The following is a 70415-nucleotide window of genomic DNA, read 5'->3' on the forward strand; positions in this document are numbered from 1 at the left end:
AAGCTGGTGCAACGCTTTCCCTATAACCATGGTGAGTCTCCCATGGTGTTCAAGGCTGAAATGTTGTTCCACACTTGTTGGATGTGCAGCAGCATGGAGAAGTGAAGGGAAAGCATGACTTGGTCACTAGTCACCTTGCTGGGAGCTGGGGCCTCAGTCTGCTGCAGACGGCTTATATGACACTGGGGTGTGATTTCTGCCTCCCTTGGCCATGCCTTCTGCAGGATTGGGTTGCACAGAAAATTCCCCTCCTAACTCCGGGGCAAGGAGCTCGGTGGCACATCAAGGCAATGGGGGGAGCTGGTGCAGGAGGGGGATGCTTTCACATTGTGCAAGATAAAAGCTGGGTGGAAACTTTTAATAACAGCTGCCATCTGTTCCCATGCATCCCCTGTACTAATGGATCCTTTAGGCTCAGCAGACACTACGTATGTGCACTGGGAATGGATGGATGGATGGATGTATTCATCCCCAGAGGAGCTCCTGGCTTTGGAGCTGGACACTGGCCATCCTACTTCCTTGCAGGTCAGACTGCAAACGACGGACCTGAGCGAGTGTTTGCTGAAGGAGAGGGTTTCTCGCAGAGAGGTGTGTCAGGGCACGGGGGCTCCTCACCTACATCATTGCCTGCGGTACTTCTTTGGAATTGGAGCCCTCATGGCGTTTTTGCCCAGGGCGCTATCTGCTGATTAAGCCCTGACTATCTTGATAGCTTTCTGTGGGGACTGTTTGCTCTGCCTAGCTGCGGCAACATTAGCCACTCTTGCATCCTCTGCCAGCTCTCCACAGCAGGAAACACGTACATGGAAGCACAAACAAAGCTGGGGGCAAGCCCTTTGCACCCTGCAGTGGGGCGAGGTGGGGTATCCCTGAGCTGGCCAGGAGCAAATGGGCACGCCCTGGCATATTTGGTGGCTAATTTTTAAAAGCAGGCAGACTGGCTTTTTGCTGCCACCACAAACTGTGGAGGGGATGAGCTGAGTGCTTTTTGGTGGCTTATAAGCACTAAGTGGTTGCTGTTGGTGGAGAGAGGTGGTTTTCTGGGTGGCAAATGAGTGTTTTTGCCATGCTTGTGTGTGTGCAACATGTGGGGCTGCTGGCACCCGTTGGCTGGACAAAGCTTCCAGCCCTGGATATATAGCCTTGCCAAAAATCAGAAGAAGGGAAAAAGGAGCAGGAGGGGAGCTGCAAAGAGCCTGATTGCTGTGGGTGACTGGGAGCTGGGGTTTGCATCCCAGCGGGATGCTCTGGTCTCCTCACACAAGCTGAGCAGCGCTGGTCCAGCACACGTCAGGGCTGCAGGACGGATGCACTGGGGAGTTCTCTTTGGTGCTACAGCTCCACCTCTCCCTTACAAAGTCTGTTGTCCCAGCACAGGAAAGCCATTGAAGTTCATACCCCTTAGACCGCAGGAAAGCTCTGGGGGATCCTTCCAACCTGAGGTGGATCATCCCAACCCTGGGGACACCTGACGGTGCTCCTGTACCACTCAAGGCATCCTCCTGGGACAGGTTGTGGGGACAAGCAGAAGCTCTGATGGATCAGCAAACCTCCCTGCCTGCCTGATCTCTAACGGGGAGCTGGGCAGGCATCTGAGCATATCAGGCAGCCAGTTCAGGATGCGTGGTGTTACATGGGATGTGTAGGAGGCCCTGTTGTTGCCTTCCTGGGAAGTATTCAGAGCATCAGTGCCACTCCAGCAAAGTTGATCTAAGCTATGGTGCAAAGTAGCCTCCACAAGTGCGGGTTCTAGATACAAAGAGAAAAGGCTCAATATGCTGTAAATCACCCCCAAAAAGTGCAAATGGTCTGCCTTTTGGCACATACTTTGCTCAGTCCCTCCTACCTCACCTCACAGTGAGGTGAGATCCTCGCAGAGCAGCGGGGCTCACCTTTGGCTGCCTGAAGGACCCCGCACTACGTGCTCCTGTGTGCCTGCACCTTTGAAAACACAGCCCTAGCTCCTTCCTCAGCCTTATCTCCGCGCACCAAGAATGCAAACACCAGAGCTGGTGGAGAGCAAGCCATGAGGCTACTCCAAGCCCTGGCAGGGCAGAAGAAAGTGGAGAGGCAGTACAGCTCCTCTGGCACAGGCAAAGGACTCTCCACCAGCTGTGTATACCTTCCAGTGTGGTTCAGCTTGGCTTTGCTTCCCAACAGACTGCACGCTTTGCCTGCTTTTTGCAGCCAAGAGGTGAGTTTTGCTTTATCTCTATAAACATGTCAGGCTGTAGAATCAGAAAGCAGATGAGAAGCGGTGCAGTAAGAAGCCCCTTCGCTGGCATGTGTTGCTGGAGGTTGGAAAGGCTGCATTAATTACAGTCTGCAATGAATACGATATATTCTTCTACAGGTTTTCCGTTTGAAAGAGGTTTCCAAATGTGCCTGATGTTAAATCTGGAAGGAAGTTGGCTTTGAAGTGCATACACGTGCGCTAATTTGATTGTAGCTGTAATTTATTCAAGCAGATTCTGTGAAGACATAGAAGTAAGCCTGTGTAGGTTCAAGCAATGCCATGTGTGTTACAAATGGGGACTGCCTTGGGGTTATTCCCTGCCAGGAGAAACGCGGACAGTCACCCAGTTGGATGGGTGCAGACCCAAATGCAAAACCCACTGGTTCTCAGAGGAAAGCCATGGTTTTGGGGATAGACAAGAGCATGGGAGTCTCTCTTGAATCTCGTGGGATGCCCAGGATCCGTGGGGATAAGGATTTGGTGACAGCGGAGTTTGGCATTGCCAGAGGACTGTGATATGTGTATTATTTACCTGTGGTACATAAACTGTAATTCATAATGCAGGTGACTCGCTTCAGATAGTCTAAAACTCAAACCCAATCTGAACTAAAGGGCTCTGCAAACTGAAAACTGCAGGTGCTGTTATTTTTTTATTTAAAAAAATCCTTTTGGCAAACGGGGAGAAGACTCAGTCCCTGTGCAAGCTGAGCCCGTGTTCCGAGTCCCTGTGGGGCCGGCTGTGCCCCGTGGGCTGCCCTGGGAGGGGATCCCTCTGGCCAGGCTGCCACTGCAGGGACCCCAGCATTTGCCATGGGGTCAGGCTGTGATGTGCAGGGGGTGTGCACGGCTGCAAGCCCCCCAGCGGGTTGATTTACTCACTCCCTTTGGCAGCATTTACTGAAAAATCCAGCTGTACCTTCCCACCGCACATCTCACGGACACCTTGGAGGAATTATCACATATTCGTAGTAATCTCTCTTGTAGTCTCCCACCTGTTTTCATCCTGTACTTGAAATACTGAAATTGCCCCAAGAAAAGAAATATCTTTACAAGATGGGCCATCAAGCCAGCATGCTGTCTGCTGCATCCAGAAAAGCAACCCACTCAGCAGGGTAATCTATTCAATGGCTGGGATTTATTTTTAACATTCAGTTCTGCAGTCCTTTTAACTTGAGCAGGGAAGTGAACATTTTGATAACAGCAGCCTCCAGGTCAAATGTGATGAGAATTCATAACTCGCCACATAGGGGTTTTGGAAAACCAACCAAGCAAAACAATTTCCCAGAATGAGACGATGAAGATTCACGTTTCTTTCCACAATGTCGTACACAGAGCCAGTATCTGTTGGAGTGTCTACTTATTCTCTCCCCGCAATTTGCAAATAAAATGCCTCCCGGACTATTTTAAATTTGAACGGCTATTGCGAGCACAGCTTTGCTAGGCTGCTCGTAAAGACCTGAGACATTGGATCTTCAGGCCATCAAAGAAGAAATATTAATCTGGTAATGGGGATGTTCTGATGGTCCCATTTCTAATCAAAGCAAAGCCTGGGTTTTCTGCTTCAAGCCAACATTGCCAAGAGTGGCATCCAGATTTAAAAATCACAAGGAATAGAAGGAGGGAGCTCCAGTCCCTGGACTGCAGTGGAGCAGCACAGAAACAGCAGCAGGCACAGTTTAGGTCAGAGCTGGGGATGGGAAAAAAATATAAGCCTGAAAATCTGGCCAAGCTGAGATTGGTGAGGGAGCTGCTAGGAGGCAACTTTTTCATACTGTTTTATTTTCAAATGGCTGGAGTAAGTCAGAAGCATGTGTCTGAGGAAGAGGCAGGAGAGGAACATGGGAGGAAATTTTGTAGTTCAAGTAATGTGTTTTATTTTAATCTTACTTCCACTGGTGTTTCCCAAGTTCTCTCGTGCTGGGCTCAGCAGCGGGCATTCATGCTGCACCTGGATGTCGCTGGGGCTGCGGCACTCTGTAACACAGTCTGCTTTATCTGCAGGCTTGGGAACAAGTCATTTCCAAACCGCCTGTATTTGCTCTCCATTCCCTGTCTTCCATCCAGATTTGATATCTGCAGGGAGGCCCTGGGTGTGGGGTGCTGCCTCTCACAGCAGGGGCTCCTCTGCAGAGTGCTGGGGCAATGAGAGAAAGTGGGAAAACGAAGGGGGAAAAAAATAATAATAAAAAAGCAGCATTCCCTCCTCTGCAGGCTGCAAACCTGCTGGCTTTGTCTGGCAGATCGTACCCACAGCCACGTTGGTGCCTGGTGGCTATAGCATTGTCACCCACTTCACCCCTGGCATCTTCTCCCATGCTGTCGTGGGAACCCAGGGTGTAATGAGAAAACCTGTGCAGTGGCAATGAAAAACAGCAAAATTTGCTATGCGGCATGGAAAGCTGTACTGATGGGAACAGTAATTGCTTTAATATTTAATTCTATGAGATCTAGCTCTGAGAAATGGATCAGGAGCTGCCACAGCTTCAAGAGCACACTCAGCACTTGCAGGGGAATTTCCGCAGGGTTTGCTATGCTACGGACTTATCTATATTCTGGTTGGGTGACATGGTAAAGCATCTCATTAATTAACCGAGCACACAGAGCCATATTTCCTCCCATTCCCTTTAATTAATCAGGCTTTAAACACTTCCAGGGGTTGCTTGGACATTGGGTTGTCATTCAAAGTGTCTCCCCTCTGTTGGACCCTGGCTTGTGGTCTCTGCAGAGCAAATGTGGGCTGTTCAGGTGCAACCAGGTGGCATTCAGGAGAGAATTTCCTTGCGTCATGAGCCTGTCAAACAGTGCAATGCAGATAAGATTCAATTCTGCCTCTCACCGGCAGGAACTCCCTAGTGCTGTACGGGCTCATGTCGTGGCAAGACCAGGAATAAGGAGCTGGGACAGGCTGATGTAGGCGTGGGTCTCACCTAAAACCTGTCCCTTTTTTGTCCTTTTAGGTGGGTCTCATTGACCCCAAACCATTTCTGGGACTGAGATTCAGCCTGCAGCAGAGCCAGTTTTCCTCTGCGCATCGGTCTCCTGCCTTCAGAAATCCCTTTTGCATGCTCCAAACAGTTTGTGTGTCTTCACCAGGGAGCTGGGCTTTAAGGAAGCCTGATTGCCACCATGATGGCAAACAAACAAGCTGGAAATGTGGATTTGTCAGAACTATAATCCAGGTAGGTCCTAGTTCTTCGCTTGTGCAAAACCTTCCATTTTCTGTCCTTACATCTGTCTCTCTTGGGTCTTTCTGCAGCCCCCATCCCTGCAGGACCCAAGTCCCTCACAGCCTTTGAGGCTGAAGTGTGAGCAGAAGGGGCGAACTGGGAAAAAGACTTTGGTGCCTACATGCTAATGTTTTGGCTTTGGCTGACACATGCCAAACTGTAATCATGACCTTCCCCTCGCTGGCACTCACAGCCCCCTTGGCCATCTAATTCCTCTGGCACATCAGGGTTTGCTCTTCAAATCCCCTGGACACCTCCTGCTTGTGGACAAGGACATGTTGGCACGATGCCGCAGTGCTTGGGAACAGTTTGCTATATCAGCCTGCCCCAGGGATGGGCTTGGGGTTCCTTGCCTTGGCATGGGATGAGGTGATCCTTCTCGCCTTGCTCTCCTTGCTCTCTCCCTTGGTTCTTCCCTCTCTGCCAACCCAATGACTGCGTAGCTGTGCCATGAGACATAGCCGCATGTACCTTCTCCAAGACCTCTCCTGGTCCCCCACGCCTGGCTGGTGGGACCCCAGCACTTCATGCCCCAGGGCAGAGCCCTCTGCACCATGAGACATCTCGCCAGGCTTGTTCTGGGGGAAAGGCATGAGCTTCACCAAACTGCCTTTATGCTACGCTGTCCAAAGCCATGTCCTACTATTCCCCGGTCCTGCTAAGTAATAACACTGGCATATATTTTTGCTGTTCTTTGTCTCTCCTTAGCATCCATGTCTGAGGCATGACCCCAAAGGCCCAGGGAAAGCAAGAATGTTGAAGAAAATCCAGATATGCCTCTGCTTCTTCTTTGTCTCAGGCATTTTGTACGAGATCTCCCTGCTGTCCGGCTGCTTCTTCTCCTATATGCCTATGTCCAAGCACTTCCTGACACTTGAGCAGGTCTTGAACCTTGGCAAAAGCATCATCTTTCTGGAGACGACAGAGCGCCTGGAGCCACCTCCACTGGTGTCCTGCTCTGTGGAGTCTGCTGCCAGGATTTACCAGGACCGGCCCATCATCCTCTTCATGAAGGGACTTATGAACAACACTGCGTTGGACTTGAACTCCAGCTATGCAGCCTTCTCGCTTTTGTCTTCTATGAAAAATGTCTTCATTTTTCCTCTCCAGATGGAAACTGTCTTCCAGGGGACCCCTCTGCTCCAGTGGTACAACCAGGTGAGCGTTATAATAAGGGGAAAAGAGGGAAATAGGAAAATAATTATATATGGGGGGGAAAAAGGTCTGAAGTAGGCTTAAAATGAATGGAGGAACGCAGGACTGGCTATGTGAAATTAGTAATTTTTATTTTTTTGGTTCAGAATACACTCATTTTTGCCATGTTTTGCAGTGTATTCATCTATCTGTTTATTGAACACATTATCAGCATTTTCCCCCCTATCTGGAGAATCAGATTTTTTGGCAAATGAAACATTGGTAAAAATAGATTGCATACGTGTTTTGATAAAATATTGCTTAATAATCTTTCTCAACAGAAGCTGGCTGAACAAAATGTGCTGCCCAAGTCATCTGAGCGCTTGTTAATGCTGCCACACACCATCAGAGCCCGCAGTAGATAAGATGCGGGAGAGATTTCAGTTTTTGTAATAGCAATATGCAAAACCAAGGTGGGATCTTGTGAGCTCCACCCTGGAAATAAGTTCCTGGCAAACTGCTTGCAAGTAGCTTTTGTCAAATTTGTTTGGCTCCATCTCTGTGCAGGGCAGGCATATTCCCTCTAAGCTCTTCCTTCTCCTGAGGAAAAAATTACTCCAAATACCAACAATGCCAATGAAAACCCTCCAGCCTCTTTCAAAGGGCTGGAGTGATCAGGGAGCGTGTTAAGTGGGTTGTGTCTCACTGAAATAGCAGGCAATGATTCATGGTATCATTGATTTAACATTGTAGGTTCCATCAAACACCCGTGAAATGTTCCTGCATTCATTTATACTAACAAAGCATTGCTCTGCACTGCCCCCTTATCTTACTCCAGTAAAATTCAATAGCTGGGGGAAGAAAAGGCAGTCATTTACAGTGACATTTGCAGGTGTGCAGGTGCAGTTTTATGGTGCCATTTGCATCCAATGGAAGGATATGATCTGTTCAAGGATATGATCTGTTCTCCGCCAGCAGCATGACTGTCTTGCCTTTCCAACTCTGCAGGTAGTCCCGGAGCAGGAGAAGAACTGGGTCCACGTCAGCTCCGATGCCAGCAGACTGGCGCTCATTTGGAAGTATGGGGGCATCTACATGGACACAGATGTCATCTCCATCAGGCCCATCCCCGAGGAAAGCTTCCTAGCAGCACAGAAGTCGCAGTTCTCCAGCAACGGGATCTTTGGCTTCCCTGCCCACCACAAATTTATTTGGGACTGCATGGAGAACTTTGTTCTCAAGTACAATGGGAACATCTGGGGGAACCAGGGGCCCTTTTTAATGACAAGGATGCTCAAAGCCATCTGCAATCTCACGGATTTCAAAGGCACCGAGGACCACAGCTGCCAGAACATCTCCTTCCTCAACCCCCAGCGTTTCTACCCCATACCGTACCCAGCCTGGGGCCAGTACTACAAGGTGTGGGACAAAAGCCCCAATTTCAACCACTCCTACGCGCTGCACTTGTGGAACTTCATGAACCACAACCGGAAAGCCGTGGTTGCGGGCAGCAACACGCTGGCTGAAAAACTGTACAAAGCTTACTGCCCCACCACGTATGAGGACCTGATCCAAAACGCGGAGCTAAGGGATTTCACACGCTCTGAGAACGCTGTGTGACATGGTGTAAGGAGGAGGGGGGTGATCCTTCCAGCCCTCCCTGTCCTGGGGCCAAAACACAGTCACCACTGGTGTCAGTAGCTGGCTTTGTAGGAGAAAGACAGACCTTTTCATAACCACCATCCCTACTCCTTTGGGATGCTAAGGGGCATGTGCAGAATGGTGGTGGGTATCCATTGGACATAGCCTCCAGTGACACTAAGGACACCTTTGCCTCAGTTCTGTTTCCTTATAGGTGCTCATGAACCAACCCTTCCTGAATCAAACGGACTTACAGGCCTTACTAGTGAACTTTTCCAAGGGAAAAGTTCCTAAAGAGATGCATGGCCTCCTGGGAAGAATTTCATCTCTGCACCTCTTGGCGCCATAGGCAGCTACCCATGTCAGGAAAGTCGCAAACACAACAGAGTTTGGACTGGGCTGAAGCCTCTGAGGCAAATGTAATGCAAATGTATAGCAGAGGATGGATGACAGTAGTTGCTAATGCAGAGAAGCCCAAACCACTGTCTTTTCATTAATCTGTGTTTTTCTCACATGAACTTTACACCCTACGTTTTTGAGAGGGACCTTACCAGTGCAAGTGAAAATAAAATGGTTAACAAACCACCACTCCTCTGAGCTTGCTTTCCCCTGCATGCCCCTGGAAAATTAGTCCAATTTTCAAATGTTTGTGCTCCTGCACTTTTACTTTGGCTCCTTCCAGGAAGGGGCTGCACTGCCCCATTCTCTGAGATCAGTTCTGACTGCAAAGAGTCACATATCCCCCTGGAAAGGAGATGCTGAGGCACCAAGAAAGGATACGGATGGCCCTCCAGGGCTCCCAAATCCCTTTGAAATAAATGGAGTTCAACTACCCTGGAAATTAGGTGCAGCGGCTCTGGCCACCCTTGTCCAGCTGTGCGAAAATCCCCATTTAACTCCAACAGGGCACCCATCCAAAAAAGACTTTTTTTTCTGCCAGACAGCAATGCATCCCCTTGCATTTACTTTTTTCCCAGGATAATGCCAGTCTACCCAACCCCCTGAAAAGAAGCCCAGCTTGCAAATCTCTTCTGAGTCTGTCTGAACAGCTGTTTTTAACTTGGGAGCAGAAAGGCGGGGGTGGATCGGTCGCTTGTCATCACATGTTTGCCATATGCACAACGCTATCTTCTGTAAACACAGCAGCTAATGAGCATGCTGCCATCAGCGGCCCAGTTTCTGCAGCTAGAAATTGCAGCAGGATTAATCAGGAGAAGAAAGCCCTCTGCACACCGTGTTCATGTGCGCTTTGTGCTGTGTTTGGACACTGGGCTTGAGTTTCCTTCCAGCCCTGTGTTCCCCAGCCCCGGCAGTAACTGCTAAAGTCAGTCGAGCTGTACCGGTTTAAGGGCAGGCGGTGCCAAGCTGAGCGCTGCGGGTTGCCAGAGCAGGAACGTGGCATGGGGGAATATTTGCCATTCCCTTTCCCAGGGTGAAGCTCTCATGGCCCATGAGTTTCATGCCCCGGTGCCATCCACACTGGTTTAGTTTTGCTCCCTGCTCTGTTACAGAGGTTTTGCCTGCGTATGGCATCAGGACCTGCTTTTTCTCCATAACTTTGACTTTTCTGGGCTGAGCGGATGCAGGGGAGGAGTGTAGGGTTACAGCCCAGAAAGTCCTCCCTGTTTCCCACACGGCTTCGGACCGCCTCTGGCTGCTTCCCAGCCACCTCTCACCACCCATGTTCATCGCTCCACTCCTGTCCTCATCCCCCCTTCTTCAGTTGATCTGTCTGTGGCAACAAGTGAGTACTTGCTTTTTTCTGCCCCGTGGCTCGACTCTCCAGGCTCCCCTCTCTGGGCAATGGCTGTGTCCATTAAAGGGAGGGATGGGGCTAAAGGGAGGGACGGGGCTGGGAGACAGGCAGAAACTTGACCCACTTCAGCTCCCTTTGCAGATAAGCTCAGGCAAGAAACATTTCTGAGGCTCTGCTGTGTTACATAGTGGCTCCTCTGCAGCTGAGGTCCAACGCCATCTCGCTTCTTTCTCCTGCGTGTTGTTTACTGTCAGGACTTTTAGCAAAGCAGGGATGATGGCAGCAAGCACAGTTGACCTCACCGAGAGTCCTGCATGGGGGCTTTCTCCTGCAGCTGGCTGAGCGAGCCGCTGCTGCTTGGCATGAGTCCCAGGAGATCACATTTTGGTGAGGAGAAGCTGAGAAAGGAAGGGATGGCTGCTTTTGGGAAGGGTCCAGAGGAGGTGGGGCAGCTGTTCGAGCACGTCATGAGCAGAGTCTGGGTCTTCTGACACCTCTCTGCTTCATGGTAAGGCGTCTCCCAAAGTTTGCAGGCTCCCAGATTGGCAGGGGAGCAGAGGGATGCTGGCATCTGCGGCACCCTTAGACTTTGCAGGGAGCGAAGAAGCCCTTGAAGAGTTCAGGAAGGTGAGGAGGGTCCCAGGGTGGTAGTGGGGAAGGGTGGAGGAGAAGGAAACAAGGAGAAATTTCTCTGCCAAAGGCTGAGGGTTGCAGAGAAGAGGACCATGCAACAGCCTGGCCCAGCAGCCGTGAGCAGGGACAGCAAACACGCTGTCTGCCAGCCTGGAAAATGAAAGTCCATCACACTTTCTGAGACCCAGCTCTACCAGCACTTTGGTGGAGCTAGTTATCGCACAGTGGAGTGGAAATGGTGCAAGTGACCACCTTCAGCTCTAAGCTCTGCTGTGTGGTACTAGCTGCTACCTCTGTGATGGACCTGCACCCTTGAGACCGATGTCTTCATCACCCAGTGGGCAAAATTTCAGTTCTAGTGAAGGAATTACCAACATTTCCCTTGTGGGTGATGAAGACAGCTTTTGCCAGCAGCTCCATCGCATCAGCTGATGTTGCATTACATTGCAGTGTGGAAGTCGAAATACTTTTACTGCTTTACACCAGCTGAGGACCTGTCCTAGACAAATGCGAATAAGAACTGAAGAGAAGAAATAAATCTTCAGAGCTGGGTTCCCAGGTTGCCTAATGCAGTGGTTTTACTGTACCAACATCACGCTGAAACCATGGTTGCACTGTCTGAAACCTTATATATATCATTTTGTATGAAAAGGAGGGGAAAACCCACCAGGCTTCAGCAGCCACAGGCATGCCTGAAGCAGGCGATGGCGTGATCACAGCCAATGCATGTGGGTTGGCATTGACGGCCAGGTGAAACACAGCTGGCTTTGGTGCATGAAGACTTTGTTAATATTAATGAGGTTATGTAACAGCCTACCTCCTGGGGTATGCAGTAGATCGTTAGGGGATTTTAATTAGTAGTCCCTGCAAACCTCTCTTCTTCAGGAGTGGTTAATTCATGCAACAAAACCTCACCTGCAGGGACCATGCACCATTACCCAACAGCTCTACATAACATGCAGCTATGAGTCAGGGCTATAATTACACCTGTATATACGTATATGAGTATATATATGTATGCATGTATATATGTGTATACTTCACTTTGCCTGATACAATTAATTGGGTTGTTTGACATTGCAGTGCTGCTAACAGTATATATATCACAGCAATAACAACAATAATGGTCTTTGCTGGCCATACAAGCCTGGAAAAGGAAAGGGCTTGCTGATCTGGTGTTTTTAAGTAGGCACCAAAAAAGATAAAAAATGAGCAAACCATAGAGGGAAACTATGGTTAACTACAATGTCACACTGATCCACAGCCATTCCCAGAGGCTTTCATGCCTTGTCTGCGGCAGTGTGCGACCTCTTCCTAGGTTAGCTGCAGCCCTGAATCAAGGCTTTCCTGTCTCCTGCCATATTGAGGCAGTAGAATAAGAGAGAGAAGGGTGAGAAAGAAGAGAGGGTCAGGTAAAATTGATGTAGAGCTAAAAAGTGCTTAAAAGAGCCACGCAGGTTGATCCAGACTGGTTCAGCGCAATCGTTGACCCCTAGTGTTTAGGGAGAGGCCCCTGTGGGAAATGGGACTACAGGCAAAAAGGTATTTAGGTGCCTGATGAGCTGATTAAGCAGACCAGAGAGAGGCAGAAATGTAAAGGGACTTATGCAGGGCAGGTATTAGGAGGGGAGGAGCAGATCCTCTGTCTCCGAGATCAAGAGGGGACTTTGCAGAGTTTGCAATGGGTCTGCATGCTGCTAAGCTGGACTGAGAGCAAACAAGCCTTGCAAGGATACAAGAAGCACCGTGCAGATGAAGCAACCCTGGCAGTGAAGGTAGTCGAGACCCTGGGGTAGGGGGTGAAAAAACAGTCCCATAGGATGGAAAATGCTCACGGGCTTGCAGACATCACTGGCTGCGGTATCAGCTTTAACTGGCTCCACCCTGTGCAACCCCAGATAACCCCTGGGAAACCCTGTGATTGCTCCAGCATCAAAAAAAGATGCGAACAGGATCATTTTATCCCAGGACACATGCAGGCAGCACAAAAAGTGCCTCCACTAGGCCCTCGGTTGGAAAATCCTGCATGCAGGGCTGGCTTAGCCTGGCAGCCCCTTGCCTGTGCTGTGCCCTTGCCCATGCCACCATCACCCTGTGTGCCTGGTGGGGCTGAGCCTTGGAGAAACACAAGTGGGAGCCTTGGAGCCTCCCACTTGCAAACAACTTTTTGGGGACTGAAATTAGGGCAAAAAAGCTGATTTTGGCACTCTTTCTGCTGCAAACAGGCAATGATAACCACTGCCCCCTCTTCCTCTGAGTTAGCAGAGGAGAGCCTAGGAAAGCTCGGCTTTCTTGCACCGTGCCCGCAGTTACTCAGCGTCTCCCTGGGTTGCCTGACCCTGTTTGTCATTGTCTGGCAAGCACAAAAGTAGCTTTTGGCTGTTCAGGAGGCACACACGTGTGCAGGGCGGTGGGCTGGCTGGGAGTCATGTTACCACTGTACACAGCACGCCCAGCAACACACCAACACTGCTCTGGCTGCTCCGCTCCGTGTCCCAGGGTGGTCAGCCTGTGCAGGAACCCCATCCGCATCCAAAAACATGGTAAGTGGCCTTTCAGCAAAGCACTTTTTTTAAAAAATGAAGTATCTTGAAAGTGGCAGGTGGGTGTAGCAGAGGGGAAATTGTAACGTGGGGCAGCAGCAAATCCCTAGCTAGAGACTAAGAACAATATAGGTCTATTTCACAGATTTAAAACTATGTATTTTAAATACAATTGTTTAATTATTGTTTAGGACACAGCTAGGAAAACAAGCAAACACCACTTCTGGAAATGGTCTGGGTTTAGGTCAGAGCAAGGCACCACAGAAGGCAGCAGTGTTGTGATATTAAAGTGTGTCCAGTGTTTACCGTGTATGGTTTGAAAACAGGCTAATTCTGTTTCCCTAAAACAGGTACACTCAGGAGAGTTCATTCAGAACAGGTTATTGTAAAGAGTTGCAATGCAACACTTTTAGAAGTCTCCCTTACCAAAAGTAGATGGTGAACAAACTGGCAGATTTTTTTTTTGCAGAATTTGGCAAAGCAGTAGATAGGAGTTCTGGATGGGTAGGGAAAAGGAAGGGTTCTTGTTTTCTGCCTTGTAAGATAAGCTCTGACCTGCTCCCCGGTGCCTGCAGCGTGTGCAGGCTGGTGCAGGCTGCAGTGGAGCCAGAGGACGGCTGTGGGGTCAGCCCTAACACATACCTTTTGCATTCCAGCCCTTTTTTGCAGACATTTACCACCCACTGCACCAGCCTGTACCTGGGGCTGCGGGGATGCCAGAGGAACCCCCGGGACCCACCATCCCGGTAGACATCCCCCCCTTCTACTTCCAGCCCCGCCAGGTCGGTGTGGACTGGCATCGCTTCAGTGCCATCGATGTGGAGCGGGTGGCCCAGGAGGTGGACGTGGCCGTGCTCCAGGAGCACATTGCCGGCGTGACCTTCTGCAACCTGGATGGGGAGCGGTGCCCCCACTGTGGGCAGCCAGCAGATCCCGTCCTGCTGAAGGTGCTCAGGATGGCCCAGCTAAGCATTGAGTACCTGCTGCATTGCCAGGAGCGCCTGGGGACCAGCCTGGCCATGCACGCACAGCGCCTGCAAGCTGCCCACGCCAAGCTGGCTTGCACCCAGCAGCAGGCAGCAGAGCAGGCGGCGCAGCTCCAGGGGGCAAAGGAGGAGAGCAGGAGGTGGAAGAAGCTGATTGCCACACAGCAGCTCCTCCTGCAAGCTGGCCCCAACACCTACTGCAAGGTGCGTGGTGGAAAGGTGTAAGGGGTGTAAAGCGTGTCCCTGTGCAGGATGCTCTTTGCCGCACCCTGCCTTTGTAGCCCTGCTGCAGTTACACCTTGGCCCCAGAAAAGGGGCTGGCCAGCCCTGCTGCTTTCCCTGGCGCTGGTTCATCACCTTCATGGAGACTGCAAAGTCCTTGCTAGGGAAGCTCCCTTTTTTTGTGCTAACTACAGGTAGTCAGAGCTGCACAGAGTGTGGGAGAGGGGGTCTGTAGAGGGCTGGCTGGGGAGATCTCATGAGATCCCTGTGTCCTGGGGATGTCCCTTCATGCCAGGGAGACTTTAAACAGCCTCCAGACCAGTGAAAGATTTCTGGATGCTCCTGGATTTGGTGGTGATTTTGCTTTTTCCCCCCACCAAGCTTTTCCCACGCTTTCAGCAGGAAGCCTGCTGGCTGTGCCTATTTGTCTACTACTTCTCCATCACCAAATCGGCCCACTCACTTATTCCTGGAGAATAAAAGCCACTCAAACCAGGTGATTTAGGTTCATACAGCCTAGTCATCCCCACAAGGGCAGCTCTCCCTTCCTCCAGAGCCTGAGCAGGACCCTGTTATAACCAGGACCTCACTGCTGCTTTGGCCACCTTATTGCACTGCTCTGTTGGGGAAAGCAGCATTTTTTTTTCCCCCCGAGTAGTATCCCTGCACCATCTTGGCTTCTGCCTTCTCCTGACCCCTAAAGGGTTTTTTCTTTGGCTTCAGACGGAAGAAACTCCTAATACCCTCCATCTACGTACCTCCAGCACGACAGCCACATCTCTTGCAGTCTCCCTTTTGCTTTAAAGCAGCAAAGCTTTGTCTGCCAGGCAGGGGACATGGGGAGTGCCCCTTTCTGCAGATCCCAGTCCCTCTGCTGACTTTTCCCCCCTCTCCAGTGCCACCTCTGCGATAAAGCCTTCATGAACAACTCCTTCCTGCAAGCCCATGTGCAGCGCCGGCACGCAGAGGCCACCGAGATGGGTGAGCACTGGGACAATTTCTCCCTTCACTTTCCCAGGCAGGTTTTCCCCCATTGGATGTGGATGCTGGAAACCAGAAAGTGACCGTAGGAGGTTAAAGACAACTTCTTCTAACTTATTTTTTCTTCTGCATTTCTGTGAATATTTATTGAATGCTTTCTGCTTGCTGCCTTTCCCTCAAGCACAGGTAGGATATGCAGCCAAATATGAGACTGCGTGAGCATTTAAAACTCATCTCTGCACCTCAGTTTCCCTAAGGATCTTCTCCACCCAAAGATTCCACAGGACCGTGGGGATGGAGCTATGTTGGGGAGTTCGGGAGAGTGTTTTGCTAGAGTGGGAGAGGGGTTCACCTTCTCCATGCCCCTTTTTTGGCAAGGAATTGATGCTCCTTTGCAAAATGCTTTGAAAGCTGCAGGTATAACATGCTGTATGAGAGCCACAGAGCCTTGTTACAGCTTCACGTGCACCCAGCACTTGAACTTGGCAATAAAAAAGCTGCTTTTGCTGTTTGCTGGCAGGTTGAAACCCCAGCCCGGGGCTGATGCAATGCAACGCAACAGGTTGAGCTTTGCTCCAGAGGCACCTTCCCCAGTGCAGCCTTAAATGTCCAAGCAGGGCACTTTGGCTGCTTGGGAGAACAAGCCCAGTGCAAAGCCACGTTGCTCCACAAGCTGCTAATCTCTCCCAAGTTTACAGAATTAAAAAATAAATAAATAAAAATAATCAGAGGCCACATGGCCACATTTGTCATGGTTTTTCCTGCAGCTCAGCTACCTGCTTCTCCACCCTGAAGCCCTGCAGTGGTTTTGCTCAGTACCTTAGTAGGATTCCCCCCCGCCCCCAACCAAAGCAAAATCCCAGTAGGAGCTAGCAGATTGCACCCTTGCTCACAGTGCCTGTGTTTCCCTGAGCTTTGCAGAGAGGCAGAAGATGAAGCAGGTGGAGCAAATGGAGGATGAGGTGGAGGAGTTGAAGGCAAAACTGCGGGAGATGCAGCAGCAGCTGGAAGCAGAGAGGGGAGCGGAGAAGCTGCGCAGGGAGCAGGTATGGAGCAAGAGCACTGCACCTGTTTGGAAAAAATGGGGGTAGGAGAAGTGATGAAACGGTGAAAGCACAGGTGAAAAAGGCGCTGAAAAATATTTTATGTTGGGGCTCATGTTTATTTCTTTGGAAAATTTGCCCCAAAAAATTCCCGTGGGAAATGTCATGTGGAAATAAGGACTGTGTAAGTGTACGTGCCCAGGAGGCTGTGCTGCCTCGACCTCCCCATGGTGTGCAAGCAGGCTGTGAGCAGCAACAGGTGTAATGAGAGCATTGGTGCTCATCCCACTGGTGCCAGGGCAGAAGCCCCAGCCTTTGGTGCTTCTGGTCTGCAGCCAAGATGTCTCCTGCCCTGATTTTTCCACTCCCTTTAGGAAACTGAGAGAGCTCGCCATCAAGAAGAGAAGGGCAGGAGAGATTTGGAAAGGTGGAAAGAGGAGGAGAGGATGAAGCTGCATGAAGAGATAGATGGCCTGAGGCATGTTTTCCTTGCAGTGTTCAAGGATGTGGCCAGCAGGAGCAGTGCCATGGAGGGGGTAAGCAAGCACTCCGCATGCTCCTTGAGGCAGGTGAGGGGATGTTCAAGCCTGCTGCTTCACCTGGTCCAGGTGGCATCACAGGTTCACAGCCCAAAGAGGCTTCATTTCTTTGCTCCTGGGGCACACCAGCATTTTGGGGTCGGAAGCAGTGGCTGGCCAAGGTTGGGCTCCCCAGGAGAAAAGTGGAGCCTCCTGTGGGACACACAGCTCCTTCCTCTCCCCACTCCAGAAACTGCAGGAGCTTCAGGCCAGAGAGGCAGCGGAGTCCAACCTGGGGACCCTGCAGGACGATGACACCGAGAGGCCATGGTGGCAGGCACCAAGCTGGGCAGAGCTGCGAGGCGAGCAGGAGAGGATGGCAGTGCAGGTGGGCAATGCGGTACCTGTGTCCTTACCCTTACTGCACATCCCAGGAGGTGCGTTTGGATGAAGATGGACCCACATCCATGCACCAATGTGTGCATCTGCTTTGTGGGCGTCTGATCTCAGCTCAGGTTCAGGTAGCAATGGGCTCCTGCTGGTGTAGAGCACTGACAGTCCGAGTCCAGAGATGGGACCTGGAGGGTGCAGGGGGCATGTCACAGTCCCTGTGGTCAGCCTGCTTACTGCAGGGAAACCCATCTTCACTGGAGCACTGCAGAAGCTCACCATATGGAAAAGCACTTAAATAAACAAAAGAAATTTATTTACCCATGCATCAACTGCCTTCTCAATGTCTAAAAACATGTAAAGAATGCTTTACCGTGCATGGTAAAGCACTCTTACTCTGAGCATGGAGTGAGCTCTGAGCATGGAGTGAGTTGGGAACAGCACTGCCGTTACAGTGCCAACCATCCTTCGGGGACCCAAAGGGAAGCTGAATTTTCTCTGAGCATGGATGTGATCGGGTGCCCATGCCCACAAGAAGCCCCCAACCTGCAACCCAAGGAGGGAAGTGCCTGTGTGTTTAATTTGGCAGAGGGCAGAGCAGAGGCAGGTGCTGGAGGACCTACAGAGGGAGAACTGGGCACAGAAGGTCCAGGTGGGTGCCATATGTCCTTGGCAGCTCCCAGGCACCTCGCTCAGAAAAGGCCTTGTTTTCTTTATGGTTCAAAGCCCAGAGATGTTAGGTCTCTTCAGGAGAACCGGGGATGCCCTCTCTGCAGATCAGCCCAGCAAGTGGTAGGTGGAAAGAGCAGGGCTACACACTTTAAATGAGCCTTGGCTGGACTTCAAAGCCCAGGGCAACAGAGTATAGTTATTATGTTATCAAGGGGAAAGAATAAAGGAAATGCAGCGACCAAAGCTGTATCCTGTCACAGCCGATGAGAAGACACGAGCTTGCCACCAGCAGACTTTGAAGCTGGCCATATATCTTCTGCAGGGCCAGATCTGCCCTTTGGAGGACATCTCAATAATGAATAAAAATCCAGAGAACTGCCCTTGCTTTCTGGGGAAGGGAAGAGATGGCTCCAGACCCATTTTTTACCATGTTCAAGTCTTCTTGTTCCTTTTTTGCCCCTTTCAATTGAAGAAAGAGAACAAGACGCTCCGTACCGTCTCATCCCAGGACCAGCAGGCTTTTATGGACCGTGTCCATCAGGAGATGGATGCCCTCAGCACCCGTCTCAGGGAGCAGCCCAAGGTCACGAAGTCCCAGGAGAAGGCAGCAAGTGAAATAAAAAAAAAAGGCGGTCTTGGTTCATCAAGAGGGTTTAAGCAGATGTTTAACTCTAAGCAGCCTTAAAATATTTGCTGAGTTAAGACTAAGCCTATTTTAAAGCCCATTCTGTAATGCTTTGCTATATTCGGCTCTTTTTTGCACTCAATAAGCACGAAGCATTGCATGAATATCTTCGGCACGAACCATGCCCACCAGGATGCAGATCACCAGAGCAACACTTTGCATTACAATTTGGATCATCTTTTACTTGTTATCAGATCAATGAATAGCACGTGGGGTATAACAGGATGGTATCTGATGTGCCAGTGATCATATTATGGAAGGGAAAGCCCCTAAGCTGACCCCTTACATGTATGGTCTGCTTAAGGGAAATAGCTCTTGGGGCGTTTATGTGCCCACTTTAGGCTCTTGCTATTTTCTGCTCCTTTTTTGAATGCATTTAATAATAATACTCTGCAGAAAGAGGAAAAATTCCCAAAATTATAGACAAAAAAATGATCTTTCAATGATACCCAGTCTATTTCTTTACAGATCAAGCTATTCTCTGCAAGCAAACCTGAAGGTAATGATTGCATTTTTAAAGTGAATCAATTTGGGTCTAGATAATTTTTTCATAGCTAACAGCCCTTCAGACCACAATATCTTCTCTGTCTCCTTCTACAAAAGCGTGCCATGGAGTCCTCTCCAGGGAGCTGACTGTATGTCCTCTCACACGAAGCTGTGGAGTGGACACCTTCCAGTCCCTTGACTATATGCTGCAACAGCATAGACCGCAGCTTTGGTCACTGGCACAAAACTAACTTGTCTCTTGGGTGGGTTTTGCATTGTAGCCATACCCCAAAGGAATGAGATTTTAATCAAGCACTCACAGCAAACGGATGACCTTGCCTCCTCCAAAATGATGCCAGTGGTTATTTGCATAAAAATAAGGAGCTGAGGCATGCTGTGGTTTCTTCTTCTTCTGGGTTTTCTATAATCAAGTGCCAGGGAAAGAAAACGGGGACTTCTCAGCTCCCTAATGCCTGTGGTGCAGCCGCAGACCTGGCCAGGTGCTGCTGCTCAGAAAACAAGAAAGGCCATAAGACAGGGATGGCTATTAGCAAATACCCAAGGGGTACTTCGTTGACCCCAGCCCTGAGGGGTAGCAGAGGGCTGTTTGCCTACTGACATCCTCCAGCTGGTGGCCTTGGCAGGTGAGTGCCCCAGGGTTTCCCTCAGGGATGTTCTCCAAGGGCTAGTGCCAGACCTGGGCCAGCCTTGGATCCCCAAGGGGACGGAAAGTCCATACTTTCCCTATAGGAAAAACAGGTGATGATCAGCACTTGCTTCTGCGCTGGGGCCTCGGCTCCTGTTTGACCCTCACAGGCTCCTTTCTTCCCTGCAGTGACCCAGGAGGTGACCAAAGTGGTGCCTGATGAAGAGTCGTCAGGTGGGTACTGGAGCTGGCACATCCCTGTCCCGAGAGCATGAGGATGAAGCTGGCGTTTGGCTTGGGGTGTTGTGCGGTGAGGACGAGGGGGTGCTGGGCAAAGCTGGCGGTGATGAGGTGGTGGGCTGGGGACAGAGGGGATGACCTCGCTGGTCCCCTCTTGGCTGTGCAGAGTACAACAGCACCATGACCAGCCCTGCTGCCAACGCTTCACCCGGGAAAGCTGTCCCAGGCAGTTGCTGGGCTGTGGGTGGGATTTTGGAAAAGCTGTGGGCAGGAATTAATCAAATTAGAGGAGGAAGAATCTTCCCTTCATAGAGGGATGTAGTCTGCTGAGAGCAACCAGTTGCTTGCTCTGGGACTGGTGGGATCCATGTCCCCAAAGAGGAGGAGGGACTCACCGGCCCAGGGCGCAGACCATGTGTCACTGTGCTGGTAGCAGCACCCACCTTTACTCCAGGCAGAAAGAAGGCTGCCCTGGGTGGGAAGCAGAGGCTGCTGGAAGCCCTACGGAGAAACCCAAACCTCCTGAAGCAGTTTCGCCCCATCCTGGAGGAAGTGCTGGAAGAAAAGCTGGAGAGCATGGGGGTCAAGAGGGTAAGTCTGCCCTTTCGGTGCCAGCATTTGCAATGCCAGCTCTGAGCCAGTGCAGGGACACAAAGATTTGGGGCGGGGGGGGAGAACAACTGAAATACAAACAGGCAGTAAAAAAAAATCCCCATCTGGAGCAATCACACCCTGAGAGGCAAATAGGAAGGTGGAGGCAGAATCACACAGTAGCACAGGGAATAAACCGCCATGATCCCAGCCCTGAGGTTGGTTATTAGTATCTCTCCAGCAAATCTTTCTCACAAGCAGCCTTTTATATGCTAAATTAGCCAGGGCTCCCTCTCTTCTAGGAAAGGAGGGTGTTTGAGGGCACAGCAGCCCCTGTCATGGGGATTTCAAGGGGACTTTCACTGTCCAAGTCCTTTTCATGCCAAGCATATTAAATAGTACCTCTGACAAGTCTTCCTGAGCTCCCAGCAATGCAACACCACCACCTAGCACCTTGCAGAGCTGGTGCAAGGACAGTGAGCAGGCAGGCAGCGGGCACGGCTGCTGCGGACCCGTGTTGCTCCATCGACCGGTGTTTCTGAGCAAGGCAGTGTTTCTGTTTTGGGTCCCGAGGGCACAAAGAGAAAGCAGTGACTGAATGGCTTCTCGTGTGATTTGTTTTCTGGAGGTGCATGTAAGGAGTACTCCTGGGTTCATTTCACATAGGCTGGAGCCCTGGCATGTCCCCCCTTTTCCTGGCATGTTATTCAGGAACACGGAGGTGGTGTCACAAGAAGCAGAGGTGCCCAAAGCCAGGCCCACAGGCGTACACCGCCCTTCACCCTTCACTTCTCATCACTTTGCATCTCTACAAGCCCAGGTGGTCATTCGTGGTCACAAAACCTGCTCGAGTTGTAAATACCTCCTAAGACAAAATGCTGCGTTTACCCTGTAGCCTAGAAATTGCCCAAAATAGCTGATATTTACTCTTCAGTGGTCATTTACCAAATCAGATGAGGGCTTTGCAAATGATGACTGAAGCCTCATTGTGGGCTGTTTGTATGGGATACATTGTGCTGGGGAAACAATGGGTGTCAGGGCTGGTGAGAGCTTTCTTGGGGTTTGGACAGGGCTTGGAGCTTGCAGGATGCTCTTGAGATACGGGTAGTGCTGCCAAGGTCTTGTTTCACCACTCAGCACTGTGGGAGGACAACGTTGGGCTCCTCAGCCACCCTCTGCTTTAGGTTGCGAAGGGGATCTCCACTTGGACCTACAAAAGCCTCCAGGCTCTGGTCAGGCTTCAGCAGCAACAGAAGGCTGAGAAATTTCCTGGTCTCCTCTGCCTGAGGGATGAGTTGGTCCGAGCGGTGATGGGGAAAATTAGACAATGCAAGAAGCCCAGCAGAACTTTGCCTCGACAGCTCTCCATCATCCCAGGTGAAGTGACCTCCTGTCCTCTCTACATACCAACCATGGGGACCTGTGGCCACCCACCAATGGCCAGAGGATGCCATTCCCTTACCCAGTGAGACAAAGACAGAGAAAGGGCAGGAAAGGGCATTTAGGGTGATGCAAGTTTCTGCAATTGCTCTCTGCATATTGACCTCGTGGGTTGGCCTGACATACTCAGGAAAAAACATTAGCTGTCCCCAAAAGCCCCAGCAGAGTGAAATACAGGTTTGGCAGTGCTTGCAAATCCCTTTCTCCCCCTTTTTCTACACAACCCCATGTCGGGTGGGCTGCGTGGCTCCCCCAAGGGCAACCCACAGGACTAGCAGGAGGTGGGTGGTGATTCTCCTTGCTCTCAATATTGCCTTCCAGCTCAAAGCCAGCAGAGCCCCAGGTCCATTCATGGGTCACAGCCCATGGCAATACCAGCTGCAGTAGAACCTGAAGCCTCAGTAATCCTCCAGCCTGCTCCTTGGAGCAGAACCCGCTCCACCCACAGCCCCCCAAGGACTCCCTGGGGCACCCTGCGGACCTCCAAAGCCAGCAGTCCCCACCAAAGACTTGTCCCACGGTGGAGGTGAGTCCCATCACCTCCTTTCGGTCTCCAGGCAGGTGGGCAGTGCCCGGGACCCTTAACCACAACCTGGCACCAAGTATGCTGAGTGTTGCCCAAACACCAGCACCTTTGGAAACTGCCGAGTGGTGAGTGATGTGGCACCCCAGAGCAGTTTGTTTGGAAAAGGAGTTTTCTGGGGTCTCCCTGCCCATATGGTCTAACTCAAACAACTCAGCGAAGTCAGACCTGAGGGCCTGCACCCACCATGTGGTGCTGGAGACAAACACGGGGCATTTCCCACTGGTGTTTGGCTCCTTTTTCCCCTCCCAGAACCTCTGCAAGGGGATGAAGGAGTTCTCTTGGGGTTTTGGAGCAAAAGTAGTAAAGATGTAAAATAAAAGCTTGGAGAAACTGTGCAGGCGATGCAGAGAAGAAACAACATAAAGAGGCTGTGAGATGGCAGCAGAGAGGAAGAGGAGCTCATTTGTGACCAAGAGCAAGAGAGGAAAAGGAGTTACTTGTTTGCTCCAGGAGCAAGAAAAAGCCAGATCTAGGTTTTAAACTCAAGCAAAGCAATATCCAAATGTAAGGCAAAGTATGGGTGTGAGTATTTGTTGGAGAGGCCAGCAGGAGAGTGTTTGCAGTCAGTGGGTGTGATGGATCTGTCCACATCCATGGTAAACGCAGAGCTTCTCCATGGGCGGCCCTGCTCAGGGTCAGATCACAGCCCAGAGCATCGCAGGGCTTCCCCGCGTCTGCTGCAGGAGTGGGGTAGGGGGACGCCAGAGCAACCCCATGCCCGATCCATCTCTCTGTGCACCAGTTCAGAAGTGGTGCTGGGAGGGAAGAAACCTGCCCCATCCCCTGTGAGGCTCAGCTTTCAGCAAGAGGCAGCGCTCTCCACAGTGGTGCTGGGGGATGAGACTGACTCTGACGGGTGGGACCTGGACTCGCTGGAGGAAACGGCTGGTTCAGGTACTGCCTGTTCTTGTAGCAACCACTGTGGGTCAGCGAGGTGGTGGGGACAGTCCTGGTTAGCACCATCAGTGCTGCTGTGTCACCTTCTTCCTGGGGCTGAAATGGGACAAGTCTTACCCCACCATCCCCCATACTTAGCCACGCAACGGGGCACTGGTGGCTTTAACCATCTGCAACGTGTGTGCCTGACCCTGCCAGAGTATTTTCCTAGGGCTCAATAAACCCTGTGGCTCTTCCTTTGCTCAGAGGAAAACCAGACTGCCTAGAGGATGCAGGGAACCCTACAGGACTGAAAGGGCTGTCAAACACAAGGAGGAAAGCTTGTTTTAACAGTCAGCTGTATGCTGCAAAACCTGATGTGAACCATGTGTCAGGAAATGAGGTGGGAACTGCTCCTGGACCCCTCAGAGAGGTGGGGGGGCAGCGGGAGGCACCTGTTGCCTATGCATTAACTGCAGACAGCAGCAGGTACTCTTTGCCTGTGGCTTTGGTGTGTCCCAGGCCAGAAAAGAGCTGTCGGTGCTCTGCCACACACCACTAGCCCAGGCTGTGTGTGCAGATGGAGGTTTCCTCCAGCATCCTTGCAAGCAGGGGAGCATTACCCACCCAGTGCTTGCTTGGGGAGGGAACCCTCCCATGCTTTATCTTATGCACAAAATATTTACTTCCTGAAACAGCTCCATTGGGATGGGTCCAGACAGTGCTAGTGAGTTTAAGCTACTTTGAAACCAACTTGCCCTGGGGCGGCTGGTGGTCCCTCCCTTCTCACTGAGCTGTGCCATCACTGTGCCTTGGGGCTCCCTGTTTAATCTGCTCTGTCCTGCACAGGGACAGCCACATCCACAATGGTGAGGCTCTTGGAGAGATGCCTGGATGTAGTGGCACAGAGACCACCCAGCAGGGTGAAACTCTTCCCAGCCCTGAGCTTGGCATCGCCAAAAACCAGCCAGCCCGCCAAGAAACTCGAGGTATCTCATGCGAATGACCATAGGGATGTTCTCTGACATAATTTCCAGGAAAAAAGGCATGTCAAACCCTCTTTTCAGCTCATACCCATCAGCAGTGCCACAGGGCATAGTCTGTGTGCAGGGAGTTAAAACTTATGGCAGTAGAGACTTGGCCCTTGGCCCCTTCATCCAGTTACAGGTGTCTGTCCTTCCCCTAATGTTTTTCCATTCACCCTCTTTGGTGAAAAAAAAAAAAAAAATTATAATCAGTATTCATGCGATTGGGAGCAAAACAGTAAGCGCCAGAGAATCGAACTGAGAAGAGGTCTCTGGAACAAATCCAGAGATAATTGGAGTGATGCAATGGAGAAATTATTAAATTACTAAAACGGGACTTAAACATAACCTCAATTTATGGGTGAGAGCTGATGTAATTAAAGTGGTGGCAGTGTCGGAATCAAATTGCTTTTTCAGAAAAAAAATTAAAAAGGATTGTACCCAAGGAAGGCCCAGCACAAATACTGGGAAGATTTTTTGTTTTCTTATGCAATGACGATGAAATTCTGGGCCTTCATCTGACAAAGTTTAAAAAAAAAAAAAGTGAAGCGTAAGATTTATGGGACAATTTGCAATTTGCAAGCCATGGAAGTAAAGGGTGTCCTGTGTGGCGTCCTGGTGCAACCATGTTTGGCCCTCTTTGCTCTAATTTTTGCATCAACCTGATGGAGAAGAAATCCCTGTTGATTTATAGTAGGGGAGCACAGGGTGCAAATGTCGGGGGGGGTGGGTCTGGCCCTGCTCAGAGCCCTGGCTCCCCTTCACCCTCTCTGTGCTCCTCTCCAGCTTGCAGGTGACAGCAGTGACCTGGAGACCTCCTCCCTGGAGGACCTGGCCGAGCCACCAGCCAGGTGGCTGCTGATCCTCAGGGGGCCACCTCGGTCCCCAGGGCCCTGGGGAACAGGGCTGCAAGGGGACACATGGTAGTGACAGGGAAGTGAGAGTCCGCTGCCAGCAGCCACTGGATGGTGCCACAAGACCAGAAACGGGCAGCAGCTGCTCTGCAGCCTCCCTAGGGCAGCTCCTGTGCTCCAGCCACCCCTCTTTTTGGGAAGACCCCAATATTTGGGCTCTCCCAAATAGCACAGGGGGGTTGGGTGCTCCCTGGCCAGCCACTGTGGATTGTACCAAGGAGGATAAATGCTGCATGGTCTGAAAAGGAGAGATTTCTGCTCTCCCTTCACGCATGCACATGAGCTATAACACAGTGCTCGATGGTGCCATGAGTTTTCGGAGCCCCAGCAGCTCTCCCTGGACTTTGCCCCCACAGGCTGGGGCCAACTCTCCACAGCGGACACAGCCTGGCACTTGTGTGTGGCTTTTTTATTCTTTAAGCAGTCCGAAAAACAGAGTCAGGGAGGGGAGAAAGCAGCTTTCCTTCTCATTGCGTCTTTCTTTGCCGGTGCTCCCGAGGGTGATGGAAAAGGTCTCGTTTTCCTGCTCTAGGAGGAACCTGGACTGAATGCACTCAGACAAAGTAACAAGCCGCAGCGGCTATCTCCTTCCTCCTTCCTTTCTTGAATTGGTGGAAACTCCAATCCAAAGGATGATTTTTTGCACTGTAAACATGACCACATAAGCCTGACTCCGCTGATAATGCTTATCCATGTAAATTAAGTTCATTTTCCTAATTCTCTCTGTATTTTGCACATTTGTAGCAGTGCATTTATGATCTTGATCCCTTAAAAGTATGAAATTTTGGAAAATGCAACAGGAAAAACTGGCACTTCTCAATATCTCTTCTCTTTTCCAACCCACTCCACTGCTGCTTCAAACTTCTGCCATTCCCTATTTCTAACATTTGCATGTGGATTTTAATGCTAGGGAGCAGGAAGCCCAACCAGGGCTGAGCAGAACAGGGTGAATTAATTTAACTTCATTGAACAGCAAAAGTGCCTTCCGGATAACGCTCCACAAACATGCAGAAAACCCTCCATATTTTGCAAATCCACATGTCCTCCAGTATGTGCACATTCACCTGTGGGCTTATACCCACCCATATGGCATAGCTCTCTAGCTGCATACCTTGAAAAGGAATTTTTCCATTTTAAACTTTCAATTTTAAATAAGAACGATACCTGGTTTGTGTTATTAATTGCTTACAGTGCTATTGCCAGATGCGTTACTTCATGTTTAATTTAACAGCTGTTGTTCTTTGTGGCGAGTGTTGATCATAATGAACACTGCTTTTAATCAATTAAATAAAGGAGGGATGTTTTCATCCCCTTCAGAGCACTGGTACTGGTAATTGGGAAAAAGAAACTATCTTTTTACCTGTTAAAAATTGCAGGTAGCAGTGAGCATTTGCTCCTGTGAGAAGGGTGATAGGAAACCTCTCCTGGCTCATGCACCTCTGCCCTCGTTGCCTGCCATACAGCAGCCCTGGGCTGGGCTCCGGTGCTCGCATGGTCCAAAGCCAATGGGGAAATAAATTTCTGCCCAAAAGAGCAAACAGGCAGGAAAAGGGCAGAAAGCAGAAGCTGTTTCGCCTTGACTACATGGCAAGCTCAGTGCCAAGGCAGGTGCCCTGCCCAGCGCTAAAATCTAAATCACACTCGTCCCACCAGCTGCTGACCAAACCTTGCCAGCCCCAGGTCCGGCTGCTTTTACTGCTCCTGCACGTGTTCACTTGCCGACAAGTGCAAGAATTACTCTTCCATTCGTTTTACCAGCAGTTTTCATGCCTGAGGTGCTTTTGAGCCATCTCAGTGAGCTTCATGCACTCAACACTGAGACCAGATGGTGCCAGGAAGGTAGGGGAAAAACTTCCCCCAAGTTTGGGAAGCTCCAAAAATACCTGGCAGCCTTGTGCTGAGAGAAGAGTGACAGTCATACTCTAATGAATAAATAAATAGCGATGCAGACAAAGCATTTTTATTTCAGACTGGACATTTTGAGCCAACAAGGTCCATGGGAGGTTGTTCTCTGCGTGCTGCAAGCTGCAGCGAGCCATATGGCAGAGGATGCATGATATGCATAGAAGAAGAGCCATGAAGATTCACCTTGGGTTATCCCAGGTGATGGGCTCTGTCTCCAGAGAAGACAAGAGAAGGGAAGAGGAAGGGGAGAAGTGACTCCAACAACATCAGCTCCATCAGTGTGTCTTGTCCAGAAAAGAAATTTTACTAAATTTTTTTTTCCTGTTGTTTTATGGGCTCCTTCCCCAGGTAAAGCAACTGCTTGTGTACCCCTTTTTAGAGTACTGTCCTTTTCTTGATGACACCAAACTGGGCCACATTGGACTCCTGTGCCCATTGGCACTGCTGAGTGCTCGTGCCTTGCTGCACAATGCCAAACCAGCAGACAGCAGCAGGGATACTCCCCAAGTAGGCGGATCACTGCAGCCAGGGGAATGCAAAACAAAGCAAAACAAAACAAAGTCGGCAGAAAGCACACAGTGGAAAACAAAGTCAGAAGTGTAAGTGGGGACTCTCGCTCGCAGCTAAGGTTAAATAGGCAGACAGGTGTCCTGATATTTCCTTCGTACAAAGATTTCTTTGTGATTGCATTAAGGAAACAAATTCAGCTTCTCCCGCAGGAGAAGAACAATGGAACGAGAGCCGCCTCGAAAATTAATTTCCTTCACCCTGTAAAGATGCAACACTGCAACGCCACGAGACAAGAAGACTTTGTTAGCAGCAAAAGCAATGGGGAGGCTGCTGCAGGTGGAGATGGCCCGTGCAAATCACGGGCATCCTGCCTTCACACTGCCAGCACCTCTCAGAGCCTGACACCACATCCCTTCCCTCTCAAGCCTTCGCACCTGCTCCTTGAGTCAAATCCTGCCCACTGGCATGCTGTGATTGTGCACCACCAGGCTGCTGCTTGCTAGTGGGTGGTGGAGCAGGCTCGTTCCATAGGCTGGAGCACATGTGCCTGTCCGTGCTGCTTAACACCCACAGGCTTTTCCTGAAAAGCTAAAAAAACCCCTGAAGTTTTGTTAAATGATGGAAAATGCAACCCTAGCATCATGGCATGATTTGGAGAAGCAGGGCCTGTCCAGTACCCATGCTTTTTCCTGGACATGGTTTTACCTTTCCTCCAGTGCAAGCAGCCCAATCCTCACCCCTCTGCCCTGACCTGCGTCCCCCACCCAGGCATGTAACCCCATCCCTCCCATACCCAAACTGCTCCCCTTAAATTCCCACAGGTTTTTATATTCCTCTAATTTTTCAACCTTGTCTTCAGTTCAGCATGGCATGGAGGGTTTTCCATGGTCTTCACCAATTGCTGAAACCTCGTTTCTCCTGCCAGAAGTGACTCCTTTGGCTTCGTCCTTTCTGGAGTCTTTGGAAACGGTAAAACAAGTTCAGAACCAGCAAGATAAAGAACTAGCCAATTTAATAAAGGAGAAACCACGCAAATCAGGGTTTCCCTCTGAAAAAGGGACCTTTGCAGTGCCATGCAAATTGAAGGGTCGAAGAGAAACCTGAGGTTGGTTTTACAAACACTATCCCAGCTGATGCCTGCACAACCAGCTTCCAGCTTGCAGATACTGTAACACAGCCATACTATTTAGGACATCCATGGGGCATAGGCATGACCCCCTTCCCATGGGCGCAAAGCAGCACAGCTACATTGAAACTGTTGGTCAGGCCCTTGCTAGGAGTTTAATGCCATTGGAGTCTTATGCTTTTTAAAATAATATGTTTTGCGTTTTGTTTTTCTCGACATTTGTCTTCGCGGGACTTCATTTATTGGTCATACTTTTATAAAGCATAAATATGTGGGACAATTAGTAGATAATCAAACCACAGCACTAACAATCTGAATGCAATGCAACTCTCCCACATAATACCAAGTAGAAAAAAATAAAGGAAAAGAAAAATCCTATCAAATTTATTCAGCTGGAATATCTCACCCAGAGAGCTATTCTCCCATAATATTTGGGGCAAGTACAGTGTCATAAATCTTAGTGCTGTTAATCCATAGACTCATTCATCTCTGTTCAGCTATATAAAAGCAATAACCTTGTCACTATAGGAAGGAAGATTTGGCTTTTAATTGCATATAGATTTCAAGACAGTTCTTATCTCATAGTCCAATTTGTAGCTTCAGATATGGGTCTTTGCTTCCCTTGGTCAAAGTCCATGCAAATCTGCCGTGCTCTCATATATATATAAATGGTGCGGAAGCTCAGAAAGAACCTATATAGAGCTCTGCCGGCAGATAATACACACAGCCTTTTCAGCATTTGCTTTATTGGACAAGCCTGTATTTAATTAGCTCCTCTGAAACAGGATATGCATTTTTCAGAGGACAATCAAATTTATGGAAACAAAACCATTTCTGACTGCAGGCACACATGCACACACACATCACCAATCACAATTTCCATGACTCATCTCCCTTGGTTCTGCAAGTGCTACCAAATGCATCCCTTGCCCTGCAGTTTATTGTCGATAAGGGCAAAATAATTGGCGGGGGGGAAGTCATCCCTCCCTCTCCAGTAACAACGTCAGGAGGAAACACTGGATTTATTCACGGGGCCAAGAGATCTGCAGCATCTGGGCTCCAGTTATTTCCAGGCTTTACTCAGCCAAAGTCTTCTAGAGGCACAAACCTCCTTGTTGCTGTGCAATTCGTCAAACCAGCAAGCCCAGTTTAGCCCAGCAAATATTTAACTGCTCCTCCCAAACTTCAGCCAGGCAGCAAAGCAGGATGGTGAGGGCTTTGCTGTGCATGCCTCAGTACAGCACTGTACCCTCCCAAGTTTCTGCCTGCAGGGTGACCGGCTTGAGAACAGGGTGTTGCTCTTTCGAGCAGCTCAGTTTTGCACGTAGTGCTGGGTTCAAAGCCTAAATTCACACCCTTTAAGGAAAAGTGCCTCCCTGCAGCGCTGGGGAGCCAGACACAGCATGAGGTCCAGAAGCTGTGTTTTGGGTGGGTGGCCCCAGGGTGCTCCTCAGGCAGCATATGGACTGGGTGTCCCTCCTCCCCGTGCAGCTGGTGCCTAACACCACAGGCTGTGGACATGACGTGTTTTTGTGTCCTTTGCACATGGGCACTGGGGCACAGCGGCACTGGGACACAATGAGCTGCCACCAAGACAATGTTGGGTCATCCTGGAGGGGCTTTTGGATCTCGCTTTTTTCTTAAAGTCCAAGAAATAATTAGGGTATCCTCATTTTTTTTTAGCCAGCAAGGCTGCAGAGGAAAGCCTGGAAATGGGAACTTTGTTCTCAGCAAAGACCAACAGCTTTCCCTAAGCAGGAGGTTTCAGGTGCAGGGCTTTCAAGGAGACAGATCAGTTCAGCTCAAAAGGGGATTATTTGGGTCCATGTCCCAAGACAGGGAAACACCAAGTGCGTTCTGTGGCAGGAACCGCAGCTCCGTGGCTGCAGACACTGGTTCTCCCCATGCAGTCATTCCCCCAATGCATGATGCTCACCACTCGCAGTGGTGCCCGCCATGAGATAAGGTCCATTATGGCCAGAAAAAGAGGGGAGCAGCCATAATATCAGGTGTTGTTACACGGCAAACAGGCTCATAAATAAATGATTCTCTGCTTCGGAATTTGATTTTTTTCAGTAAAGTTCACTGCATTAAAATTTTTCATACTGCAAGTTTTCAGCCAAGGTAAGGAAATGAAAACTGATGTTGGAAGATTAGAAATCTACTGAGGGCAGGAATTCCTAGATACTGCTCTGTCTCAGCTCTCTGCTGCTCTCCATAATGCTCCTGCCCGCAATCTTGCCATCTACATGCTTGCACACATCAAAGTGAAACTGAGAGATAGCTGGCCTGGCGAGTTTGAGTATTTGTGTTGCATAAAAATAAAATGTAACTTTCAAAGGTGCTTCCTTGTGATTTTCTGTGTGCACCTTTTTTTGTTCTACTGCAGTCAGGAAGTTGTATGTTTTTTCTGGGTGTTTTTCTGTATTTTTCATTACCTTGTGTACCTTTACCTAATCACCACTTACGTGTTTCCTATCTAAATTAAACATTCCCGTGCTTTTCAGCCCTATTCCAGTGGAGGCTGGCAGGAGTGAGAGCATGCCAGCAATTTTTCTGCCCTCCTAAGAACAATGAAGTATTTATAAGTGTTTAATTGCTACCTTGAAAGGCAGATGCTGGCCTGACCAAAGTGGCCTCAAACCCCAAAAGACCCACGCTTTTGCTGAACTGTACTCCTTGGCAAGCCCAGGGTCCCAGCACGGACCTCGATTTCATTGCATCAGTGAATTGTGGATCCCCTGATGCTTATTCATCTGATTTTCTGATATTTTGTCTCAGCATATAACTAACTATATCTTATAAAGGAAAAAAACCCAGCCTCATCTTTTATTTTTTCCCTCAACCACACATACTTGTCCATACTGCTCCCAAGAAGCTGCAGAACCCAAAGCTGGGGTGAGTTTAGCTGAGTTGGTAGCTGCTGTTCGTGACAAGGAGAGAACAAGTGAAAACAGTGATTTTGGTCTTAAAGACTTTTTCTTTTTTAATATTCAAGTAAAAAAAAAAAACCACAACAAAATGAACAAGCAAAAAAATAAAACCAGCATGCAAAAAAGAGGCAGCAAAGCTAAGTCTATACAGAGAGACGGGGAAAAATCCATTGTAAAGAATATCGGTATTTTTAAAATAGGACAGGATTTACCTGTTCTCCTTTAAAAACAGATCCTTAAAAGCAAGTCCTTCGCTAGCACGAAAGGGAGAGTCAGCACTGACATCCAGCAGAGATAGCGATTTACCCCAGGTGGCAGCAGGGGCCAACGTCCAGCCTGAGATGGGACCAAGAGCTTCTGTTGGATGGAAGCTCTTCCCACCTGTCTGCATGGTGGTCATCTCCTCCAACCATCAGCCCCTGGTGCCGCACCCTGCCAGGCATTCCTTCCTCCTCTCATTGACTACCCAAGGTTCAGGCTCTCCCCAACTCCTAGACCTCTGCTGGAGATGTACCTCCATGTGGTGGTAGGGAGCTGGTGGTTATGGATGACTGATGGTTATGGAGAGCTGGTGACTTTGGTTTGTGCTCACTGGGACCACTGATGTTCAGTGAGACAGCCTGCTCCCACTATTCGTACAAACCACCGGAGATGCCAGCTAGACTGGTAGCTTGACCTACCAAAGGTCCAACTCTGGGGAAATGTTCAGGTCTGCCTCTGATCCCTCCAGAACATTAAACCACTCAAGGGAATATCAGCATTTCACCAAAACAAGTTTGCTGATGAAGTCCTGCAGAGAAATTACAATCATTACAAGTGGAGCTAAAACCTATTGCAGATATCTATCAAAATGGCTACTTTGGACGTTTCAGACCCCTTTTCTCTCTCTCTCTCTAACTTATCCATCAGTACCCTTCACTCTGCTCATAGGCACTTTCTAGAACTTCACTAGGATGTGCTCTGGAGCCAGGTGGGAGGACCTGCTAATGGCACACAGCTTTCCCCTCCCATGTAAGCTCTTGTGTCTCTTCCTTTTACCCCTTTGAATAAACTTCCTCTCTGGTGGATTGGCTAGAAGAGTCAATGTCCCACTAAGGAGTTAATCTTCACATCACTGGGGGAAGAATTAACACAAGAAAGTCCTGATGTCAGTATGGAGTTACATATCTAATGCTCCCTGGGATTTATGCTCCAAATGTAACTCTAATTAATTCTAAATGAGAAATTCATCTGGCTTCATTAAAGATGACATCTGCAGGAACACCGGTCTCACACAGAGGTTTTCAGCTATTACAGCAAATATCTAGCATAGGAATAACAATGGATTATACGTATTCCCTGGAGACATCAGAAGAAATAAATACACTGTGGTATCACAGGTTATAGCAAATGTCTAAGTAACATAAATCAGATTAAATATCACAGCAGATCAGCATCGTAGTACAACCAGCAAAGCAAAGGTGTGTCTGAGTAGAAACAGTCACCAGGGAGGAAAATGCCAAGACTATGGGATCTGTATGCATTGGCCACAGCCAAAGGGACACAAATGAATTTACTTAAAATACACAGCAAAATAATATAGGAGACTACTAGATTATAATTTTTGCTTTTCAACCTACTCCAAAAAAAAATTGGGTGACAAAACCAGAGCAAAGATACACTACCATTTCAGCAAAGCACTGTTTTTTCTGATGAACAGAGGACACCAAGGTCACGGGATACTGTTCACCTCTCTAAACTCTGAGAAAGTAGGGGATGACATTGCCTAATTGCATGAAAGCCTGCTCAAAGGGGAAAAGGCAATGAGGTAGCATTGCTTTTACATCTGGGCTATTATTAAATGGGAATTTTAACCTATTAGAAGAATTAGAAAAGGGCACAAGGCACAATCCTAGTCCTGGATATCAGAGTTTATATGTAAAATATGAGCAAACTGTTCTACTCTGAGAGCATAAAAAGGCATTACTTTTGTTATAGACATGTGGTAGGCATACTAACAGGCAGTCAAATAAAACTGATGTTCCTAACAAGCTAGGATACAACCTCAGAGTAGGGTAAACATGATAGAAAACACAATCCTATTTACAGACTGCTTTGTTTGTGTATACTTTTTGCTTCTGAAGTGAAAAATATTTTGTAAAAGATAGCACATCTCAAGCCCAGAAAGTCTACTAGACATAGTCATATTTTGAAGGGTACGAGCGTCTTCCATCCTCACTTCGAGCAGCTTCTTCATACCCTGCACCCTTCCTAGTCTTCGTTTCAGGTTCGTACCCTGAACCAACCTTATATGGCCCCGTTCTGTAGGAGATATTCCGCCCCGATGCATTGTAGGACACCGCTTTGTAACTGAAAGAGACACAAAACATGGCATCAGCCACTGGAGCATCTGTGACTACCCAACGTTGCACCTGGTGCTCCTGTTTGCTGTTGGATTTTAGGCAACTTTGTACTGTGTCATCACTTGGAGCCATTCAATAAGCTCAGAGCCAACCCTCCATGGACAGGCTGCAAGTCTCTTTCATGTTTTTTCAAAAACTTACACTTTCTTTCCCATGAGTAAATCCTTGGTTGAGTGAAGGACCCACCTACAATAACCAGCTACGTAGGCTTACAAAGCCCTACCTGATGTAAATCATAGCTCAGCTGATGCAGTCTACACCTGCTGATGATCTGCTATGCAATTTGCAATCAAAGCTGCAATTAATGGGCCTGACTTAGCCAGCACATTGCAAATTTTAGATTTTAAAGTTTCTTTCTCCTGCCCTCTCTATTTGTTTGCAAGTCATGCAGTCAGGGAAGGGAAACAGTCACTTTTGACCCATGATACAGGGCAAGCAGATGTATCATCATAACTCTTGCAACAGGGGTATTATGCATAGGCATGTCCTGTGGTGAGCTGGCTGTATGCTATCCCGACACCCAAGGCTTCATGCAATACCTTCCCATGTCTACCACAGATAGGCTTACCGGGATTCTTCTGGAATCAGCCCTCTGCAAGCAAGGCACATCATGATGCCTCCTACGAGGGCCAGGCCACCTGCCACCCAGCCAACGAAGAGGGCTGAGCCAAAGGTGTACCTACAAAACACAGAGACGTGGCTGGTTAGTGCTGTGACAGTGGTCCAGTCTGCTGCTTCTGAAATGCACTGAACATTGTCGTTCTCTCTCTGGCCCTGCAGAAGTTCCCGTGAGCACCATCCCACCTGCAGGCTCATACTCAATGGGCTCTCTACCTCCTTGTTGAGCTGTGTGAACAGAGACATCCCAGCCAATTTGCTTGGACAAATTATCTCCAGTGCAGATAAGAAAGACACTCAATAAATCTTCAAAGTCCTGGGACCAGACTAATATGCACCTGGAGTTTGCCTTTCCTTCAGCTGCAGCACACCCTGGACTTGAGGGAGATCTGCACTTTGGAGCACCACGAGCCAGACAATCACCTACCTGTTCTGGACATTCTGCATTCCCTGGTACATGTTGGCCGTGGACATCCAGAAGTTTGTGACCAACATGTTGGCAAACACAGACACTCCAGTGATGGCACACAGACCTGAGATCAGACAGAAGGGCGGACTGAGACTCATATAGTAATTATAGACTCCAGCTTTTCTGGAGTCCATAGTCTTATTTATCCTCACTACGCCCACCAAGACCTCTGAGTCTTTCCTGAAACCCAATTACTCACAGCTCTGGGGAGGGACTGAGCAATCAGTGGTGCTTTTGCCTCAGGTCCCCTTATAGTCATCATTATCATGATACTTCAGTGTCAGTCTTTAACGCTTCTGTCCTGAAAGCAGCCCTTATTTTAGGAAGAAACACAACCCCCAGCTCACAGAGGTGTGACCAAGGGCCAGGTCCACCATGGCACGTGGGTACCCAACTCCTCGGCTAGCTGAGACTAGGGACCTTGTTTTGAAAACCATGGACTCCACCAAGGGATGTCCCATCTGAAGAGTTAGCCATATCATCGTTTTAGACACCCTCTCTTTGAGAATGCATGATGGGCTTTTCTAATATCCTCATTGGCCAAATTCTCAACCCACTGACTCAGATCGATAAAACGATAGATTTTAAGTGCAAAATTAAAGCTGTGTTGCAGAAGATGGTTTCCTCTGTCCAACTTGTACTTATTGTACATCTTTAAGTTGTGTTGCATGTCTTGTAACCCAGCAAAAGTAAGTGCTGTTCAACTGTAAGGATTTTAAATAGGGACATTCTCCTTCCCTTCATTAGGGTATGGATTTGATTTGATTACTCATCTGCAATAAAGTGTGGGAAAACCTGTAAGTGCTGTTCTTAAGCGTTTGCAGTTTCGAGGTAGCTGGGCAACAGGAGGCATTCCTGCAGCCTCCCTGATAAACCAAGGTACTAAAAAATTACAAGATAGACTACCATAACCCTGAGAGTCTTCATAAAATTATTATGTATAAAGCCTGAGACTCTTCATAAAACTATTATGTATAAACAATAAATAGTATATAACAACAATATACATATAACAAATTAAGAGATTTAATTTCTTTTTTATCTGTGGGCTGTTTTTCAGCTTTCCGTATTTCTGTCCCATACAAACTTCTGGTTTTCTTTTACTAAGGAGAGGTAGAAACCACTTGTCCCCAGAAGTGCAGGCTGGAAGACAAATACCAATAACTTCATGCAAACAGCAACGCTTTGGGTTGCTTCAGAGCATCTGCTACCTATGACCAGAAGTGCATGAAGTCCCAGTCCTCAATTCCAGGCAACCGCAATGCCTTGCACATGAAAGACATGACACCACCCACTTACCAGCAACAATAAACATGATGCCAGAGGTCAGAGTCATGTTGGCTTTTGCAGAATCTTCCATGTTGCCAATACGGATGCATTTCAGAGCAAAAATGCACACAAGGAGGCCAAGGATGCCCAGGACGATACCCACGATCATGAGGGCCCTCACAGCCTGGAACATTGCTGCAAAACAAATTGACAAGAGCCACGCTGAGTGACTGAAAGGAGATTCATCAGAACCTGGGAGGTGTTTAAAGATTGTTTCTGTCTAAAAATAAAAACATTAAAGAAGAAAACCCTGAACATATTTTGCAATTCACTTGCTGAAAGCAAAGACTATGCCTTGGAAAATGGGCACCGGATCTACTCTTAGTGTTTTTTTATGGGGCACCTCTGGAAATGTGGCTGGTTTTTTCAACTTCTGGAAGAGTTTGATGGTTTCGACATAATTTTTGTATATGTTCATCGGCATCAGTAACAGTTTATTCAGCTGAAATCAAGCTGGTGTACACCCGGGATAAGCATGAGTTGTTTCATAACTGAAATGATTGAGAAAGCTTTTTTAATTCCGCAAGCAGCAATGAAAACAGACAGCTCCACCCAGCTATCCATGGTATTTCTAACTACTGTGTGACTCAAAGTGAAGTTCTGTATGTTCCTGCTTTACAGTAAAATGCATGGCACAGGAGAAGAAGAAAATCACCTTGACAAACATTCCACATACACCAAGGGAGAGCAACAAAGCTTTGGCAATGACCTCCCCCAGCATATCCTTTCCATGTTTTTTTGTAATATCAGTCCTGTATACATCTGACCACATTCATTAATACAACACGCAAATACCCCAGCCCTGAATTTGTTTAGCAGCCTGCTGTCAAGGTGGGAATGCTTGGTTGGAGGCAGGTTGTGATGGTGGGTCATGCCTGTGGGAGCTGAGCGCTGCTGTCAATCAGATGAAGGTAGCAAAAACCCTCCAGACTCTTCTTGGCCAGAGTAGAAAAGTAGCGGAAAAAGCAAAGGGAAACTTGCACCTTTTAAAATGGAGAAGTGAAGGGAAAAGGCCATGCATTTGAATACCAAGATGATTTTCTAATAAGGTGGCACATATCCCATCTCGCCTGCAATTCAGTGCTGGCCCCAGACACTTCTCCTCCCCGCCTGTGCATGCGTCCCTGGCAGAGACAGGAAGGCGGCAGGGCTGGCAGAGCACTGGGAGGGGGTGGTCGAAAGTATTTCAAGGGCTGTTGTGATTTGGCTGGGATGAATTGCAGCCTCTTCTTGCCCTCCCATGAGCTCTTGCAGCCCTGGGTTTGGCTTTGATGCTCCCCACACATGACTGTCCATCTTCAGGGAAGATGACATGGGTTTGTGACCAACTGAGAGGGGCAGGCAACATATCCTGCAGCCCCAGGGACTTCACTTAGGCTGCCTGTCACCCCTTTTGCTGGGCTGGCCAGGATGGCCATGGTGCCCAAGTGTCCCGTATGGCCCGACTGGCAGAAGGCACTGGTGCAGGAGAGCAGGGAGTAGACCCTGCTGGCCTTGCACAGGGAGGGAGAAGGAAAATGTTTATAAACCCTCCCCAGGAGGGCAAGGGTGGGTGCTGGGGTGTCCGTGTGGGTCTTCTTGCTTATGGGGTATCACAAACCAGAGCAGAACCACACTGACACCATGATGCACAAGGAAGCCAGCAGTCTGCCATCCCACAGGCTAGGAGTACACCACCTTCTCCCATCTGGCAGTCCCACCGGGGCTGCTGCTCTTATGACTCAATTTGCCCTTATCAGCTGATAACAAGTGCTAACGAGCCTGAGATTTTCAATCTTCCATTCATCAGCCCCCAGGTGCAAGCTCATTAGTTATTATTCATCAGAGAACAAGAAGCTGGTGGATATGCCTTATCAGCCCTCAAAGGTTGTTCATGCAGCACCTGATGCAAAGCAGAAAGCTGCAAAGAGAAGAAAATCACAATACACATTTGTCTTTACAGTCACTTAAGTTTCTTTGCAACTGCTTTTGTTTCAGGGCAGGCAGGAGAGGCTGATACTCCAGGGCAGCATAAAACACTAGGGATCGTGATGGAAGGTCCTTGTCCCCAAGACAGTCCTTCATTCCTGGGATGCTTCCTACAGACCTTATAGTTCATAGGTGCCATCACTGTGGTGGTCTCAACCCTTCAATGTGGTGAATCTCCATTGAAAAGGAGCAATCTGCAGCTGCTGGAAAGGGGAGAGAGAGGAACACAGCAGGGCACAACAGAAAAAATGCAAAATACCCATCAGCAGTGATTCCTCTCTCCATGAGGCTGACATGCACCATCTCCCCAAAGGGACAGAAAGGAGAAGAAAGTGCTCCCAGGTCTGCTGTGGCATGAAGGCCTCTTCCCTTGACTCATGGGACTGAAAGTCAGAGCTGTTTGGAAAGAGAGCACTGCAGTTTCAAGTGAATTTTGGCATCTATCAAAAGTCCTCTGAATAGAGCTGCTTTCCAAAGGTGAATGACCTCCCCTAGAAGGAAGGAGTAGAAGGGCTTAGACAAACAAAATCGGAGACTAAGGGAAAAAAAAAAATGTATCAGAAGCACTGGGTAGCAAACAGCCCTATAGTTAAAGTCAAGCATAGAAATTACCTGCCGTTTTGCATTCACATTTTGCATGAGGTAGGATACCTTTTCTTCATATCTGCACACATATGGTTGCTCATTTTGCACACCTGATTTCCATACGAAGAAAATAGTAAATAGTAGAAAGTAGTAGAAAGTAGAAAATGGCATTAGAAAGTAGTAAAAATGCAAGCTTATTCACCAAAATAAACGTCAGTGATCTGAAACCACAGTTTGCATCACTGTGTTTTTCAGATGTAAGTGAAACTGGAGAGTTGTCTTTTTCCCCAGTGTTGCTGTGAGTAGCGAGAGGTGAGTGAAGTAAAACAACTTAAAGTCCTCTAAACTAACATCACCTGCATTTCTGTTACTAATACAAAATACAAAGGTGGAAATCTAACTTTATGACTAGTTATGATTAATGGAATATAGAAAGTTTAGGGGAAAAAATGAGGTTTAAGTTAACCAAATTTGAGCAGGGGCATTCCTTCCTTATTTTTTAAGGTACCCATCAACTAAACAGACACATAAAGAGAACAAAACTGACAGAATATTTCTAAGGCACAACTGAAAATGCCTGTGAATGCTTTGCACGTTTCCTTATTGCTATATTACCTAAAAATAACATAAAAAGTAAAATCTTGGTTATGATAAATTGGCATCAAAATGATGGTTACCATTGCCTCATTGCTCTTTTAAAACACAATCACCTACACACAGCATTATAAGGATATGTATGTATATTGATCAACATTTGTATATATAGTTTAATAAATATATTCTTTATTCTTTAAAACAAATTGTCCCGTAGGAGAAGTGACTCCAAACATCAGTTTTGCTCTTCCAAATGAAAAAGAAGTTGCCTAGCAATCCTGAAGCTGGGTACACAGAAACACATTTATTCCATCACACTCCTCGGGATGGTCACGGGCTTTTCTCAAAAAGCAAACACCACAGCCAACAGACTGGTCTTCAGCAAAGCACTCCCTCCTGCCTCACAGTAGGGAGGCAAGTTTGGCATCCCTGAGGATCATGCTCTCTTCTACACCGATCAATAGATGCAAAAGGCCTATGTACAGTAGTGCTTGCTTGTAGCTATTTGCAATTGTGCACCAAGAGTGAAAAACACTCTCAGGGCCATATTTATTGCTAGCTGGCAGGGCACAGGCACGACGGGTCACAGGGAGGCATGGCGAGCCAGGCTGGCTGCTCCCCTCCCATGGGTCCAGCTAGCTCAGAACCACTGGAGTACCCTCACATGCAGTGGGGTGGGAAAAACAGCTCTTTTTGTAAAGTAAGCAAGCAAACGAGAAAGTAATACCCCTCTGCAACCTACTTCTGTAACCACTAAAACTCCCCAGGTAACATGAAATGACTGAGCGCACCTTTCCCCTTCTCGCCCTTTGTACACGTGCTGCTCACAGGCAGATTTCTTCAATTCCAGTTTTCTCTTTCAAAAAAAAAAATTAAATTGTTTTCTGTAGAAAACATTATTCTGATAACAATGCAAAATTACATGCAGCTGTTTTCCTTGTGTTTCGATTCAAAGGGACAGAATATCTGTAGGTTTAAACATACTCACTCTCTTCAAATCAGTGGAGCTGTGCTGATTTATGCCAGCAACGGGGCTGAACCTGTAATGCTCATCCAGAGATTACCTACACATGCTCCAAGGTGTAACCTCCACTGAATAAAGGTATTATTCTGGTAACAAATATGCACATATTTTTATGCTCGTACACTGAGTAGCCTGGAAATGTTATTCCACTCAAAGTACTTTAAGATATCTGCTCCTGCTTTGGATGAAAACCGTGCAGAGCTACAGGAGAGCTCCTGGGTTAAATCTGATGCATCTTTTGCCCCTACCTGGCAGCCCAAGAATGGTGAAATACGGCCGGCACTCTGTAAAGCCAGAGCTCTGCCGCACGCAGCTCCTCCACAGTCCCTGATACTGGAAGACGGCTGTGACTGGGTTGTCATACAAGTCCTGCGTGCTCCACATATCCATGGCAGTGGACACGATGCACCCCGCAACACCCAGCGACGAAACGATGAACCCCATCACCTGGCAGATGGTCGTGGACATGGTGTCTCCCCAGGAGAGAGGAGGTGAGACAGCCCTGATGAAGCCGCAGACCTAATAGAAGCACCGAGGTCCTCTTGACTGAGCCACCAGAAATGTAGCAGCTCTTATCAGATGCTTTCCATTGAGCGGTGTGTTTGCTCAAAGTGTTTTTGCAAGATAGTCCAGTTTCACTCTCGCTGGGTAGGTTTGTGCTGGCAGGGCCAGAGATATGAGCTTTTGTCCTTTAGAAGTGCTTGTCCTTCCCCAGCTAAGCAGCCACACTCCGTCGAGTGTTGGGCAACCCACTTGGAACATGCGCCATCCTCCCACCGAAACCCATTGCTGTCCATCAGGCTTCTCCTGCATGCTTGGCACGGTGCAAACGTGCTGAGAGGGGCAGAGGGAAGGACCATGTTCCCAGGTGAACTCAGCACTTAGCCCAGGTCACCGCCTCCCTGTCCCTCTGCTTATGCAAAGGGGGAGAAAATCTGCCATCAGGCCAAGATAGGGACATCTCTACACCCGGCCACCCATGCAGGCGTCCGCACAAGAGGCACAGTGATAGACAGGGATGCCAGCGGTGAGCTCCGCGGGAGGATGCAGGGCCACCGGCTCAACACGGGGAACAAACAGGGACGTGGCGGCTCCTCGCAGCCACTTCGAGCATCACTGAGGTTGCCTCAGATACTGACCATGGTACAACCCAGGGCACCAAGCCAAGAGCCCCAAACTGATCGAGCAAAGCTCCTGCAACCCTGTTCTCCTCCTGTCCACATCCCTATCACCTGTCACATGGCCCCGCTGAAACCAATGTGGGGAGGAGAGGGAAGGCACGGGGACCATTTGGAAAGTGCCTTTTTACAGGTGCTTGTCTATATATTGGCTGGGGGGATGGTCCTGGAAAAAGGGGTGGGGGATATAAAAATTAGGAAAGTAAGTATCTCTTTGCACAGTGGAGGAGTGCTGGGCTCAGGGGAGCGATATAAATTCACCGTGCCACTCTGACAATGGAGCGCAGTGAGTTACAAGGACTTTCCAGACTTCACGCTCATCCATTCTCATCTAATACCTTGCTCCGACTGATTTACGTCAGTCCTGACCTAGAAACAAATTCCCACTTTAACCAGTCCTGATACTGCTCTGTGCCATAGGCACCGTCAATATCATCACCTGGTTATGAAGCTACATGAAAGCCACCATGAAGAGAGGAGAGGCTGATTTCTGTGGATTGATGAGTTACAATGGGGTTATTACATGTTGGCTATTGCTTCTGCTTTCTGGAGAATAACTGCCCAGGACACCCCTTTTGCTTTTGCGGCTATGCAGTGAGCTGGTGGGCAGCAGAGAGAAATGCTTTTGCACTGGACTCTGCTGTAGCAGCCAGAGCACAATTCACTTGTCTAGTGGCCACAAATCACAACCACCAAAGCCTTCCTGGGTCAGGCACAAGATGTCTTTGCTTCCAGCAATTTTATTCAAATTTAGTAATTTCCACTGACTTTGGCAAGTTTATATCAGAGGAAAGGCTAGCTCCAACATATCTAAAGGTCAGAAGTTGCCAGCAAAAATAATAGCATGAACAAAAAACATAGAAGTGAGCCCTCAAGAACCAGAGGTGGTATGAGTTGCTCATCCTCAGTGAGGGAGAGGGCACGCTGACTAACATTCCTCATCTTGGATAATGCTTTGTGATAAATCAGGGCTGGGGAGGACCTAGAACCTGGGAGGACAACAAGAGCTGGGGAGGACCTAGAAGCTGGGAGGACAATAAGTGCTAAAACAAGCACTGGATGGCCGGCTCTCCATCCCATCCTTCACTGCCCCACAGCCAGAATTGTGTCCCAGTCCAGAAAAGCTGGTTGTACCCAAGCCCTGATGCTCCTTGGCAGCTCTCCAGGACTCCTCTCCTTCTTCATGCCCCAGGACTTGCCTCCTTCTTGCCATCTAGTGGTAGGAGACCAGATCACTTTTTCCAGGCTAGACCACTGCAAACCATGTCCCAGGGACAGATATTCCTCTGGGACATAACCCCTATTCCCAAGGGTGGTGCCACCCTGCATCATTAGTGTGCAACGGCTTGCAGGGCTGCACAGAAAAATGGACCCATGGACTGGTTACAGCTAAAAATAATCCCTGGGGAGGAAAAAAGAAAAGGGGGGGAGAATACAAAGGGCAAACATTTTTTTTCCAGATTTTTTTTTCCAAAACTCTTTACCACTTTTTAAATTACTATGTTTTCTGCTAAATTGGACATCTGGGTGTTTTCATGAATACCAGTGGAGGTGGCCCCCCCAGGCACTGTGCCTGCATGTTTGCTTTGCCAGGAAGGGAGCGACCACTCCTTCCTCTAACCCTTTCTGCTGGTTTTGGCTGCATGCAGCTGGAGCAGCTCTTCAGGCCAATAAGGACCTTCTCTTCTCCTCCTCTCCCCCTCCACCATTTCACACCCCTAAGCCCCATTGCTCCCTCGAATATACCTACTGGAAAGAGGGCCATGCCCTGGACTGCCCCTAATTGTGCCCTGAGCCAGAGTCTGCCACCTAGGCAGTGCTGCCTCGCTAACCTTTCCTTGGGGATATAGTTTTCTCCTGCTGGTGGGGGATGCCACTTCTCATCATCCCTCTTACTCAGGGGCATTGAAATCCCAGAGCAATGGTGGAGCAATCAAAAAATATCAACAGTCTCTAGGTATGCATGAAAGCCCGGGTGAACCAGTCTGTCTTCAATTTTGAGGACCAGATTGAATCATGTCTCTGAAAAGGATAAACCAGCACAGGGTTACATATTCCCCCCTGAAACCTCATGCGTGCTCCCCCCCAAAAATGGAGCTGAGAAAGCAACTTCAGTAATGAGGGTCATGCTGCAGTCCTTAGCTAAGAGGCAAACGAACACCCAACCATGCTTAGCACTCCAGATGTTATCGTCTTTGAAGGATTATTGTGCTTTGGGGGGGGTTCTATTTGCTCATCCCTAAGAATATTGCCTAAGGTGCTAACCAGCCATCCCGGCATTAGCTGCTTGCCATTTCTCACGCTTTGATTAGCATCACACTTGTAAACACTAGGAACTCAAAGCTCCCACAAATACCTTCCTCAGTGGTTGGTTGAAGCAAAGTTCTGGAGAAAAAACACAAACCTGTTTCCATCCCAATCCTTCCCCTAGCCCATTTTCTCTGCCTTTCTGAAATGTTATTTTAAGATTATTTTTAATGGTTGTCTCTGAGCCACTCATGATAGGGAAAAATATGTTTCCCTTTGCAAAAGACTCATCACCGCATTTTCCCAGCACCCAGCCCAATAACAGAAGATCACCTGGGAGTTTTATCTGAACTGTTGGCTTAGAGCACAACCTGAAAAGTGGTTGGGTGATAGGACAGCTGTAGAGCATGTCTAAGCATCTTTACCATAACCTGATGCTCATCTCAAGCCACCCCTGGGAGATGTCTACAGTCAGGAGTTGTTGAAGGATGGGGATCTCTCTCCAAGCATGTGCTTGTCTCCAGTGAGGTTGTTGAATGCTTGGGCCAGAGGGCTTGCCATGCCACGTGATAATGCTGAGCAGTATCTAAGGAAGGGACATGGTGGGGAGACAGCTCTTGCAAAGGCCAAGCTTCCTCACCAAGGAACAGAGAACAGGGCTCCCACTCTGAGTATTGGGACATCTCCAGTGGTTTACCCAAACTAGGAGAATGAAGGGTACTTTGTGACCACTCCCCTCTGCAACCTTTATTTCAGCTCATACTTGTTTTATCTACCCAGGCGTTGACTCTATATTATCTCAAAACCATTCACTGGCCCCATTGCAACTCCTGAATGTTATCACCACCTCTCCCATAAAAATCACCTACAGCTCATGTTTACTTTAAAATTTGCAAATATAGCTCACACCCTGCCAGTCAATTCCAGCTTGTTCAGACTGAAACAAACCAAACCCACCCTTCTCTTTCTGTCCCTCCATTGTTGTGATGACCACAGCCTCCAGGAGCGTGTCATCCACCAGTCCATAGCATGAAAAGGGCTGACTTGCCTTTCTGAAACTCACTGGGGAAAGGGGGTCATGGAAGGCCCCTGTCCCGGCTCAGACCCACTCTACCCCATTGGTCTTCAGGTGGTCCAGAGGGGCCTTTGAGGTCCTCCAGCAGAGCTGGGATACATGAAACTGCATCCTTCCCTAAATGCCTATGAGCTGTAGCCCAGCCCCACATCTCCACAGCCTCTTGCCATTCCCCTTGCCTTGCTCCTTTTCTGGCCCTCAGTCAGATCCTTTAGGGTTATTTTTCATATCTCTCGTCCTTTCGTGGTGTAAAGGCATGAGACAATAGCAAGGATGTGATGCATGCATCTAGCTTCCTGACATCCCCTGCTGGGTTCTCTGCCACTTCTCCCCACCCTGAGCGTCACTGGGGATCGGGGTGCCCGAGACCTCTCTAAGGGTCTCACATTAGCTCTTTTCCCATCCCCACACCTCCTTCAGCTCCTGCTGTGAGTACAAACCCACTGCAGCCTCATGCGCACCCTTGGTAGGTTATATCAAGTCTCCAGCCCACCTGAGCCACCTAAACCCTTTTGTGCATGAAACTTGGTCTTGAAAGACTTTAAGCAGGTTACAGCAGTTGCCTGCAGACATTTCAAAATTTCGAGCTGAACTGGCTGGGTTAAAGGATTTTAAGTAGCAAGCAGGGCTTGGAAGAGACTTTGCTGTGGCCATCACGAGTGGAGGATCATGACACAGCAATTAGCAGTCCCCATCCTTACAAACTTCAGGCATGAAACAGTTCCAGGGAGCAGAGGTGCTGTTTCCTTGGCCAGTGGGCTGCCATGTCTCCAAAATCCCCAGAGCAAGGGTTTTACTGGGGTTATGCCACAAAATGTGTGCTGGTTGTATGTAATTTAAAAAAAACCTTGTCAGAACACCGATAGAAGAAAAAAATCCAGAGACGCCAACATTAAGACTTCCCAGACATGAATTCACCTCAGGGAACATCTACGTATCTCTGCTACCCTGCACCAGCAAAACTGAAAGCAGTTGTTTTATGCAAAAGTCTGGACAGTCATGATTACATTCCCATGGGCTATTTTTACTCTGACCTCTCTAGCAACACATACCCTTTTACTAGTTGGAGAAGTTTAACAGTGTGCTCTCAGACTTTCAAAGTTTGCTGTTGGAAAAGCAAAAATATTCTTATTTTTCAAGTCAGCAGCCTTTTTTTCCATACAGAGAGATGCCTCAGCATTTCTGAAAGGGTCAAAAGGGATTTTGACTTGAGAACAAAATGTCCTTTCAGAAATGGCTGAACCTGCCTAGCTGAAGAGGTCTGGAAAAAAGAGACCAAGACAGCCAACAGGAAAATTACTGCCCATGTTATTGTAGTTTAGCAAACTTGTAAGCAACTGAAAAATGCTCCTTTTAGCAGAAAGTGCCTTGTGACTTCCGCACTGGGTGAAACTACCAGCCCTGCCAGAGCTCAGCTATTGCTACTTGTCTATTATTTGTGTGTTCAAATTCAGATCGTGTCCTCCAGACAATCACAGTAAGGTCTGCCGACACACCAAAGCAAGCAGTTAAAAATAATAAGAGAAAGCAAAATCAGAACAGTCTTAGTTCTCAAGTGACATAGTTCACCAGAGACTGTTTATAACCAAGCAGCAAGGGTGAGAGCCATAAACTACCTGTGTTATTTCTCATTTTCATCTATTATCTTGATTTTTCCTCAATCTATTTGAAATTAAAATTCCCAACTAAATTGAAGACAGATGATGGGCAAGACAAGTTTAATCTTTGCTATGGGAGTGAGGGACTGAGAAAAAAAATCCTCGGAAACCAAAACTTCATTGATGTACTCAGGTCACCTCGCTGCTTTGCTAGAGTCCTATTATTTTTATCCACTCCGGCACTATTGTTCCCAATATAAATTGCCATTGTCAGAATAATAAATAGGGTTTTATAATGGAAATGCTGACAAACCATTAACTATGGTGTGGTTAGCAAGGGGGGTTTAATGGAGATCAAGGTGCAGCACAGTTAAAATAAACACTGGAATGATCCACTTAAATAATATCTTAGCAAATCAATAATTTGATTTTTAGCATCGTTTTTCTCCCCCTCTGGTTGGGATACAGCTGCCCTTCACTAGTGGTGGGTGGGAAGAAATGCCCATAGGAGCAGATGAATTCAGGAGATGGAGCCAATCTATAAAGCACAGCAGTGGGGTGCTTGTTTTTGCACCAGTTTCTCCAGAGACTGGAAGTGTCAGACAATATATAACAGGAGCGAAAAGAGGGGGGAGAGCAAGGGAGCGACTTCAGAAGAGAAAGCCCCGTTCATTAAAAATAAAGGAAAAAAAATCCACCTCATTTTGTAGGGCAGTGCTGATAGCACCGGTCACAAAAATCATCTTGTCGGGACAAAAGCACATAAATATTCAAATACCTGCACACTGGCAGGGAAGGCACCGACTCTCCAACACCACTGAGGATGAGGACAGCAACTTCAGGGGGTTCAGGGTCTCACCCACATCTATTTTTAAAGGTCGTGCTTTATTCTTTGAGCTTTTTTTTTAAATCCCTTTTTGTAGGCAATTGCAATAAACCCAGCAAACACACATGGTAATTCCACTCTAAGATGACCAGTTCATTAGAAACCCTGACATTTAGGATAGGATGTCCATTTCTGTCCACAACTGGGAGGGAGCTGCAGAGCTTGCTGGACGTAGCTGAGGAAGGACAGACTGATCTCCCGCAGCCCGTCTGCTAAATGAAGGAAATCCATCCCCTCAACACTGCTGTGTATTTCCATTTTAGTGAATTAATACCCACCCTACAGATACCAGTCTGGAGGCTTGGGAATTGCAAAAAACACTCTAGCTTGTCACTGTAATGCTGAGGTTAGCAATGGAGGTATTTTGAAAGAACAAAAAAAAAATCCCAAATCTCAAGTATTCTGTTTTTTTCAAAGATTAAAGTAGTTCCCACAGCTGAACACTTGAAAAGTTTAATTGCTTCTTCTGTAGAGTTACATTTTCTGTGATTTTAAGCTTTCAGAGCTGAAGAACTGAGGACGTTCTGCAGTGTGTGATGGGCGTATGTGTGCGTGGGAAGGATTTGCTTTTTACACCTCTATTTGTTCCTCATATAGCAACTTTAATCTCTTTACCTACAAGCGATTAGCCTGCTGGAGTCAAGTTTTACCAAGCTGTCCTGCCCCTTGCTGCATGCATTTTCCCTTGGTGAAACTGCTCAGCTTTACTGACTGTGATAGCAGTGTGCGAATACAAGCCCTGCACAGATATCCCTCTTTGGATGTCATCCTACATTCACTTCTACCGGCTACAACGCACAGCTTTTGCTAGGGGCTGCACAACTGCATGACCAGGCAGGATCAGGCCCTTGTACTTCTAGGAAAATGCATGTCTGCACCCCAGACTCTGTGTGAAGAAACAAGGGCATTCAAAGCCACGGCTCCAGCAAGAGGAAGATGCTCACGGGCATTCCTGGCACCTGCACGGGGATGCTGCAGTACAGCTAATGCCAGCTGGGAACGAGGATCCAGAGATGAGTGACATGGAATACAGCTGAGGGGATGAAACACCCCTCCTACTGGTGTCTGAAGCCACAGCTGCATTGGGTTATACTGGTTTGATTTGCGCAGAGATAGACTACTTAGGCAAGAAGCAATTTTTGTGCACAATGCTTATTTCTGTGTGTTTTTGGAAATGTCATTTTGCAGAAGTTCTGCAATGATTTGCTGATATAATTGGCTTCTTCCCTCCTTTCTTGCTGTGCCAAAGCACAGAGGCTAGATGGATACAATAGTCTAAGTGCCTTTTTTCTCACTGTATTAAGGCAAGAAGGAAATCCAGATAATCCTGTTGTAACCTAATTGTTTGCACCCCTAGATACTGTGGGCACAACCAGGACAGGATTGATACCCGTGGAAGAAAAAACTGGAACCAAAGGAGAATTAGGGAGAAATCCAGCCTGGTGTTGTTAGCCCGTACAGAAATACAGTGAGCTGAACTGTGACATATCCTCTTAGAAAAGGATCTTCTCTGATGCCAAGAATATTAGTGGTTTCTGGTGGGAAGCCACGCACAGCCATGCAGCTGGGGCAGGACTGTATACCCAAGCCAGCCACAGCACGGGGGACGAATCCCCCCACGGAGCAGCCACTGCCCCAGGTGTATTGCCTGGACAACAGCTCATGCATAATCAACTGTAATGAGTTTTGCTGAACCTCAGCTTGGCCATGGGAGGGGTTTCGGGTTGAGGTGCCTCCAAGGGACCTGTCCTCCAAACGGGGTGAGCACCTGATGTCCCTTTTGACTAAAACTTGGGTTCCCTGCTCTGCACTGAAAATCACCCATCACCACCACTCACACACAGCTTCTGGCAACATAGGTGGGAGGTGACGTGCCCATGGCTCTGCCCTCCCACCTCTCTGCCCTTGCCGCCAGCAAGCCCTACCTGGCAGCCCCAGGATGGTGAAGTAGCCACGGCATTCGGTGAAGCCGGAGGTCTCCCGGACACACGTGCGCCAGAGGCCCTGGTAGTTGAACACCGCCGTCACCGGGTTATTGTACAGGTCTTGGGTGCTCCACTGGTCCATGCATGTTGACGCAATGATGCCTCCTATTCCTAAAGCGGACACCACAAAGCCCATGGACTGGCATATTGTCACAGACATGGTGCCGAGTGCTCACTAGGCAGGTCCTCGACGTGCACAAGCCTCCACAAGCTGGGTCTGGGGCAGGCAGCCAGGACAGAAGGGACTTTTAGCTGGAGGCACAGCCTACGTCACAGACGGGAGTCAGGAGAGGTCTGGTCTGCGCCATACAAACCTACCCTTTCCCTTTATCTGTTTCGGTGAGATAATTTTCCTCGCTCGGTACCAAGAGCCGTTTGTCACGCATGGCGTGAACGCCTCGCTCTCTGTTTACCTTCTCCCTCCAGGCAGAGGTGCAGCTGGCATGGGCAGACGGGGACCAGTGGGTCCCACTGAAACAGCTGGGGGAGAGCTTCTGCAGAAGCAACTGCGTGCTCCAGGAGGCCAACCACAGAGATGCTTAAATCAGATGAAACAGATAAAAATTATGGAGAGCCTAATCCTTTCCTGGCAGGGATGATGCTTTTGAGCCAAGTGGAGAGGCCTCTATCTGGGGATGTTTGTTCAACCAAAACATTTAAGCAAAGGACAATGTATAAAAGAGGATAGCGTATAGCAAAGGACAGTGCACTGCTGCAGCAGATGCTCATATGGACCTTGCTGCTTGGTGAAGTCGGGCTGGGAGCCCACGGGAAAGGCAACAGTTGCTGAAGAGTGAATGGTGTGAACCTGTAGTTTGCTGTGGGAGGACCAAGTCTGGCAGGCAGACCAAGGAAAAAAATAAATAGAAGCAAAGGTATATCCTCATTCACTATTGCTTTATCCCCCTCATCCAAATATGAATTTGGACTTGTTTAGATGGACAAAGAACGAGGGCAAGGCAGACATGTTGCTACGTATTACTGTAAGACAAGAGCACCTAAGAGACCTGATGTTGTCGCAGAAAATCACTTTGTTGGGTAATGTCTTTTTTGCCTGTTCTGCTACATCCCTCACCACTTCCTTCCTAGCCCGGTTTTCCACTGGTGCCAACCTGTTTGTGGTTGAAGAGTAAAGGGGGATGTTGCTGGAAAGCTGCTCTCCATGGGAGGAAGGAGATTATGAGTCCTGTTTTGGCAGTGACAGACTCACACACAGCATGTGAAGGGTCCAGGAAGGGACCTTCAGAAGAAGTGGAGGCCAGTGGGGTGACATTTAGGTGGTGGAAGTGGAAGGTCATCAGGGAACATGAAGAAGTGGACCACTATCACCTGGCTACATTCACCCCTGCTCAAGGACCACTGAGTCTCTCCCAGATGCTTGGTCTCATGTGTAGACGGACTTCCCTGTGAAGCTGCTTCTGAAGAAGATCCAGCCTGTTGTGTGAACACAGAGGTTGGCTCCTAGAGGTTATTTTGTTTCTGCATCTTTTTGAGAGCACCAAGCAAGCTAGAAGGGACCTTGGAAAGTCACCCAGTCCATTCCCACACCCAAAGCAGAGCAACTCTACTTCTCATAAAGCTCTGACCTGCCATCAGAGGGCATCCACTAGGGAGATGTTGCTCTCACTCAGGATAATTTATCCCAGAGTTTCAAAAATCAATTCTGACAATTTTGTGCCTAATACTGAAGTTCATTACACATCATTCATGAAAAGTAGTGCCCAAAAGTAAGCACCAAATAGGGAAAAAGATAACGCTATGTGTCTCACCAACAGTCCTCTGGTTTAAACATAACATTACCCTGTTTCCCTTGTTTTCCCCAAAGGAATAGTATTGGTGATTCATATACACTTTCATAATTCACTCTCTCTCACAGACCCTTTTTTGGACCCCGTCCTGGTGCCACACCTCACCTGCTGCATGTTGTGGCTGTAATTACTTTCGGTATCGGTCAACATAGCTTAATCATGGAAAGCTTTCCCAGTATCACATAGCTAAATATAAAGCCTAACACTAGAGCGCAAATACACTCCCCATGTTTGTCACAACCAGGATCACCTGGTGACCGGAAAGACCATGACAGCCAGGGACTGTTTTCAATAAATTAACTAAAAGGATAAATTTGCCTTGCATTCGATCAGCCTGCGAGGCCTGAAAAATGCATCTCCATTTGGTACACCTCGATCCCCGGGTGGGAAGCGCTATATACATGCAAAGGGACAGATCTTGGCCAAGTCATCACTCAATTTATTTCAGTGACTGTGCCAATTTGCAGCAGCCAGAAGAGTAGGGTCCTGGTGTGTGAGTAGTATCATTCACAAACAGAAATTTCATAGCTGTAACAAAAAGGACAGTTTTATCTAGTGACAGGATTTCACAGTGAAAATAATCAAGGACTGAACTCCTTCAACCACCTAAACTTACCAACTTGACGTGAAAGTACCACTTATTTCCCTCATTCAAAACTCACCAGCACCTTTAACAACTGTTTCTCATGTTGAAGTGCAATCCATGACTCTCACCCAGGTCACCTGGGAGGATCAACCACTATCCTGGGCTCTTGCCTTTGTTGTTTCCCCTCCTCTGCCCACCTTTCACAGTGCCTCTCATCTGAGCAATTCCTCCTGGATTTCCCAGCATTGAAATAAAATGCATCCTGCCCTACTTAGGTTTTCTGTAAAAGCTTATTCCTAGACTGTGGTTTTCCCCAGAGCAAGGACTGGTCTACCCTCCAGTGAACAGTGTCAGAATAAGGTTTGGTAGGAAATGCAGGTGCTTTTAATCAGCAGGATTTGTTCATTGTAAGGGAGCAGATTTAAACAACCGAAAAATAAAAAGGGAAAAAAGGAGGGTGAAGGGTGGCTTTTCTTCATTTTTTGTTACTTAATTTAATATCTTAAACAGAAAAATTAAGCTCCCCCAATCTCCTCCCTAGGTCTGTTAAATTTCTGTTATAAAACCAATAATTTTTTTTATTTCTAAAAAACTGTGTAAACCCCTTCTGAATAGCTACCACCTCCAGAATGAAAAAAACAACAGGAGACAAAAATATCTCTATAGAGTCAAAGATCTTGCAGCATCTGCTCTCAGGATAAAAAGAACTGCACCAGAGCTGAACTCTACAGAAGCATAGTTATAAACGTATTTTTGATGCCACAAATAAGATTAAAGCATGAAGATGTGCCTGTGAATATTCATGTGCTTGGTGCACACCACCAAACCTCAGCAACAGTTTGATGCTTTTCCCCACCGTCCACCTCAAATAGAGTGGGTGGTCCTGCAGACAGAAGTGGTGTGACTGGAAGGCAATACTCATCTCAGGACATCCCGTTTTCGTACTCTTTCCGTGGGTGTCCAACCTGTGTGAAGTTTCCAAATTAACAGCTTAGGAGGAAGGATAAGAGATGCTGAAGTTGAGGGAGATGTTACAATGGGAAGGTGACCTGGAGTTTGTCTGTCTACAGGCGTTAATGACCTTCATGCTGTGTGAGGCGTTGCATGAAGAGATGTGTAGAGGGAGAACGCGCCAATTTCTTGTCACTTTTCATGACAATACTCCTAGATGGACCTTGAGAGAGACAGCCTAATACTTGCTGGGTGATGCTCGCCCATGCTGGCCAGGGCACTGCCTGGCTCTGCTTCTTCCTCCTGTTTTCTTCCACATTGAAGTGGAACCAGGAAAACCTTCCTCATGCTGATAAAACAGCCCTGGAGGAAAATAACCTGCAAACACTGCTTGCAACAGTGGGATTTTCAGCAAATGGTGGTGGGTTTGGCTTTTTCTGTAAAATGGCCTCAAAATAACTATGGAAAAAAGATAAATAAACTGTAAAAATGAATAAATAATGGAGTACATATATATTGTAGTTTTTCATTAGTATAATGCAATATATCAAATCAATAAATTAATATAATAAAAAACAATAAATTATACATAACTTAGAAATAAAAACTTCTGGGAGAAGACCAATTTAAAAATAAACAGAACAGAAAAAGAAGGATGGAGCAAGGAATTTGGACCTGCAGTTTCACTTGTGCTGGGCCTAAAATGACAGTTATTTCTGGTAAAGACTAAATGGCATAGTCACTTCTCAGTTATCTCCCACAAAACAGATATGGCAAGGGCAAAGCCTTCCCTGGGTGTTTTTCTAAGGGCCTCATTAGGGATGATGCCACCAGCTGCTCCTGTTAGCCCAAGTCCTGCCAGCTGTGCCCACCAGCTGTTCCCACTGCCCATCACCGATGCTGTGACTGCTTAAGTGAAAAATAATACCTGTTAGAGAGTAGTGTTTGTGTTGTTCTCTGTGACTTTGGTGATTTAGACTGGCTTTAGTCATTGCTACTGTCCCTAGGAAGGGGACCCCTCACAGGACCCTGTCCAGAGCCATCAGCCCCTTCCCACCAGCAATGTCCGCTCTCCATCTAACACATCTCCTCACCAACTTCACAACCCCATTGAACCTCTTTCTTCCAGCCCGGTGGAGAAGATTTCTCCTGAATACGGGATTTGTCCCTGCCAAGGAGGATGCCTTGATGGCCTAATTATTTTATTCATAAGCCGGCCATAATTTCAAAGACATCTAGGTGACCTATCTAAAGCTAAGTGAATCCCTCACCCTGGAGGAGACCCACTCTTCTTGATCCCACCAGGGAGCCGGGGTTGGGTGGCAGAGGAGCTGCCAGGGGAGTTATGTGCAGCCGGACAATGAGAAACACATTGACAAAGTGTTCACATTATTGGCTGATAGGTCTGCATCAGTCACTCATTCACGAGCACAAGGTCTAAATTGCAGAACCAATTAACGGCACTAATAGCCCTTGCCTGAATTAATCTTTGAGACAAAAGAGGAGAGAAGTGGAAGAGCTATTAGCAAATCAAGCTGTACCATCCCTGCTTTATTGCGGGAATCTAAGTGTCTGTATTTGGCTATTATGAACTGACTGCAATTACAGCCCTCATTTAAAATGATTAAGTGGTTATAATTATTTTTCAATTAAAACTTAGATCTTCCATTTATACAACATTGCAGGCTTCAATTAAAGTCCTTTTTCCTCCCTTTTTTTTGGAGGAAAAAAAGTACCACTGTGCCAAAAGAATCTTGCATCTTTTCTACCCATTAAGAGCCAAATAACATGCTAATAATGCTTTTGTTTACATCCCTCCTTCCCGGCCTCACTGAACTCCTACATGGTGAAGGAGATAAACTGCCAGACACAGCACTTGCAGTACCTGCCAGAGGTCAATAAAAATGAGCCTGGAAACTGGTACAGGCCTCGGCTGCTTCTCTGAAACAGGATATGTCCAAGTGAAACGGTGAGTTAACTGCTTTCAGGGCTAGGCACCGCAGTACGGTAAGTGTTATTTAGAAAGGGGGTTTGGGGAGCTGGGGGGGGTGTCTCAGTTTGTCTGGGATTTTTGCAAAGAGTGAACTCACTGGAAAACACAGTATGGCTGCAGATGAGCTCAGGATGGTTTTCTGCAAGGTGTGGTTTTAAAAACTAATCTGGGGAGAGAGAAGCCAAGATCTTCATATGCAAATTTAGCAAAGTGAAAACTTTTTTTCTACTTTTCATTTCAAAATGACATTTCTGTTTCTAACTTCACTTATAAGAACATAAAGAGATTTAAAAGAGGAAAGGAAAGGGAACAGAAAGGATGCAAAAAAGTGGTTGAGAAGAAATGTGTTGGTCCAGCCAAAATGTATTTTCCTGTGATTTTTTTTCAGCCATATGCCCAAAAAATGTATTTATGCTTTTAATTACCTATAGGAGGTTAGACACCTCTAATGGTGTTACTTGCCCATGACTTCTATTGCCAAGTTTGACTCAGAAGTGTTTTAGTCATCAGGCAAGAAAAGCAGCTACCATCAAAAGAGCAAGGCCATGCCAAGAAGTCACTCCTTCCATCACTGGGTGGCCTCTAACAGGGGATGGCATAGTAAGCTTTGTCCCAGAAATGCTGGGCACACCAGGAAGCTTTACATAAAGTACATTTTGCAATTAGCCAGGGACGGCTGGGTAGAGGGGGTGACTCAGAGGAGCAGGATAAGAAAGGGTTTTTAGCCCAGGAGGGCACAGGCAGCAGAGCTGCTCTGCACCTTTCTGTTTTTCCCAACAGTCAGAGCAGCAGCCATGGCTTCACACTATCAGGATCTTCAAAGTGCAACAAGGAGCACTTTCCCTCCACAAGCTCATTAGCTCAACCATGACACCTCCTTGTACATGCCCAAGCAAGGTGAGCTTTTCAGAAAGGGTGAACTCCACACAACCTCTCAACTACTACGCTCTTGCCTGTCCCCAGGAGGAGAACGAGGAAACATATGGGCAGGAGAGATTTTGACCACCAAAGAGAGTTCAAGAGAACTCATTAATTGCACATAACCCTGTTTTGTGATAAGGAAACATCTTGAAGGAGCAGCAACACAAGAGGTAGTGTTTGAAGACGTAGGAAAACTCCTATTCCCACCCAACCTCAACTTACCTCTACAGCCTTCCCTTTTCCTATCATCGACTTTTCGGTCTTAAAACTAACCCGTACTGAAATGTCCCCAGACAAGATTATTGTCAAAGGAAGCAGAAAGACCAGGCCAGCGAACAGAAGCTGGGACCTTTGAGTGTGTCTAGAGGACAAGTGAATGACATTGGCCCCTGTTACAGGGGCTGCAGTACCCTGTATTGGCACCTAGACACCTTTATGAACCTAGCTGGCAGGGCTTTTGCTCATACTTTTTCTCTAGATTTATTGGTGTTTGGGAACAGGTTGTTTAAATCAAGTCCCTGCAGGGACATGACCCAGTAAGTTAGATCTGGGACCCCAGGCAGGGACTTCTGCAAGCAAGGAAGAACAAACAATAGGCTGCAAGTACAGGATTTTTCTCACTGACACTAATACAAGCTAAGCACATGTGCAATTAACTGTGCAATTAAATACATTCCTGAACAATGGATATTATCCTGGATCACAGCTTTGCAAGGAAGAATCTGAGAACTGCCCAAAATAATGGCTTCCACATGGTGGCTTTGAGTGACAACAGAAACTTCTACTGTTAACCAAACGGCACAGGTATTCTCAATGAAACAGGTGGGAGTGGTCCCCTGGGACGAGCTCCTGTGAGCACACAGTGCCTTTTCACAATGTACTTGTCCATAAATCGATGCTCTTGCTGACAGCCAGCCTAGGTTTCCTTTCTTTTCCAGGTTTGGATCGATAGGCCTTCTTTTCCCACCTTAAATAATTTCTTGATCACGTTGTGCTGTTTCCACTCATGCATTTGTATACAAATATCATGTGTGCCACTTTTGTTATCTTTCTTCTAGGTGGCACAGGAGTTATCCCTTCATCTCACTACATGAATCATATTCTCTAATCTTGTATTGTATTCATTGCACAACTTCAGCCCCCTCCAGTGTATCAATGTTTTTTTATTATTTTTACAACTCGCTACAAACCCTTCCTCTTGTGCTGATACAACACTGAGGTTGCATATTTAAGTACTTAAAAGCCAAGAAAAGCAGAAACTGCGGTTAAAAGTAGAATAAAACTGTGGTATCTTGTATGCATGTTGTGACACACTCAGACCCTACAGTCTTCAATTAAGGAGTGCTTACCTAAAAGGTCAGTGTGTTTCACATGCATAAGGACTTCAGAGGTGATGACATGGTGCTGCTCACACATTTCAAGGCAATATGGTGTACTGAATCCTGCTACCTTCATTTATTTCTATGCTGGAAGCAATCCATGACAAGGCTTTCTGCTTCTGAGAGGTAGACAGGAATAATTTACATACTATATAAATTAAAGTATATAAATTTGATGTGCAATGGTAAACTCTGTTTACCTGACCAATCAGAACAACTTTAAACACTGTTTGGGGCCACAAAGCAATGAATTTTTTGGCTTCTACATATTTAAGAAGTCATTAATGATTCCTCAATAATTGGCTCTGGAAGTCGATGTTGCCATTTAACTGAATGAGCACCAGATTGCACAGAGGCTGCAGGGAGACCGGAGTGGGCATGTTCTAGCTGCCATATCCAAGGCATGAATAGAGCTAACACTGAACATTATTGCAAGGATGATGCTTTCATTCAGTGGTTTCATGATGCAAAATGGCTTTCTCCACTGCTCACACAAGGCACATTTTACTGTTTTGTGGTATCAGTTCTCATCAGTATATCCTGGTGCCCTACTTCTCTGTGGTTTGCCAAAAGCACAGTGTTTTTCAGCCTCTTGATCACCACCACCAGAAAAGCTCCACTTCACCCCCACCAGCCGTCTACATATCTCAGGCTCAAATCCCAATCTTAAGCCTTCTTGGCAAACCCTCTCTATCCCCAAATCTCCCTTTGCAGCATGGATGCCCACCAAAGCAAGAAGTCTGGAGGGGTGGAGAGGAGGTGACCTGGGAGGTGACCCAAGGTAACTGGAGGGAAACCAGTGTGAGCACAACCACACCCCAGCTCCTTTCACCTTTCACCTTTCTGCAAGAGCCCCAATACGGATCAGTGTTCCCTCTTAGCCAAGAGCATCACCTTTGTGTGCTCCCATGTCACATCGCAGGGGAGCAGGCGTGACCCCCTGCAGCTCCATCCCACCCACTGGGATGCTGCAGCTGCAGCCATTAAGTCCCCCCGGGCACAAGTGGGTGACTTACTGAAATACCATCAGTGCACGTGCCAACCACATCATTCTTATACATAGCAAAACCATATTAAACCTACCCCATCAACAGCAATTAATTTTTGGGGGAGGGAGGAGAGTGATTTTTAACATCTAAAGCCCAAACAGATGGTAAATTCCTGCTTCAGGTTTTGTGGCCAGAATCTGAAGGCTCAGACGCATCTGTCACAAACACCATTTCAAGTCTTTTTCTCCAAGCCTTTGTTTTCTTCTCATTGCTTTGACACCAACAGATTCCCTCTGGAAATTCAGGAATTGTACTTGCAAATAATACAGCCCCAGCTTTCTCAAGACCTAAAGCCTGGCATTGAAGAGAACAATTGTGTCTGTCTCCAGTTTCTTTGGAAAGACAAAATTTACTTTGGCAGGGCTCCTCTGCATTGGTGGGCAGAAAGCGCCTAGGACACTCTTCTAAATCATCCTCTTTTTAATTTTTTTTCTTGTGTTTACTTCTTACTTCCAGGAAAGCCTGTGTGGGCCATACTCAAAGACCTCCCAAGGTGCCTTTCAGCCCTGTTTTATAGTGCTCTGGGTAGAGCAAAAGAAACAAGGAGGGGATTTCACAAGTCTCTGATTTTAGGATGAATGAAAGAGGGAAGATGCAGCATGTGAGGAATGAAGACAGATGTCCCTGCAAGGCTCCAGCAAAGTCCACTAGGGACAAGGGGTGAGGAATAAACTCTCCCACCTTCCCCTGCATAGCTGTTAAGAGTCAGGATTTATTTTCCCCCTCTAGGGCAGCTTTCTACACAGTCCAGGAATTCAGAAGGCGTGGTGATGCCACTGGCAAGTCCCAGTGCTGCAATGGAGTGTCCTTGCAAGGAAGGAAAAGAAGTCTCCAGCCCATCAGGGGATGTGCCTGAAGATCCTTCACATTGCATATTTGATTTTAAATTCATCATTAATTAATTTTTTTACTCAAAATCATTCAGATCTATCCATTGTCCTTACGTGTAGCTAGACAAGAAAGTCACAAGGAAAAATGCAGTTTCACTCTAGAAAAATAAACTTTTTCTCTACTTGCTCTTTCAGAGAAAGCAGATATTCTCTTTTTTGTAATAAAAAGCTCAATTTTCTATTTAAAAACTTCTTCAACTCAGTTTTTTAGGTAAACTTTGTTGGAAAAGCAACAGAAATGGAGCTGGCACATAATTCTAGTATGCAGAATGTAAATGTTTCTGTGCGATGCCATTAATGTAAGGCTGCATAAACCCCCATTTCAGAGTCACGGGGTGTCTAATGCATATCCTGGGTTGATGTTTCAGAAAAAAGATAGGAGTGCCAAATTATTACATTTGTATTGGCCAAACCTTCCCTCTCGGGTGGGAATGTCAAGTTTCGTACAGAGCAGCAGCCTGCTCTCTTCCAAGTTACCTTTCTCCCATCTCCTCCTCTTCATTGGGCAAACCAGGGTAAAACTGCAGAGTCCCCCCTAGGTTTTCCTATTCTTAAGTGTAGCGCTTTTTTTCCCCCTTGTCCTCTTTTTCATCTACATTACTTTGTCAAGCTGCCTCCTGATGTGGCAAATAGTGAAACTGTTAAAAATGATCACATCCAAAGCAATGACAAAGTTTAACGTGCGTGGATTACTTTGAAGAAAAAAGCCTATAAATATTGTCACTGGCCATATCAAGAATATTTCCAGGGCCCTGTGTCTTTGAAGCAATTCACAAACATTTGACTGATTAATTTCTACATGAGGCACAGGCTGCAGGAGGAGATCCTGCAGACCCCTGAGCATGTGGCATGTACCAGAGCCTCTCACTTTGTCCCCTGAGAGCACCCTGACCCTGCACAGGGTGCCTGGCTGGTATTGGCTTTAAATGTGTTGGTAGGCCTATTGATCTGAATAAAAGCAATATCTGGGCTGTGACCTGAATACACAAAGATTTATAATTACTTTGTCTTGTTAGTAGTTGTGCGATCTCTGGAGTTCTCATGATTCTGCTGTTGCTGGAGTGATGGGAACATACCTACCCAACTTGGAAAAAATGGACTTTTTATGGTGGAGAAGAGTGCACAGATTAACCCTGCAGATCTAAACCCGGGGGAAACTTTCACAACAAAGTATTTTTGCAAAAATATCAGGCTGGCAGGGGAAAAGCATGGAGCATTTGCATGCACATGGCAGGGAGATGCCAGCAGCAGCATGGAGAGGAGCAGCCCTAGCACATGCTGCCCTAAGTGCAGGCAGCTGCCCAGGGACACGAGGGACATCTGCCTCCACCTTGCTCAGACCAGAAATCTCTCAAAAAGAGAGATATGGGCTCAGGCACAGCAATGTGGACCGTGGCCACAGGATGGCAGCAGAAACTCGTCGATCCAGTGCTGGCCTGCATTCTTCTGCCCTGCTGTGATGGACTTCCTCTATTATAGGCAGTAAATGGAATCATTTTATTGTCTGGAGGAATTTTCTGCGGTTTTCCATCCAGAGACCTGCTTTGGTATTTCAAGGAGATGGTACAAAGATAAAGGACAATGGCACCCACGCACGTGTCCTGTGCCCCACAGCACACGGGTTTCCCCCAGCAGGACATGGGCACCCCTCGAGGGCATGGTGCAAAGGGCTGGTGAGTTAATTGATGGGATAACTCTGCTACTTCATCTGAGACATTGCTGAATCACTGAACACAGATTTTTTAAAAAAATATATATAAAGGCTGTTCATCCCCCTTGTCAACCTCCCTCCTCCTCGTTGCTCCCTCCCTCCAGGACACTGGCTAGCCAACCTTTACATATTTAAGCTTTTCAGTCTTTGAAAGACCATTTCAGGTGCATTTTTGCTCTTCTTCATCTTCCCTCCTTTTTATTGACTTGTCGGGCTGTGCTGTCGATAGCAGCTGGTTGGCTGTACAGCCCTGAACGCACAGCCAGGTGCATGCAAACCTGCTCAGGGCAGTGGAAAAGAGAAACACACTCCCACTTCCCCTGCCTGTCCATCCATCTGTCATCCTCCGACTCTCCTCTCAAAGGCAGGGACCAGCTTTTGGACACAGCAATGTATCAATGTGTGATCTGCATTTCCTCCTTTCCATGTGCTTCACTGCGCAGGAACGGTTGGTCTGAGCAGCAGGTGGAGGGACTTTGCAAACTTCAGTGCTACTGCCTCTGTCCTGATCTTTCTACCTGCTCTCTCTGTAATAATGTGGCTATACTTTCTCCTTTAAAAGGCAGATATTATATGTTTATGCAGGCAAGTAAGGTTGGTAGCCCTAGGACTTTTTTTTTTTTTTTCATTTTCCATGTTTTGGTGAGCCTGAATTGACTGTCTGTGTTCATCCAGTGAACTAAGACAAAAATTATGCATACAGATCTCCCATGATCAGCCCCTAGACTAATATCCAGCCAGAGAGTTAGGTTTTTTGACTGTTTTTCTAGTTTAGCTGCTTCACAGTATTGGCAAAGGCAAGCCATGTGCTTTTTCTGAAGCCAGATTTGGACTTTTTGGTTAAAGACCTTCGTCAGCCTTACTGGGGCCTCTGACTCTTTACCTAGGTGCACAAGGATGCTCTGTATCCAGCCCTGCTCTTCTCCAAGACATCTGCTCTTAAACCAAATCACCTCCCTCCAGCTCTGAGCATCCCAGTCTCCAGGTCACACTCCCAGGGCTTTGCAGAACTGCACAGAAAACAGCATGGGAAAAGAGGCCAGTGCAAACATATAATTCACATTTCCCCCAGAGAGGATCCGGGTTTACCTGCAAAATTCTGGCCATTCAGATTTTGCATCCAGAGCTGACAATACTCCCAGCCTAACTTTTCTTGTGCTATTTCAATGCCTGCAGGTGTAGAGGCTGGAAAGCAGATGACATTCAATATTAAATAAGTTATTTGGGCATTTTTCCCCCCTCAGTGGAGGAGTGCTTCTTTCTCTCCTCCCAGATGAATTCTCCCACTTTGAACTGTTTTTCCCATCTTCTTTTCCTGTTCAAGTCCTCGACTTACGTAGCACCTTTCATTTTAATAGTTTGCTGCAGGTTTTGTAAAGAGACCAAAGAAACTCTTGGACCAAGAAGACCAAGGAAGTCTGAAGCAGACCACAGTTTTCTCCAGACCATATGAACAGCACTGTGCCCCAGAGATACTGCACCTGTATGACACCATTACCCCAGACCTCAGGGTCTGGGGCCACAAATGAAACTGGAAAGGGGGCATATTGGAGAAAGAGCTGGTGGTTGGTCAGGTAGGGTGGCTAGATAAAGGTCCATTCCCCCATGCTGACCACCCTAAATTATCTTACCCAGTGGTGTTGAGTAGCCATAGAGCTGGAGGAGTGACGGGGAAAGTAACTGGGATGCAGTAATGCTCCCTGTCACCCTTAGAGAGAAGCAATGCCTCAGTATTTGACACTTGGGAGAAAGAATGAGCCCACGGTAGCCATTCTCCTCTATTGCTAAAGGTCCCACTCGTGAGTCCATAGCAGCCCCTTGCCAACAGTGTGAAAGGCGGCCAGTGGATCCAAATCTGCCCAGACTCACTACTGATATGAATCAATGTCTATCATCTGTCAAAGAGGTTTCTACACCACTGTGAGCTGGTGATTTTTTCATTTCCCCGTTAAGAAAGTCCATCCCCACCCAAATGTAGTTTAAGTCCTGTTTCAATTGAATAGGAGTCCATATCTTTCTTTAACCAACATTATCATCAGCAGAAAGACCTAAGACTGAAAGGGTGTAGAGATTCAGCTAACCATGTCACTGAAAGAAGTGGTCTTGTTGTGATCCCTTTGATTTGGCCCTAAGAAATCCCATCAAAAGATGCACTAAATTGCTGGCTCATAGAAAAATAGAAGTCATTTTATCCAGGCTTTGGGGAAGATATATTTCCCCCTTCGATACAGTATCTAGTGAGTCTGTAACTTAATTGTTATGTTTTGTAGATGAATATGATATCTTACCAATATTTTTGCCAGTGGTGGGTACTTTGAGCTTCTTTCACTTGAAGGATACAAAACCAAGCAACATCATATCACTACACAGTTACCAAGGTAACTGGAGAGAAAGATACGACCGGCTGGGGTTGCACACTTTGTGATCTCACTTCATTAGCTCATTTCTTTACATCAGCTTGCTTTTCTAGCTCCATTTCTCCCTTTGCCTTGAAACCACACAAGAACTGCGAATCCACTAAGTCTCTTACGAGAAAGGTGATATTGCCTAGTGGCTATTTTGCGAGAAGCAGAAAAACCATTTGTGAGCCATTTGTCACTATGATTTCATTCTGGAAGACATTCATTCACTTTGAAAGGGCAATGATTGGGGGAAGTGTGTCATGAAGAAGGAACTAACAATGCAGTTGTTGTCCCTCTACCTTGGTGGCCAAAAATGTTGGCTCTCACACTCAGAAGACCTCCATGTCCAGGGGCCAAGCCGTGATGTCCATCCTCCTCCCATGCCTAGCATTAATTCATTCTTGCGCTTGTGCTCTGGGGCGAAGCAAGAGCAGTGGGGAAATGGTCCAGCTGTGATTTGCAACATGTCAGCTGGGATTAACTCCTCAAGGATCACAGTGTGAGCAGCTCCCACAGAGACCTGTCACAACATTACGAAGGGTGGGTGCTAATACCAGTGCCAGAGGAAAATCAAACTGGGAATAGACCTGATATTCGGAAGAACACTGCATAAAGGTGCAGTGAATGCAACTGCTTCCTAAATGCAGTATTTAATAAGCACCCAGGTGATTGCAATGCAACATGCATAAAATGCATTCAGGAGCATAGAGCTAGAGGATCAAGTGTTTCTAACAATTTGGAAACAAGGTTCTTCACTAGATTTTTTAAATGCGTTTGCATGGCAAAGTGTCAAGACAAGTTGATTTGTGACAGAATCAGTTCTGAAGTATGTTCAGTACAAACCCAAAACTCAAGCCAGGCACTACTTTGAGAAGTTACAACACTAGGATGGATAACTGTGCAAATGTAGACCAAAGAGCAATATGCTGCTGATGAGACACAGATATAAGACATCCAGAGATACATACCTTGCTTTAGTCCCTCCCCACTGTAAGAGAGAAAGGAAGGTGAGAGAAGGCAGGAGATGTTGCAGAATGCTGTAACCTGTAGCACCCAAGGCCTCTCCCACATACAGTTCTGATGTTTGCCTTTCACTTGTGGTGCTTTAACTGCTCACCTACATGCCTAGAGGCTGCTGTGGCAAAGTCTTTACCCTGGCATCCCAAGTGCTCTTATCCTCAGGGCCTTGCACTGGTGGATATGGAAACACTGTGTGTGTTACTTCGGGGATCTTGTAGAAAGCGTTTGTCTTGACTTGTGAATCGCCCTTACTTCCCCTATCTCACTGCCCTTTCCCTTGTTGCCTTTAGTTTATAACTTCAGAGCCTAGTGTATAGTATAGTAGATAACAGTAATTCACATTCAAATAGATGCTACCCAGTACTGTACATGCACAAAGCTCAATAACCAGTGTGTAACACCTGCACCTGATCATGCATACTCCAATCAGTGCTGAAAGCAGAAGTGAGAACAGCCCATAGAGTTTGAGCAGGTCCTGATGAAAACCACATACTTACTGCAGGGGAGGTCATCGGAGACGGGGGTGCACTAGAAAGAAGCCCAGAGGAGGATGCTTGCCCGGGGACTGCCAGCTGGCATCTGAGCTACCACCCAAGTGCCCAAGGATGGAAGAAGAACAACTCCAGCCTTTGTCATCTGCTGGAGTCCAAGGACTGGGGTCCTGGGGCTTAATTCCTCCTTCTTATCAACCTCAGTTCCACTTCAGCCATCTCTACATCATGGATGTAAAGACTTGCTGGATGCTGGTGTCAGTAATAAGCTAGTCAGTGATTTCAAAGAGACATTGCTTACACAGAGGTGTGCTTGCACTGGGTTGCGTCACATACTGAATCAAAGCTTCCCTTGCCTGGCTCCATGGCCCCACCAGACATGCACTAAATGCAAAACTCAATACAGAAAATAGCCAGCCTCAGAAAAATCAAGCCGAAACTATTTCCCCCTCCCCACTCCATTTTGCTCTCTCTTTCCGATCCCAAATAGAAGATATACTGATAAACCTGGGCAATTTGAGCCACGGAGGATACAGATCTTAGGTATTAGAATAACCCTTGCACACACCTCTCCTTTACCATCAAACTCATCATACCCAATGTGTGGTGCAGATGGGTGAATCATCATCCTGGGGACATCAAACCCCCTGCCAGCTGGTTAATCTTTCAGGTTTTGACTCATTTCAAACACACATGGCAGACTCAAGCCTTGCACTGCCTCCTCAGCTATGCACTGATGCTTCCAGTGCCCAGGAAGGCTTTGCAAGCCAACAAGGACCACACCACAAGCGTGGGAACGCATCCCACAGAAAGAAGGGTCTGATAGCCCAAGAGGGATAATGCTTCTGAAATAAGGGGGTGGGTTTGTCCCAGTAGTATCTACTGGTGGTGACAGCAAAGTGCTCACTGATCTCTTCTGTGGCTTCAGTATGTGCGTGGTTGCCCATACTCTGATGGCTCATTTTCAGCAAGGTTGGTCTGGGTTGGGGGCAGGCAATAGGAAGAGCTACCAGCTCCATGCCTTCCCTAGACCTTGTTACACTGTTACGTCTAAAAGACATGCCCAGGGGACAAATTATTTAACAGAGGGACCATCTGTCATGCTCCCTTTAGGAGAGACCTGAGGCACACTGGATGTGCTATGGGGAAGGATATGGAAAAGCTGGGAATGGGATAGTTCTCCCATTACACCCTGGGCTTGTTATTAACAAAAAAAAAAAAGGGTAGCTCTTGAGCTTCATATCTTGTATTTCAGAGCACATCAGCCTATCCCACTGCCTACTGGGAAGAAGATACATCCTAGCCTGGTTTCTAACTTTTTTTTTTTTTAAATAATACTACTTGTCTCCCAAGCTGTGCATTCCTGCTTCTCTTTCCATCTTCTCCCTTTGAGAATGAAAGCAAGGACAGGTCACTTGCCTTTTTATATGAGCATCTCTCTGAACATCTCCAAGAGAGGGAGAGAGAGAAAAGGAAATCAAAAACACACAAAAAAATGAGAGAACATTTTTAATTGGAAGTGTTTTGTTTTCAGCAGGATTTTAACTTTAGAGAGTGCCTCACAAATACTCTCTCAGGGTCCACTGCTGAACGGCTTTATTCTGCCACAGGCAGGCTTTCATGGTGCAGCACAATAGCTTTTGTTTCAGAAGTATAGGGCAATGAGGACCTTGAATGCCAGAGGTCTGTATTATATCCATAACTGTAGATTTGGATGGTGGAACGGAGGTTGGGGGAAGGTGAGAATGAAAAATTTCTCCATTGTATAGATGGAGTCCTTCCAGCAAACACTGGCACAATAGGAAGCACATTCTTAAGAGCTGAAGCAGACTCTGGATAAAGACTCACTCATTTTGTACATAATGGTCCCTGTGCTTTAACCTTGTACAGCTGCTATGACACCTGCTTTTCAAAGCCATTGTCGAAGAACAAGCAGAGCTTTGTCTGTTGTATACATTCTGCACCACACATGTTAACATTTCTCTTTTTGTATTTACTTTTGTTTCCCCCACCTTCTCTCTCTCTCTTTTTATTCTTTTTTAAATATAACAGTTATGAATGAATGGCTGAAAACTAATTTCAGCCTTGATTCTGGCAACATCATGTCCAGTCTGAAAGTCTCAACATATTGTAATGCAGAATAAAGGGCAGATATTAGACTAGGGAGTACTATTTTCCTTTTCTATCAAACCATCAGTCTTTGTGTCACTGCTTCCTCCTCTTTTTTCCCCATTTCCCTCCCTTTCCATCTCTCTGGCTCTGGTTTGAAAGGATGGGCAGAACCCATCAGCGCATCTCCCCTCCAGCAGAAATAGCTGGAAGACTCTGTGGCACTGGATCTCTCACTGCTGTGACTCAATGGGACGCATCTGGGATGGACAGTGGGAAGGCCAGGTCACCAGTGCTCATGATGAGATGGGAAAGGTTTGGGGCACCACAGTCCTCAAGGGGCCTTTTCTTGGGCAGGGATCCAGCTGAAGACAAAAGCAAAGAAAGCCTGCAGCACACAGGACCTCTGTTACCTCCTCTCACTTTGCGATCTGCAGTAGAAGTAGGGCAAAGACATCATGTCCTTCTGAATTACCTTAAAGCTCCCCCATTTCCAAGTTTCCTTAGCTGAGTAGTGCTGGCTACAGGGGACAATGGGAATAAGAAAAACTGCTACTTATCTATCAAGGAGTAAATGAATGATGACTCTGGCCAATAGAGCAGCTAAAATCCAGGCCCCAAGACCTGATAGTAAATCATATAAAGACAAGGTTATTGATGATGCCCGTTCCATGGAAATGTCTGTGAAGTAGTGAGTAATCTTCCAACGCCTCATCCCACGGGTGATGGCCTCTATGTCATACAGCAGATCATCTCTATAGGGAGGAGGTTCTGCTTAATTTTCTTCAATGAGCAGAATCAGGACCGATAGTAGCCACCAGTGTGGGTCTGCTTCTTCTGACCAGCACAGGTTCTAGCTTTGGCAGAGGCTTAAAACTGCGACGATGCGCACTATGTCCTTTTATGAACACACACACGGGAACATCAGAGTAGGAGAGGATGGCCAGAGGTGAAGATGAGTGATCTGCTCACGTAAGGTTGGTTATTCCAAGCATGTTGCATTGCCCCTGAGCAGTACAAGTTAACAGGTCCAAAGTGCAGCAAAACCCTTAATAACCACCACCATTAAAATTGTCTGGGCTTTATGCTTGCATTTGTTTTTGCAGCTTGGGAGGTTTCCTTTGGTTTGTGGCTACAAACCCAGCTCCTCTCAGAGGCAGATTTTGAGGGCTACATGGAAACATCTCCTCCTCAGCTAACCTCCCTTCCCAGAGCGTGAGTACAGCTCCTGCAGAAGGGGTGGGGAGGATCCCCAGTGGCCAGACTCTGTCAGATTCAACCCCTTTGACACTGGTATTACTGTGGCATGAGGAGAGACATTAACAACAGTGAGAAGTATGGGGTAGGAGTGGTTCCCAGGTCCTAGACACTTTTTCAAAGGAAAAAAAAAGAAAAGAGGCCAAAATATGAAATTAAATGCAAGAGGCTGGTTTCTGAAATGCCTATTTGAGTTTGTTTTTCATGAGAATAACTCAGACTTATTTGTTTCATGCTTGCTTTCATTTCTAATTATTGACGGGAAGTGCTCACCACATTCACTTGATCTTTAGCATGTTCATACTTGTTGGGGAAGGAGAAGATCCATGGATATATCCAGAAGACATCCACTGTCTTCAAAATGTGAGCAGCTGGCAGGACGGCAGGCAAAAGAGAGGGGAAGGCTGGAGTAGGGCTAAACACTGAGCTTCTGCTAGGCACAGATCTTGGATGCTGGGAGAGATCCATTGGCACAAAACTTGCCTTAGGACTGTGTTTATCAGAGCTGCTGCCAGAGATGGGAAACTTAAAACAGGAGTCTTACAAGATCAATGTTATTTCTGAAACTTCACATCCTTTACTGACCTGAATCAAGGCGTTATTTCTTTTTTAAGCATGCTTCTCATTTGACTGGTTTGGCATGGAGCTTGGACACGTGCACCTTTCAAGTCCAGACACTGGGAGCTGAATGAGATATAGTTGAATGAGAAATAGTTGAATGAGAATGATGAGAAATTGTAACACAACTGTTAAAAACATGTCTCAAGGTTTTCATGCCAACCTCCTGAATTAAGCAGCCTCTTAGCAAGGGATGCGTCAGACTGCTGTTCCGTGAGTCTTTCCCAGGTATTTTGGAAGGGAGGTGTGAATCCCAGCAGGCTGAATTTCATGCTATCTGTAGAAGTAGGAATGTTTCTTCAATTTTAAAAAAAAAAGAAGCAAAGAAAAAGCCAGAGTGGGTGCAACTTGCACATTCAATGCTCAGTCCTCTTTCATGTCAGACCCCCAAGATCAGTTCACACCTCAATATCTAGGCTGTTAATAGAGCATGAGACAATTCAGGCACTGAGCTATCCGGAGCATAATCCTGCCATTTGAAAGCACATAAAGGCACTTCATAGCAGCAAGTGTCAATAGTCACTCCCCTATTGATATAACATCCCTTCCCTCCTCCATAAACTCCATCTGGCAAAGAAAATAAACAAGGGTTATATGAAATCTAACCCCAGCATAGCTATAAAAGATGCTTTATAAAAAAAAGCAAAAAGGTGATATTTAATCTGTTAATTCATGCTCAGGTCCTTGTTCCTTGTTTAGGAAGTGTGTCCACAGAACAGTTCTGATTGATTAGGGCAGAGGGGAAATATACAGCTCGTATCCTCCACCACATAAGCTGCTGGGAGACCTGTCAGATAACAGACAGATAAAAGACCTCGTGGAAAGAGGAAGAGGCAGATGCTCAAGGAGCCCTTAATCCATAGTCTCATTGCAAACCATTGCACATCCCTGCATCCCATGTGTTTTTTGCATCCCCAAGTTGTTGGGGAACACAGCAGCAGAGCTGAAAAGGAGCATGGACAAAGGATGTGCTGCCAGAGGACTTTGGAAGGGAAGCAAAACCCAACTTGCTGCAGACACATAGCTTGCACTGGGGCTCTCTGCAACCACGGCTGGGACCCAGGCAGTGCTCAGGCCACTAAATCTGCCTCTCACACCCTAGCACTCTGCCTCATGGGTAAAGGCAGCGCCAGCGTGGCAGCAGGGCTTCCTTTAATACCAGGCTCTGTCTATCAGACAAAAGCACCAAAACACATCACCATCTCTTTCAAAATGCCCCGTAGTCATCCTGAAAGATTCCAGGTCCATGCTTTTCTTGAAGAGCAAGGAGTGACAGGCAGAGAGTAGATCTGAAAACCCCTAAGGAGTGATCAAGGAAGAATTTAGG

The 70415-nt window shown here is 47.4% G+C and overlaps 3 protein-coding genes across 4 annotated transcripts; 2 read left to right on the forward strand and 1 right to left on the reverse strand.

Annotated features, from left to right (window-relative positions):
* The first annotated feature begins 5298 nt into the window (after positions 1 to 5298).
* A4GNT (alpha-1,4-N-acetylglucosaminyltransferase) lies at positions 5299 to 8217 on the forward strand. The gene is made up of 3 exons (XM_076340697.1): positions 5299 to 5415; positions 6172 to 6621; positions 7606 to 8217. Exons 1-3 carry the CDS (start codon positions 5299 to 5301, stop codon positions 8215 to 8217), a joined length of 1179 nt encoding a protein of 392 aa, XP_076196812.1.
* Positions 8218 to 13883: 5666 nt separating this feature from the next.
* DZIP1L (DAZ interacting zinc finger protein 1 like) lies at positions 13884 to 25484 on the forward strand. Its single transcript, XM_076340579.1, has 14 exons — positions 13884 to 14360; positions 15275 to 15359; positions 16281 to 16405; positions 16777 to 16938; positions 17171 to 17303; positions 18444 to 18589; positions 19136 to 19166; positions 19989 to 20033; positions 20494 to 20630; positions 21815 to 22007; positions 22392 to 22596; positions 23399 to 23550; positions 24382 to 24521; positions 25344 to 25484. Exons 1-14 carry the CDS (start codon positions 13884 to 13886, stop codon positions 25482 to 25484), a joined length of 2172 nt encoding a protein of 723 aa, XP_076196694.1.
* Positions 25485 to 32008: 6524 nt separating this feature from the next.
* Positions 32009 to 50063, reverse strand: CLDN18 (claudin 18). 2 transcript variants are annotated; one of them, XM_076340700.1, is made up of 5 exons: positions 49844 to 50063; positions 36734 to 36898; positions 35393 to 35498; positions 34916 to 35026; positions 32009 to 34294 (listed from the first exon to the last, which is right to left on the reverse strand). In XM_076340700.1, exons 1-5 carry the CDS (start codon positions 50061 to 50063, stop codon positions 34117 to 34119), a joined length of 780 nt encoding a protein of 259 aa, XP_076196815.1. In that variant the 3' UTR covers positions 32009 to 34116. The 2 variants fall into 2 exon arrangements, with proteins under 2 accessions (XP_076196815.1, XP_076196814.1); XM_076340699.1 differs by lacking the exon at positions 49844 to 50063 and adding an exon at positions 41183 to 41427.
* Between the last annotated feature and the right edge of the window lie 20352 nt (positions 50064 to 70415).

This window comes from Aptenodytes patagonicus, chromosome 6 (genome assembly GCF_965638725.1).
Source record: "Aptenodytes patagonicus chromosome 6, bAptPat1.pri.cur, whole genome shotgun sequence".
Taxonomy (NCBI): Eukaryota; Metazoa; Chordata; class Aves; order Sphenisciformes; family Spheniscidae; genus Aptenodytes; species Aptenodytes patagonicus.

Excerpts from the sequence above, each read along its gene's own strand:
- CLDN18 (XM_076340700.1), bottom strand. The coding sequence starts at position 50,063 with ATGTCTGTGACAATATGCCAGTCCATGGGCTTTGTGGTGTCCGCTTTA. Across the intron at positions 35,499-36,733 it reads CATCATGTTTATTGTTGCTG|GTCTGTGTGCCATCACTGGA; the intron begins GTAAGTGGGTGG and ends GTCTGATCTCAG. Across the intron at positions 35,027-35,392 it reads ATGCAGAATGTCCAGAACAG|GTACACCTTTGGCTCAGCCC; the intron begins GTAGGTGATTGT and ends TGTGTTTTGTAG.
- DZIP1L (XM_076340579.1), top strand. The coding sequence starts at position 13,884 with ATGCCAGAGGAACCCCCGGGACCCACCATCCCGGTAGACATCCCCCCC. Across the intron at positions 16,939-17,170 it reads GGAGCAGTGCCATGGAGGGG|AAACTGCAGGAGCTTCAGGC; the intron begins GTAAGCAAGCAC and ends TCCCCACTCCAG. Across the intron at positions 20,034-20,493 it reads GCCTGATGAAGAGTCGTCAG|GCAGAAAGAAGGCTGCCCTG; the intron begins GTGGGTACTGGA and ends CCTTTACTCCAG.
- A4GNT (XM_076340697.1), top strand. The coding sequence starts at position 5,299 with ATGCTCCAAACAGTTTGTGTGTCTTCACCAGGGAGCTGGGCTTTAAGG. Across the intron at positions 5,416-6,171 it reads TTGTCAGAACTATAATCCAG|CATCCATGTCTGAGGCATGA; the intron begins GTAGGTCCTAGT and ends GTCTCTCCTTAG. Across the intron at positions 6,622-7,605 it reads TGCTCCAGTGGTACAACCAG|GTAGTCCCGGAGCAGGAGAA; the intron begins GTGAGCGTTATA and ends CCAACTCTGCAG.